This window comes from Manacus vitellinus, unplaced genomic scaffold (assembly GCF_001715985.3).
Source record: "Manacus vitellinus isolate BGI_N305 unplaced genomic scaffold, ASM171598v3 scaffold_0_pilon, whole genome shotgun sequence".
In the NCBI taxonomy this organism is placed as follows: domain Eukaryota; kingdom Metazoa; phylum Chordata; class Aves; order Passeriformes; family Pipridae; genus Manacus; species Manacus vitellinus.
The window spans coordinates 48,895,274-48,967,362 of record NW_021938789.1 but is presented as its reverse complement, the minus strand read 5'-3'; the positions used below and the strand labels follow the sequence as shown (position 1 = coordinate 48,967,362).

At 39.4% G+C, this 72,089-nt stretch overlaps 1 protein-coding gene across 1 annotated transcript; it reads left to right on the top strand.

The window, feature by feature from the left end:
* The first annotated feature begins 13,847 nt into the window (after positions 1–13,847).
* MMRN1 (multimerin 1) lies at positions 13,848–57,272 on the top strand. The gene is made up of 8 exons (XM_008929799.4): positions 13,848–14,447; positions 29,107–29,226; positions 31,405–31,511; positions 36,882–36,980; positions 41,000–41,173; positions 45,694–47,673; positions 54,602–54,748; positions 55,888–57,272. Exons 1-8 carry the CDS (start codon positions 13,930–13,932, stop codon positions 56,307–56,309), a joined length of 3,567 nt encoding a protein of 1,188 aa, XP_008928047.4. The 5' UTR covers positions 13,848–13,929; the 3' UTR covers positions 56,310–57,272.
* Positions 57,273–72,089: the final 14,817 nt, after the last annotated feature.

Sequence of the window (72,089 nt, the reverse complement as noted above, 5' to 3'; positions counted from 1 at the left end):
GGAAGGGAATTGCCTACAACTATAACCCATCTTTTCTTCCTCTTGAAAATGCTTTTAATACAGGGGGTTGGTCTTTCTGATTGTATTGGCACCTCTGGTGTAACTGGACCTTCATTCTCTTCATCCTTTGTCTGGCCTTCCATGTTCAAAGCCTCATATCTATTTTGCAGAGGCAAGAATGGCAAGAGGGTAAGAGTTCAAAAATGCCTTGAAAACATACTACTGAAACAGGGTAGCTTGTACTTCTGAGACTCCTCCTACTTTTTTTTGAGTAAATGGATGGTTCATTCTCCTTTTACTAACATAAAGCTGACCACTGAGAATGGGGGAAAAAACCCATTGAAACACAACCTGGTCAAATCAGGGGTCTCTAGTCATCTCCCAGCCTCTCCACCAGTTTGCCAGTGGCCCTAAGTAGGAGATCCAGCATGCAGGCTGGGGGAGCCGTGCTGCACTGCCACCCCACACCTGATCTGGGCAAGAGCGAAGCTAAATGCCGACGAACAGTAAAGGGAGCATGCACAGATTCTGTGTATTAAATAAATTTATTACATGCCTACCACTCTGGGTTACTCAACATCATGATTCACCTTCAGTCAGGTATTCTTCTATACACCCTATCATGCCTGCCTGAGTGGTTTTAGGAAGGCTTTAGCCGCTACTTTAGATATGCATATTTTCTTGCACAGCAACAGGCACCATCCTAAAGTAAAGCTATTTTTTCCACCCCTCTGACTCAGAAATGTATCAGGGCTGATTGCAACTCAGTAAATGTAGCTAGCAGTGGCAAACCAACCGAGAACATGCAGAAATTGAAATGGGGTCCATAGAGGAAATTTTATTACTGCAGAGGGTGAGCATAGCTTGTACACAAATATAAGCACTCATCTTGGGCCCTAACACACCACATGACAGAAAAATGTTTTGCTCAGTTCAAACTGCTTAAAAAGCCAGGAATAAGCCATCAATCATTTTATTTTACTGTGCCTCGTAAAATTGTGAAGCCTGTATTTTCCAGCAGACTGTACAACCCATTTTATAGAAGCATGGAGCTTCACAGGAAGCTGAGAACAGCCTGTCCTGCCCTGTTCTGTTACATTTTCTTTGGATTTCCACCAGAATTGCATGTCATTGACAGTGAGTCCTTTTACTGAAATTAATCCACTGAAACTCCCCATCCAGTAGTTGGAAACACCCCTGGTTAATGGCCCAGGTTACTGGCAAGGCTTGTGTTGGACTGCAACACACACCAGTGGGATTTTCCCTGCTGCTCCCAGTACAGATTCTGCTCTGCACTGAGTTACCTGTTTTATGCATCCATATAAAAGACTTAATTGCCTGAATTCTCCACCATTATACTCCAAATTCATGAGCAAAAAGGGGAGTACACCTTAAGTGCAAAATCAAGAACTTATTTTTAGTTTTACGAAACTAAGTCATTTAATGAAATGACTATTTTTAGTCCAATTTCAATGATACACACTTCAAATGAAATACAGTTAAAAATGGCATATACACAAACTTCCTAGAATCTACCCCTTTTTCTGGTATTGTGCTCACCCTTGCACTGCCCCTCTGGGTATGAAAGCTGATAGCTCCAGGCCATGGGCAGGGAGTTACATCACAGTCAGCATCTCCTCTCTGGGAAGAGTGGGTTGTTAATTCTCCTTTCTCAGCCAAGAACCTGTGGTTGGGATCATTTCTGTGTTTGGTAACAGCATCTACACTCTGCTCTTTCTTCCTTGGTCTGTGATGCCATATTGCAGCCTCATTTGTGAGTTGAACATATGTTATATACTAATTCTTTGTTCTCTTCCCTTACCACTAGCACTGGTTTTAGCCAGCTGCAGGGGTTGCTTTCCTTTGATAACTTATTTGTATCTTATTTATAACAACTGACCAGTGATGAGATGTCCGTAGTCACGGGTTTGCTGATATGATCCTTTACCTGTGTTTTAAAGCTCCTGCTTTGATCCCATGCCTGTGATCCTCTACGGTGCATGTTTTGGGGAGGTCACAGATAATCCACTCTACACATAAAAACTACTTGCTACTGCTATGTGTAAGTACAGATAACAATAAATATCACATCACACAATTATGCAGAGCTAAGCAAACAATAAAACAAGATCAGTAATAGCTACCTGACCATTAGCTAATTACTGTTACAATGTAAAGTTAAAATGAAGCTTCAAGGAAACTGAAACAAGTCCAGACCTTCCAGAAATGCTTTCTGGTAAACAGAGAATAGAGGAGCAGCATCTATATCACTTGCCTTCCTCTGAATGGAAAGAAAGAGCTCGAGGAGATAGAAATAATCTGTGCTCAAAGGTTTCAGAGGTCCAGCATTCCCCAGGAGTGGAAAGACATTTCTACACGCGCTAGGATCAGCTGGAGAAACAAATTAGGTAGATGTTGAAAGAGTAGAACAGGATTCCTCTCTCTATTAAAATGAGATTGGAAGAAATTAAAAACATGTAGAAAAGTTACTGGGCCTTTCTCACCCGGGATATTCACTGCAATACAATATATGAAGTCCAGGTCACTCCTGTCCCAGGCCAAGATGCAACTGGTTAAATCAGTGGCTGCTCGGTTGTTTCTAGGTCTCTGAAAAATTCTGGTGCTTATAGTCCATCAGTATGACTTCCAATGAAACACCAGGGCTTTCTGTAATAGATGTTTCATGTTCCCTCTAGCAAGGGAAATAGTGGCTTAAGGTTTAAGCTGGAAGAGAAGGTCAGGCCTTGCTCACTCTGAATACTTCCAGAGATCCAGTCTAAGAGAGATTCATGTTGAGCACTCAAGTGGTTGTGCTCCCAGGGCCCCTTTTCTTCTCCAGTGCCAAGTTTGAACAGTACAGTTGATGCTTGGAAAATGTCTTTTCCTGTTCTTTTTCAGTGCCTGAATATTATACAGAGGGATTGAGTATGTCTCAGTGCCTTCCTGGCTAGGCTTAGGAAGCTGTTTGGTTTTTTCATGAGCATTTAAAGGCCCTTCAGAAAACAGATCAGACAGGCCTGTAGCTCCTGTACGAACAATGTCCTAGGTGTCCTACTGCAGTCTTACATTCCTCAGTGGTCAAAAGAGGTGGTAGCAGGTCCTACCATTCAGCTACATATGATAGAATATATCAGTCTCAATGCATCACCATTCCTGCTCTGTAGCAGAACTGACAGAATAGAGGGAAAGGGATTCACAAAAAGCTTTCAAAATCAAAATCCTTAGCTTATGAATTGGAGCAATTTTACTTTTTGGTTGGTTGGTTTGTTTTGGTTTTTATTTTTATTTTGAAAGCTTTTTCTCAGTTATTTTCTTTGCTTCTTTTCCTTTTCTCTTCTCTTTCATCTTTTCACCAGTAGTGACTGGTGTGGTGACAAAAAACACATCTTATTAATTTGGGAATTTTCTAAATACACCAAACTCCCCCAAACATTTTGCTGAAGTAAGACTTTATTATTATTTCTATTTTTAAAAAAAGAAATCAACCTCTTCTGGCATTCTCCCAGGCTTCCCATCTGAAATGTGAACAAAAAAAGAAGGTAGTTTGAGAAGTAAGAAATCATACTTATACACTTGGTACAAGGTTTCCCAACTCTTCAATTTTAAATCATTTGCTGGTGGCCTTTACTGCTTGATCCGACCTACTCTGACGCTGTCTTAACTTCCAGTTTTCCTCTTACTGATACAGCTAAGAAAGAGAGATCTTTCAAATCCCAGCACTCATTTGGCACTTATTGTGTCATGGCTACTGTACATGAGCATATATTTAGATTTTAGTACTCGCTCCCAAAGCTCATTATTTTCTAAATGAGGCCACTTCAGGCTCCAGTCCAACTCTAAACTCCCAGCTGCAGCAACCATTGCATTGCACATTACTCAACCCTACTTCGCTTTTTTTTCCAAGGGAAAGATTAGTCACTACAAATAATCTACAATTACTCAAATAGAAGATTACACACAGAGGTTCCTGTTGCCCTCCTTTTGTTTTTCTCCCAGGGCACGTCAAGACTGAATTTTCTAGGAATAGAATTAATTGCATGAGCTCTCAGAGAAAAGTCTCTCAAATTTATTTTCCGTATGATGGGAAAAGCTTCTTTGTAAATAGCAGAGGGCTCACTCCTAGAGCTTGGAGCAACGTCCTTCTTTTACAAGATCAGAGGATTTTGAGAAGCTTTCCGTATAGATTAGTTTTACATATTATCCAAGTTTACAAGAAAACAAAATATGGCTCCACTTAGTAGCAATCCACACAGTTGCTGAATGTGAGAGTTTAAGTCTGGGTGGAAAGGATAATTTTGAAACTCTTGCTACATTGAAGAGTAAATTTCAGCTAGTTTGGAATAACCTTTCTGGCAAATCCATGGCTAAGCACCATTTTTTTGACTGGAAAAATTAAAACACAACATCACTGGTCACATCTGGAGATAATTTGCCCTACCTTCAAACAATGTCTTAAGGAACATAGATCCTCAAGTATCTTTCTAAGTAGGGGTGAAACCAAGTAAGGGTTCTGAGATGCTGGAATTCTGTTCTGAGGAGATACTACAGACTCTCGCTCTGAGGATTGCAACATTAATGTTCTGTACTAATGAAAAGATAATAGAAAGGACAACTTAGTAGTCATGAATTAGACAGAATGGACATCCATGGAGATAAACGAGCTGAATCAAGGGAGAGTTTTCACAAGCTCCCAGTACGTAATCAGGAAAAGTTGAAAAGTTCATGACGAAGAAGAACAGAAGAGATGACCCTCCTGAGGCTGAAGAACAGGAATGACCACCAGAAAACTCCCCAAAAGAATGCCTCCACCTCAAGCTCCGCCTAAACTCCACCTATTATGAATATGGAAATTAGATTGCAAAATTAGATGAATATGCATACAAAGATGTTGCAATCACTCATGAAAACTGTATAAATTACTTGACTTTTCACTGGGAACTTCAGAGCTAGTTTGTGCAGCGAGAGCTGCCTAATTCCCCAGCGTTGCTCAAAATAAATACCTTTGCTACTTAAAGACTCAAAACTGTCTCTGAGCAGTCATATTTCTGCCAATTTTGGCATCAGGGGGAAAGGGAGAACAACATGATCAAGTAAATTCTGTAAAAGAAACTGAGCAGGTTAAATCAAAATCAGTGTTGGAAATTGACTCCAGCCAGTCATTGCAAATCAGATTAATCTCTTGTATAGGCGTTCCACATCCTTAGCTCTTCTATCAAGCCTGCTTACATAAAAATATGCTTAAAAATCCAGTTAGAAAAACTCACTGCCAGAGCATTGCTTCACCCTAGAGAGAGATACTTTTGCAGATTCTTCTGAAATGTGCAGCTAACTGATTGAGTTCTGTGTCTCAACTTACCTGAGTCATATCTCAGTGAAATTAAGACACTACCATATCCTGATACAATACACATGAAACCACAGAGATGCCAGTTGCAAAACACCAGGCAAATCAAGTGACTCACCCTACTGAACTAGAACACCCTTATCAGACCAAGATCGCTACAAAAATTAGACTGACACATTTATTCCTGTGCAGTTCATACACCCACCCTCTGAACAGCAACAAGCTCTAGTCCTGTATTCAACTAACCCTGGACAAATTTCAAGCACAGCAGCAAAAATTAGGAGACAGGATAATGGACAAACTTAAATTTAAATTTATGTATATTGAAATGTATTAAAGATGTATTATCACCTTCCCTCTTAGTTTTCTATTCCACTAAGCCTTTCCAAATGCCACAGACAGAGTTTGGCAACAGGCCATAGTTCATGAGTAGTGGAAGAACTTCACAGCTATCTGCACGCTACCAGTTGCAACGCTGGGACCTGAGTGATAGAAAACAGAAAAAGCAATTCTGTGTATAAAATGACAAAAATGAAATCGACCCAGAGATGCCTCAGAAGACCAAAATGCAGAAAAATAAAACCTCATGAGCAGAACTCCTATGGTCTTAGGAAAACACATGCAGATTTTATAGCAGATTTTTATAGCAGATAGCTTTTTATAGCAGATCTTTATCTTGATTGCATCCATAAAGACTTGTTCTTTGCATAACTTGTGCAATGTTCGTTCTGTTTATTGAGAAGCAAATGGCTTCTCACTGCCTTTTAAAGGATCTGTGACTCTCACTCCAGACAGAGCTGCTTGAGAGGTGGGGACGAAGGAGCGGAGAAGAAATCTATTTTCCCATGAAATACATATCTACAAGAAAAGTGATTAAAGAGTGTGATTGTAGAAAGCCAAGTCTGTATATTTGCCATGGAAACAGCAGTTTTAAGAAACACAGTGATGAGAGGAGTATCAGCTTCAGTCTGATTTTTGCAGCATGCAGTCGTAGCAAACTGGCTAAAAGTAGGCTGCTCCTTATGCAGCTTGACAGATTCATCAGTGTTATTAGGTTGGTAATTATGGGTCGTTTCTGGCTGCTACTTTTGAAATGTCCTAGGTGTCCTTTACAATATCCAGAAAATACGAGGAATGAAGTGGAAAGGAAAAAGCAAGGGTGGAACGGGCTCTCACCTCATTCTGGACACTCACTTAATTTTTTGTGAGGCCAGCAGTAGCCCTGATGCATATTTCATTCACACATTCATCTGTTTCTTTACATCCTGGCACAGGCAATCAGTGTAAGGAAGGAAAGGGACTTCTTTGGAGACCCCCTGGAGACAAAGCAGTGCAGGCGTATTCTGGTGTTCTACTTTTGGAAATTTTTTGTTTCACCTGTACCAGGATAAGCTTGACATTAAAAGGTCTTTGAGGGTCTAAGAAATCTTAATTGAAGTAGCAAATACAAATTTTGTCACAGGGTTCCCTTTCCAGAACTGTCGCTACTTCTGTAGTTGTCATCTCTCTGTTCTTTGCCTCTTACCAGTTTCCCTTCCTTTTCATGCCCTGTTCCTCTTCAGTCACTTCTCTTTCCCTTCATTATTCCTTTCCTTTTGCTACCAAAGATGTAGTGGAAGCATCCCAATCTCCCTTCTCATTCCAATTGATGTGAACAAAATCAATAAACTGTTTTTGCCAAAGGAGAGAGATTCACATGCTGAATGCTGTCTGTTAGCACTACACTCTGCAAAACAGATATGATACACACTCCAGAAGAATTTGCAGCACTTGATGTCCTGCCCTTAAAGTATGCCAAGGGGTTTGACTGTCCTTGCATCATGGCTGTTCAGGAGGGTCGATCACCCCTTGTGGAACCAGGGGTTTCAGCAGCAGGAGAATACCCCGGCACAGATATGAATATGTGCTACCAATACGGGAAATTTTTACTTCTCTGGCTTTTTGTTGCAGCCCTGGTTCCTTCTAGTTTCCACAGAACATTATCGATCTCTACACTAGGGAATGAGCTAGCATGGGAGTTTGTTTTTCACAGCTATTGGAGCTTTGTCAGTAACAATCACATGAGTGGGAATTCCACACCATCAGACAGAAGAAAAATGCATCCAGGAAGCTTCTGTCCTTCAGACATCATTGCTTAGTCCCCAGCTTGCCACATTCTCTTGAAGGTAAACCCAGGCTTTTCTTGATGTTGGCTTTAAAAGCTATATAGGTAGCTGTTGCTGTCCTAGGTTTTTGTTGATTTCTTGGCACTTGGGAATAGTGTGAGCATTCCTTAAGCTAAACTGTCTTTTAACACCATCCCCTACAGTCTGGTAAAAGAGGCTACAGTGCTCACCAAAGCCCAGTGCCTCCATCACATCTAGGAGGCAATGCTGGGAAGAAAATGGCCGAAGTCAGAGCTCTGCACCCACGAGTTACTTCTTTTGTTCTAGAAAAAACCTAGTGTTCTTTGGTTTATTTGCCTATCAAAGACATTTCTAGAAATTAAATTCTAGGAAAAGCTAAAAGGGTTGGGTTCTTTTTTTAAGTAACCAGGCAATTGCCAGTTCCCACTTACCTGATGTCAGCTTTGCCCTAAGGACAGGCTGAAGTAAGAGCAAAGCAGAGAGCAATCTCCTTCATCACCTACCACTGTTCACACAGCGTATGTGAAAGAATATATAAATGTCTCTGAAGGCTAAAAACTTGCCCAAAGGCAAAGCAAAAGAATACACTTTAAAATCACAGCTATTACATGATACTTCAGCAAAGGTATACTCAAATACTGTAGGATATTTTGTTTGCTTAGTTTGATCAAGGATGATGTTGATCATGGAATATAACTCTCTGCCTTAACTGGATCCCAACTGCAACTGAGTCATCAAAAACACAGAGTTCTTGCTGTAAACATGCAAACTTCACATCCTGACCTTTAATTGGGATATCCTTCTGCTACTATGTTCTTTCTACACAAAGTAATGATTTCTCCTGTTACTATTGTTCTAAGGAAACTAAAATTCAAAAGAATTATTTTTTTGAGAGGGACATGGTGGTTTGTATTATGTGACCAAAAAAACACTCAAGAAATCTTATTGATTCATTGAATCTTATTTTGGGTGTAAAATTTGAACTTCCAGGATAGACATGGAGAAATATTCTTGTCTATAATAATTATAACCGGTAAAATGTAGCCACTTTAAGCATGATAGCATATTTCGTAATATATGCTTTTATATCACACTAACCAGGCACACATGTTGGATATGAGCTATTAAAAAAAAAAAACCAAAAAAAAAAAAAACAACAATTAATGGGATTCAGAATTGCCCAGAAGCCTTCAATATGCTTTTGGGGCTTACAGAGGAAACATTATGAGAAGGAAAAGAGACTTTACCTTTTGATATAGAGACATTTAAAGATCTTCATGTAAAACCTGATAAAAATTTTCTGCAATATTGTGTACTGACTACAGAAGTGATTTCTTCTTATACTGATGTATTTTCATGTATTTGGTGCTGCTCTGTCCATCTGTATATGAGAGAAGAAAGCAAAGTACCTTTTTCACTGGACCAGCTCAGCTGGTATCAAGAGGCACTGCAAGAATTGTGAGAAATTAGGTCAAATACAAGTGTGTTTGATGTGGAGCAAGGAAAAGCCAAATTCTCCCAGCAGTAGTCATGCCAGTGGAATAAAGTGCTATTCAATAACAGCTTTTTCACTGTGGTGGTTTTTACTGGGGTAGAGTTAATTTTCTTCATAGTGGCCAGTATGGGGCTGTGTTTTGGATTTGTGCTGAACACAGGGTTGGTGATATAGAGAGGTTTTTATTACTGCTAAGCGGGGCTTACATAGGGCAAAGACCTGCTCTGTTTTTCATACTGCCATGCTGGCAGGGTTTTTGAGGGTGCATGGGAAGCTGGGAGGAGACACAGCCAGGACAGGTGACCTGAACTGACCCAACATACCATATGGCATCGTGTTCAGGGTATAAAGTGGATGGAAGAAGGAGAAAGAGGGGACATTTGGAGTGATGGAATTTGTCTTCTCAAGTAACTGTTACACATGATGGAGATGGCTGAACATCTGCCTGCCCATGGGAAGTAATGAACGAATTCCTTGTTTTGCTTTGTTTGTGCGTATGGCTTTTGCTTTTCCTATTAAACTGTCTTTACCTCAACTCACCAGTTTTATATTTGTTGCCCTTGTGATTCTCTCCCCGATTCCGCTGTTGGGGGAGTGAGCAAGTGGCTGTGTGAGGCTTGGTAGGGGTTAAACCATAACACTTGCATAGAAACTCTCTTCTTTTGCCATACCACTTGTGACCCTAGGTTCTAAGGAGGCATACAGCCCATAGTGTGAGCAGTGTGTTACATCTGTTGTTGTAACTTCCAGCATAGGTAGAGAAGGTGATCTGGCTGTGCAGGCCTTGGCCTGAGTGGTTCTGGGGTGATTAACCCCTATACATCTGGACTGACTAAGACTGGGGATAGCTTTACTACTGGTAAACTCCGAAGAGTGAGGATGACAGAGCTCACAGAGCTGTGAGACAGACTGTTGGCTGGGTATCCAAGGTGAACTTACAGAAGTTACTAAATAATCTGGAGAATCAGCAGTAGCTCTACCAAAGTGGCTATGCAGTCTAGTAACTTAGAAGAAAGCGAGATGCTCTCTTTACAGTGCTTGGGGAGAGCTGAAAGTTTCTGAAGATGGTTCAAGTTATTCGATGAGATATTCAGGGATTTGTCTGAAGTCAGTGTTGAGTGTGTGCCATTAGCAGATGTCAAATATAAAACTGTTTATAGAATCACAGCCTTTGGTCAACTTACTCAGGCATCAGCAAAGTACTTGCCTTATCTGAAGAACCGCAGCTGTGACCCTGTTCTTTCTTCTGCAGTACCAAACAGGGATAACTCTTTCGTGAGCAGAAGGGTACTACTCTTTTATGTAATGTGGCCTGATGATTTAAATGCCCCCCAGGAGTGCAGTTGCATCTTCACACTCTATTTCCACCTCCCAGGAAACTGCTTCTTTTAGCATTCTGTGCTCTCATGGGAGATGAGAGACTCTCCATCCTGCTGATGTATAATACATTATACAGAAGTAAAGACTCATCGAGTGAAAGAATATGTGTCCAACAACAAGCACGAATGTAGACTCTGAGATGGACACTTAATATAGATTGGAAACTTGAGATCCAGCTTCTGCTCCAAGGTCAACTTTGATAATTTCCAAGGAAAGCCCATGAGACCAGCCCAACAGGCAGGGATTTCAGTACCACTGATAGACAACTAATACAAAAGATGCGGCACCTATGGATTTATGCTTAAGGGAGTGAGCAGCATGTTGAATGGGAATTTTCAGGATAATTTTGAACCTATTTCTACCTAAGTTTCACCAAATGCATCCAAGTGCTGATCTTTTCCTGGGTTCAATTTGCACCAAGCAGCACTTGGATGTGAACAAATGCTGCAATACAATCTGTAATGAGCTTGGGATTTAGATCCAGCACGCAGCAACATGAAAATGGATATCCTGAGTTTCTCACAGTGCCAAGATTGTTTTGATAAATAAAACCAGCTTCAAACAATTTTATCTTTTAATCTACAGGCCAGACATATACTAATCAAATCATATTAACAATAAATTTTCATTTTGGAGTATTCAGACAGGGAAATAAACACTGCTGTAATGAAATCTATCAACAACCGAAAGCCAGACTTTTCTACACTGCTTTTCTCTGCACTGGTGGAAATCTGTAGTTGCTGGCCTGAATTTAGAGGCAGAATTAACACTTGCAGTGAAGTAACTAAAAGCAGAATCTAAGCTTTGTTTGTTATTAGGCATTCTAACTGCATGAATAAACACAGCATGCAGCTGCTGTGATTTTTTTTTAAGTCAGCTTGAGTTTAATTTGCAAATACAGTCAACACTAATTTACCCTTAATTTTGTCTTGGGATTTCTAAAAAATATGGGATGCCAAATGCTTAATCAGGTAATGGTATTAATTCAAAATCACAAATATAAAGCTCAGAAAGATAAGCACTCACATGAAATAGCTTATGTTAGTCTTTAAATTAAATTGCTCATTAGATTGTCTCCTGTGTCCTACATTCAAAGGTCATTTACAGATTTTCATTACGAATAAGAAAAAGAGAGGGGAAATAACGTCTCCAAAAGGAAGCACAACTGCATGTCTTTTCTAAAGTGTTGTATCATAAAATTGCATCTGTTTTACTTACACAGAAGCCTATGTTTTACCAAGACAATAAAACAGAAAAATAAAACCACAACAAATGGAAAACCCAACCCTTTAGCACATCTAAACCTTTTCATCTGGAAACTGAAAGCAAAGCACTGTTATCCAAATCTTCCAAACAGGAACAGTCATCACAGAGCTTTACCTGACTGCAACAAGGTCTACTGATTTATCCTCCATGTTTGGTGTTTTGCTTTTGTGTTTGGGTTTGTTTTTCATTTTTTAAAGTAATTTCTGAAAAAAAAAGCAAGTTATTTGCCAGCTTTTCCATGGTGGCCCTGTTAATCATCAGACTTCCGTGGAATGGGGATTTTGAATATATTTTGGAGAAAAGGTGATCCTCAAATAATATGAAGTATCTTCAGAAGATGCTGTTCTGTTCCCAGATACATGAGGTTGCTTTCATAGATATATTGTCCATAGTCTTTACTACAGCACTTGTGTCAGTGGCCAGAGGCTTTTTGAGCCAGTTGGCAATGGCCTTTCAGATCTATATGGCTCCTGACAGGTCTATTCTGTTGCTTCTTTGTACCTTTTCCTTCAACAAAAAACTAACCAGCCTTAGTCTCAGACAGCTGGAGAATGGCAGTAGAGAAGGAAAGGTTTCATCTCCTCTTTCCTGACTGCAGTGTTCAACCTTGCAGCTACTAAGCATAATTTCATAGAGTAAGATAGATTGGAAAGGACATCCGAAGGTCATCTGGTTTAAAACCTGACTCTAAGCAGGACTTAGATCATATTGCTCAGGGTCTTGTCTGGTTGAGTTTCGAATATTTTCAGGCATGGAGAACCAGAAACCTCTCTCAGTAACTTGCTCCATTATTCATCTACCCTTCCAGTATAAAAATTATCTTTACTCTTTATATTGAATATAGAATCATAGAATCATTAAGGTTGGAAAAGACCACCAAGACCATTGAGTCCAACCCTTGACTGAACACCACCATGTCCACCAGAACACAGCACTAAGTGTCATGTCCAGTTGTTTCTTGAACACTTCTGGGGATGGTGATTCTACCACCTTCCTGTGCATCTCATCCCAATGCTCAACCGCCCTTTTAGAGAGGAAATTCTTCCTTATGTCCCATCTGAACCTCCCCTGTTATCATTTGGTTTAAGGCCATTTCTTCTTTTTCTGTCATGAGTTTCCTGGGAAAAGAGACCAACTCCCACCTTCTACAACCTTTCAGGTAGTTGTAGAGACCGATAAGGTCTCCTCTGAGGCTCCTTTTCTTCAGGCTAAACAACCACAGCTCCCTCAGCTGGTCCTCATAGGACTTACCCTCTAGACCCTTTACCAGCTTCATTGCCCTTTTCTGGACTCACTCCAGCACCTCAATGTCTTTCTTGTAGTGAGGAGCTCAAAACTGAACACAGCACTTGAGGTGTGGCCTCACCAGTGTCAAGTACAAAGGGAAACTTACCTAGTCCTGCTGGACCCACTGTTTTTGATACAGGCCAGGATGCCATTTGCCTTCTTGGCCACCTGGACACACTACTGGCTCATGTTCTGCCAACTGTTGACCAGCACCCCCCAGGTCTGTTTCTGCCAGGCAGCTTTCCAGCCATTCTGTCCCCAGCCTGTAGCACTGCTACGAGTTGTTATGGCAAAAGTGCTGGACCCAGCACTTGGCCTTGTTGTGCTTCATACAACTGACCTCAGCCAGACCTATGGGCAATGCTAGAGAAATACTTCATATGCATCATTATGAAGTATAGAAATAGGATGAGACATAAATGGCCAATGACTACAGATAAATTATTACATTCAAAGGCTTGTGGTATAACAGTGTGAACCTCTTCCTTAGGTCTTCACTGTTGGCAGCAGTGTGCTTAAACAAAAAGAGAAGACACAGCTGACGTTCAGCTTTGTGTAGCACACCAGTTTTGCTAAATCTTTTTCAATAACAAGGTCACAATTATGAACCATTCAAAGGGCACATCACTTCTCTGTACATGTACATGTGAAAGGAAAACTAGATAATAATTTCAGGTTTTATCCCTCAGGATTACTTCACAGTACATATTTTTCCACATTTCTATTGTGCCATTAGTCTTTATCCTGTGCCTTCTGCAGAAACTTCTTTTTTCCTCCCACATAGGCTGCCAGGTTCTCACTCTGCAAGGGGTCACAGGTTGAAGGTGAATCCACAGAAACGGGAAACCAGGCTTCCTCAGTCAGTTTTGAAACACCAAAACCTGTTTCCTTTCAATGAAAATAAAGCCTGTCAGGGCATCCTCTGGGTAGGCTCACTGCACGAGTAGCAGCTCAGGAGAAGGGAGAAGTTTCAGGATTTCTTGTTTGGGAAATAAATGTGAGATAATTTGTAGCATTTACAAACCATCAGAATGAAGGAGATTATCTTCTTGCTGCTACTATTGCACTTACAGAGTGGCAGTGTTGGATTTAACACTCCAGGAAAGCTCTGGACCACAGGACAGGGTGGTGAAACCCAGATAAGTCACTCAGACTTGACTCCATCTTCGACCACAATTGCAGGGTCACCCCATTCGGAAATCCAAGCTGACAAAGTGAGGGATTTACAGGGACCTCCTTTTGCGTCTTCAGGCAAGACTCTGGGAATGAAAGCAGTGAAGAAAATTTCAAATCTGACAACATCTACCCCTGCAATGCAGTCAAGTGATGGAGACTCTGACAGCGACAAGATGGGAAGCTCATCCAGCAGCAAAGGGACAACTCCACAAAGCAACGCTAGAGAAGTCCCTCTCCAGCAAGGGGTCACTACAAGCCGGGCTACAACTCCAGGCAACAGATCTATCAAGCAGTCCTCCCACAGCACTGGCATCACCAGTACCCAGCAGGATGCCAACTCCAAAGCATCCAGCTTTGAAACTACCAGGGGAAGGTAAGTTCTGTGGTTTTTCTTGTCTCCTGTGTACTGCTTAGGAATGCCTATTTTTCTGTTCCCAGTGAAATAATTGGCAAAAGTTCTAGCAATTTCAGCAAAATTATTTTCTGAGCTTAAAAAAGATCAGATAAAACAAGCAAGGGACCAAACCTGCAGCACCTACTCAGGTAAAACCATACATTTGTAACAGAGTAAATTCTGCAATGTTTTATTCCTCAGGGTAGTTATCTCAAAATCAACAGGAAAGTCATTATCATATATGGGTAGGAAAGAACAATAGACGTCCCCCAGTTTATGCACAATAAACTTCTGTTGGTGTTTTTTCCCCTTTTTTTTCTTGTGGGTAAAAGAAATTGCATATGCACTATTTCATTTGGAATCTATTGAAAATATTGTGTTCATAAACTTCTCCACTAAATTGAAAATACAAGCGATTAAGTGTACAAAATGCATCAATGTCTGACAATTTGAAACACATAAAAACTTATGAAAAGTGGTGTTGCAGGTGACTGTGCATTCAGAACTGTATAACTTACATAATAGCTATGCATAGCAGAATATGTCAAACTGTACTGTCTAGTTTTATAGCTCTGGAATTATTATTTTCTTTGTTCCCCAGTGTCTTCAGTTCTCAATGGGGATATTAATACTGTCTTTGCAGATGTTGCAAGTTTCCCTTAATTGCTGATATATAATCAGATACTGCTAGAAAATGAAAGACACAAAGGATTGGTTGTTTTCCATAGTAGTTATGGAGAGTAGGTTTTCAGAATATAGATTTCTTCTTTTGATAGTACTTTCCTAAATGTTAGCATTCAAATTCATGAGAAAGAGAATAAATCATCCCTCAGAAATACTCCTACAATTATCTTGCTATGTACGACTGGGAGCTAATGTTCCTTCAACTCAAAGGTAAGATTGCCATTGATCTGAGCATGTTTAGGATCATGCATAAGGGAAATAATGCACAAAGACCCAAAGGAAAGGAGTCCTTTGCCTCTGCTTGAAAGAGATACCACAGTAAGGAGCTGTGTTTTCCGGATAGCTTTCCTAGTATACTCCAATGTCATCTGCGAATGTCATCTGCTACAACACCTTACTACAGTGTGGGGCAGAATGTTTGAGTTGAGTTAAATGGGTTCTCTTTTTACATGAGAGCTGATAACTACATCTCCATTAAAATAGCTATTAATACTCACTAACCTTGGTCTTTATCTTTCCCAGCTTTCTTCAAGAACAGTATTTCAGTGAAATTAATCTTTAGAGAAACTCTGTGAATCAGCAGATATTCATTCTATCTCTTACTTAAGATATAAATATAGATAGCAAAAAATCAGTCTCTGGTGAAGATGGTCTCATACTTTGTTTTGATAATGACATATAGTTGCAACTGCAGAGAGGCAAAACAAGCAAATCACACATTTTCTAGCACCTGATTTCATGAGTGGTCAAGGAGCAACCTGCTGTGCAACATACAAATTTGATTCCATTGAGCAAGTTAACGATAAAGCCAGGGTTGCATATCGAAGTTACAGGAACGTGTAGCAGCATGAAACCCCAGCATAAAACAGAGTGCTGAATCCCCTCTCTCTTTCTTAAACTGCTGAGCTACAATAGCCTCTCTCTCTCTCTAGCAAATGTCTACAGTTCTAGGTGTGGCTCAATCCTTTTCGCAGCAAGATTCTCATGCTAAAAGGCTTGTCTTCCTACTGTATGTGGGTGTTTTTACAATCAGCTAGAGTGTTTTGAACTTTTCTTCCAGTTTTGCCACTGACTTGGACTGTGACTTAAGTAAAATCACTTCACTATTCCATCTTCCTTTCCCTATGAAGGAGACCCAGAGGAATAATAAAGTTGCTTGTGACTCATTTTTTTCAGTAAAGGCATGAGAAAATGCCAAGTCTAGTGTGCTCACTGTTACCAATCACTGCTGTGAAACACCTGAAAAGTTGCTGCTGAGAAACTATGCATAAGAACACAAGCATTTTGATTTATTATGTGCAGGTGTCATTGACTACACCCTAAATTTGTTTCCAGCTTATATTTTCTTTTAAATCTTTTTAATCTTTATTGCTAATAAAGTGCAAGAGATGCTGTGAGACTTCCAATAAAGACATGCAGCTTTCTTCAAAGCTTACTCATTTGAAGCCCGAGCACAGCATGAATGCCTTGATAGCAGAGTCCACAGTTGTAAAGTATACTACCTCTGAGGAAATCTGGAAGCACAATTTGCTTTCGAATTTACTTTGAATTAAAGCATCTCTCTTGTTATAGCCTGTATTCTAACCTAAACTTGTGAGTGACCTTGCAGGAACTGCATGACTCTGTAATCTTTTATGACAACCCGTTGTGCTAACAGATGCTGATGTTGAGAGGTTCCATATAGAAGGAACAATAAGGAGAGATCAGTGAGAGACAGGAGGAAGGAAAACAAACAAGAATGAGCATTTGTTTTAAAATACATTTATAATTTTAAAAATACCAGTACATATATTTTGTTAGAGAGTCTCCAGTCAGATTACCTACAAGGTACAATAGGTGCCCATTGTACAAGTGTAATTACCCAGATACCCCTTTCTGTAGGAGGTCATGTGCCTTAATGGCTTAATTACAAAGATAATTCCCTTGTTATCTCTACCCTAGATTATTTGGAAACAATATTACATACACATATTTTATCACATGCATACAAGAACTATGTCAGAAAAAAGTTCTGATTCATTCTATTTTTGAAAAATTCACATTAAAATGTCAGAAGAGCACAAATTGGAAATATTTAATGGATTTTCAAAGTTTGCCCCTGAAGAATATTTCTGACAGCCACCAAGCAGGGCAGGCAGGACACATCTAGATGTGGCAGCTAGCACCCCCCCCCGAGCCCAAATCACCAGGCACATCCGTGTTGATGCTGAAGTGTCAACATGAAGCTGGGAAGGCAAATCGGCAAGTCAGGATCAGGCCTGGTGATGGTGACTAGGGCAAGCGATCACTGGGCAAGTCCATAATGATGGGGCAAGGTCAAAGTTAGGCCAGGATGTCAGCTTGTAGGTCAGGATTGCCACAGACACAATGTAGCCCTGGGAAGAACTTCACCGGGGCTCCTGAGCCCGCAAGTAGGATGTATAGATGGAAATCCTGGATCAGCACAGGCGCCCTCAGGGTTCTGACAAGTTTCTCTTTCATTTTATTGAGAGAAATGCACTCAGAACTGTCAGAATACTTTTTTTCCCTACTGAAACAGAACCATATTTGCCAAAGACCATGACTTTATTTTAAAAACTCATCTCAGTTTAGCTTTTCAGATTCCAGCAGAACTCCTGGGGGCAGAGACATACTACAGTAGGCAGTCACCCAATGAGAAGTACAGTACAGGTCTAAACTCTCCAGATCCAAGAGTCTACTGTTAATAAGGCAAAGCTTTGCTTTGGGCCACTCTACATCACTTCTTAGTGTGGTATTATAAGGACTAAATGTTGGGCATATCCTTGTCTCTAAAAACCCTAAACTCTTCCTTATTCTTCACTGACATGAAGATACAATTAAATCCTGTTCTTTCACAGTGGAACAATTTTATAGTTAACCTTAGAGTAGGTACAGGAGGACATAATTTATAGCTACCTGCTCTCAAACTATTTCAGAAGAGTGGTTTCTCTGGTGAGGTATCCCCCCTTATGGTGGGGTCTGCACCCAAGCTTTCAGAAGGATAAGAAAATTTCGTAGGAAGTATATCTGGAATGGCCTGAGCTGAAGGAAAACTCCTTTCTTCACTCCTAGTAATGAATTTGACTTAAGCCCTGAAATGTAAGACTTAATGTCTCTACAAATATGGTTTGTTTTCTTTTTTTTTTATTTCTACCTATCTTGAAAGTTTCATGCAATCCATTTCAATGAATAAAGAAATGCTGGGAAACCAGAGAGTTTTTCCAAAGTTCAGTGACATTAAATCTGAGCAGCAATTTGATGTCAAAGAAGAAAATTTATGATACATTCTTTTCAATTGAGTTCATTTGAGATACATATTTTTCATATTCATATCTCTCAGGAGAGAGACAATTGCAGTATTTCACTGTATAAAGCAGTTTAAATAACAGTGGTGCCATGGAGTAAGTCTGAGGTGGAGTCCTGAGACTAGCTCACTCATCTTTCCATTCTGAACCCTACTTTATTAATTACTGTTCAAGGCAGCTCCTGAATACATGAGACATTGATTCAGGCTGTAAATTACCCACAGTGTCTCCACATTGTTGAATGGTTCTACATAAGTCTTTTCTCTTAGTATGTGTATATTACACCTTTTCCAGTTATCAGGAATCCACTGAGGGTCTTTATAGACTTCCCATGCCATTACCTTGGGTACTGGTGAGGTGACTATTTTATTACTAAGCATAGGAGGCTTTAATAAAGTCAGCACCAGGGACAGATTTGCTTAGCTGTCACATGTGATGGGAGTGCTGAAATATTTCATTCTCATGGCCAGACGCCTGCATTTCTCCATGGGAATTGCTTTTGCCTGTATCAGCTTGGTAGAATTCTAGTGTACTGACAAATTAAAATGAATGGTTAAGATCAGCAGATGGTTCAGATACACAAGACACATAGAAACCTGATTTAACTGCCTAGTTAATGCAAGGTTCACAGTCTCTTTTCATCATGTCACTTTTTAATGGAGCAGAGAGAACAATTCTTGAATCGATTTCTTAAGATTTTGCATCACTGTGCATTTACGAAAAATACAGTCATGCATGGCTTAGGTTTCTGCCTCACTAGGTATACTCACTATGAGCTGGAAGGAGGAAACTCTTATAATGCCCTTAGGTCACCTTGGTGGGTAAGTGTCAGGAGGTGTCTGACAGGCTTTGCCCCCAGAATGTTGTATTTCAGCCATGCAGAAGATCTTTGCAATAAGCCCCTCTTGTCCAGCAGCATCTTGAAGATATTTCTGTTGTTTGGCTGTAAGCCCACAATACAATTTTCCTTCCCATTCTGAGCTCAGCGTTAGTCCCATTGCAGTCCTAAAGACCATTGAAAATGGCAATAATGGCTAGGTAGAATCATGACAGACTCTTTTCAGTGGCACAGAAAACACAGCACTGGAAAAAAAATCCCTTCTCTGCCAAGGTTGCTTTTGAGACTCTCACAAAGTACTTAAGTTCCTCAGAGTCTTGTTATTTAGTTTTTCTGTGATCAGATTCAGATAAGGCACCACTATACAGATGATTTCTGAATTTTTTCAGGATGGTAAGAAGTGTTTCTGCTCATCTCATTACACTGTTGCATTGATGTTCATGCTTAACTTTGCTCTTGTTCTTTGTTTCATCTGCCATGGGAACAGCAAGGATTAGGAACAGACTGTTTTCCATCCCTAAAACATCCCTTCACCCCTCTGCATAGATTGGGATTATGGTAACAAACCGGACAGGATTTACCTCCCAGCCATTGCAAATATTCGACTCTTCCTAGCATTTCATTTAAGGTACATCAGAAACGTCTGCTCAAGTGTGCACAGAAAACACTCATTCTTACAAATCTGAATATAATTAACATTTTGGGAAACTAATTCTAATTCTAGAATAGACTTGGCAAGGAAGAGGACAAGCAGCAAGGTGTCCCCATATGTTTTCCAAAGGCTTATCTGTGTTGCCAGTTAGAGAATGCAAGTGTTTCAAATTATATTTTCTCTGCAAATCTCAAAGCATCTATTCTGTATCACAGTCCTGGTGAGCAACACCATCAGTCATGAGGAAAAGCCTGTGGAAAAAAATCACCTTGAATTTCATGGACTTTGGCTCAGATCCTTTTGGTTCAAGAGCCCCCTAAAATCAATCAGTGACACTGTAAAGATATACATCTGCATGATTAAGTGACAAATCAGATACAAAGAAACTGGCAAGGTATTTACCTTCATTTACTGAAGGTAAATAAGAAAAGAGAAGTTGCCAGAACAACACTATGAACAGACTGAAGAACAGCATTCACCCATGGAACTGCCATGGATCATATTTTTTATATTTTTATTTTCTCATTTATAAAGGCTTTTTTTTTTTTTGTCACTGTTTCTCAAAGTGGAGAAGCCATCACTGACACAATACAATCTCCTTTTCTGCAGATTACAAAAGGACTAACAAAGCAATGAAAATCAAACCAGTACCACTGAAGGTCACCTGAAAAGTACTGACAGTAAAACAGATCAGAACTACCTTAATGAATTTCGTACTCTGGATCAATTAGTAGATGGAAAATAAATTTCTATTTCAGAGGGGAAAATGTAGAATTAAGGCCCTTCTAAAGAACAGCTTTTCTGGTTTTTTTTCAAATGGGTTTTACTGGATGATTCTCAAAGGAGATTGATGGATATCTTCTCAAAAGTCTAAATTCTATCTGGAAAAGTTTGATTGTTTTAAAGGGCTCTTAACACAGTGGGAGATCAGGTCTAAAAGAGCTGATTGGATTTGCAACAAGAGAACTTTTTAAATGCTAAAACAGATTGGTGAAGTGCTAGATAAGTGGAAATTGTGAATTAATTTTTGAAGCACAAGGTAGGACAGAGTAAATAAAAACTTGGATGAAACAAAGAGGCTGTTCACAGTCCAAGGCTTCAGAACTGTACATACAAAAAAAGGAAATGAATGACGAGAGTAGGATCTGTGTTTTGTAATAGACAGGACAAAATGTCAGGACACTGAGTCCTGAAAAAAAACAAGCATTAAACAATTGTTTGACACCTAATACTTCAGTGTCAACAATTCAGCTGTTTCTCAGGAATAAAACCACATCCTATAACATATTTTACCATCACATACAACATTATATTAAATATCAAATGCACTTTTTAGAGTTTTTTCCATTCCAATCACCATGTAAAACACATTTCCCAATTTGATTTGTTCATGGTCAGTCCTTAGTGAGTACTGAATTTTTTTTCAGCTCAGATTTATATTTTTCAGAACAAAGGAATCTAGGCACTGAACTTAAAAAATTAACTGATTCTGGTTCAGGTTTTTAATTTTTCTTTGAAGTAGATCTTATATTTTTGAGAGATGACTAATACTCATTTAAATAGAGAATTTACCACATCACTAATATCAACAAAGTGAGAAGTCTCTGTAGTCACCTAGTGGAATTCAGAGGAAGTTGCTAAAATCTGATCTCCCATGCAAGAGCTAAAAAACGTTGCGAAGGTGCTCGCTATCCTTATAATCTGAGTGTTTACATTGTGTCAATCAACATTATCTCTCCTCATCCAAACTTGTCAAACTGTTTAAAGCAAATTGAAAATAGATCACAGCAATGTACTTTTACACAACCTAAATTCAGGGCTTATGCTCTGATCTTTATGTAGCAGTCTTTCAGACTGGGAAAGATCCTATCTTAAAAAAAAAAAAAACAACAACAAAAAACAAAGAATGGATTTCTTCCACACTATGTTATTATATGTTTTTACGTGTGGATGCACTTAACCTATCTTCTTTCAGAAGAACAATAATATCACCAAAAGGAGATAGATAGATATATAAGCAAGATCATAAGTTCACAGACCCATAGGATCACGCAGGTTGGAAGGGACCTCCTGTTCACAGCAGGGCTGGGCGTGAGATTAGACCAAGTGGCTTGGGTTTGATCCAGTTGGGCACTGAGCTCCACTCTCTGAGCTGGTCATTGTACAACCCCTCTGGGCCCTGCTACAATGCTTGGGTGCCCTTATAGGGAAAAAGTTTACCATAGTCAGTCTGAACCTCTCTTTTTTCAATACGCACCTGTTGTTTCTTGTCCTCCTGCCCTGTAATGCTGGGAATAGCTGTGCTCCAACTACACAGTATCCTCCCTGCAGGGCCAGGGAGGCTGCTGTGAGGTGCCCTCCATGTCCTCCGTTCCCCAGCCTGAACAAGCCCTGGTCCCTGAGCCTCTCCTCATAAGGCATCCCCTGGCTCTAAGTACTTGTAGCATCTTTCTACATCCCCTTTGCTCAGATGTAAAGGACAATAAAAATGAGAACAGGTGTAGAATCAAGATAAGTATTTCATAAACTATTCTGTGAAATACAAATAAGCTGCATATAACATGAAGGAGACACAACCACCAAGCTGGGCATGGACTTTGACAGCAGCTCCAGCTCTGAGTCCTTTTGTATTCCTTCAGCAACACAATAATCTCATTTTCATGATTCACTGATGTTCAGCTGGGCTGATTCAATAGCATTTCTATTAAAAGCCAAGCAATCTAATTTACTTACAGACAAAAATAAGTAATTTTCAGATATAATATGAAGGGGGCAGAACAAATTCTATACCTTTTGTGGCTGACTACCTCTGGTGTTCCCGTGGGCTGACTTTAGGACCACTTACAAACATCTGTGCTTACAAGCAAGTGGAAGCAATCACCACGTACAGGTGCTGCTGGAAGCTTTTGTGAGGCTTGGGTTTTTTTCTCTCAGCAATGTACCCAACAAACAGTTTACAGTGGAAATGTGCTGTGGAAGGGGTCCTTGCAGTCTCATATACTTCCTCTCAACATAAAGAAATCACGATTTTTTTTGGTATTAGTGTAAATTGCACTTTGCTTTCCAGCAACATTTGGTAACACAGCGCCAAGAGGGTGGGTTCAAAGCCCGCTGGAGTTAAAACACACGCATTTCCATTGACTTGCGAGCGCGTTCAGAACAATCCTGTCACAGACCAGACCAACAGCAGCCGGAGCAGCCACAGTGCTCCTTTTTGGAGCTAGGCACGTTTATTCCCTGCTGTTTCTCCCTCCTTCCCGCGGGGCTCATCGCCCTTCCCAGCGCTCCCCTCCGCGGGCCGCGGCCGCCACCCGCCGGCCTTGCCCGGCAGCGCATCCCACCGCCGGCAGCGAGGAGGAGCTGAATCCGAGCACCCGCTAATTGGGAATTAGGCGAGGGGTTTTAAGAGTGCCGGCAAAGCGCCAGGGAAGCAGCGGCGGGTTTAAGGGCTTTCGAGTGTCCCCTGAAGCAGAAGGCGGCGACCGCAAAAGCTGAAGGCAAGACCTCAAGGCATCGTCTGGGTCCCGCTAATGGATTCCTGCCCGGTTGCAGGTGCTTTGTTCCAGCCGCCTGGGCAGGCTCCAGGATCCGTCGTCTGTTCAGGATTCGGAGCTGGCAGTGGCCGTAAGCCCCAGAGGACTCGAGATGCCGAAGCTACCGAGCAGACGTGCTCACTGCTTCCAGCAGAAGCAAGTGCTGCTCTTAGCACTGTGACCTGCTGCTCGGTATAGGTGCTGCCTTCTTCTTAAGGGTGGGACGACACTTTTGGGTATGGTCAAATCACGCTGGGTGCAGAGTTGGGCTAGCAGCATTTTGATTCAGGCTGGAAATGCTGCTGCAAATACCATATCAAAGAAGCTAGTTCAAAGGCCTGAGGACTCTCCCACACATTGCTGCCAGTGCATATCCCAGGCCAATACATGGAAGAGGAGAATGAAATCTGCTACTTGGGCTTTATGCCAGTCAGGGACTTGTACCACTCTTTCCAGGCTGGATTTCTGTTGTATGTTGCAAGGATTTTGTTTTGTTTTCAAATACAGCTTTCCTGATTGAAATCAGGCTCAATGCAAAAGAGATGCTGGGCTCCTGCAGCTCTCAACAAAATCTGCATGTTAGAAGCCTGTGTTGATGAGCTGGAATAAATTATTCCAGGGAGGGTAAAGAGGATTTTCAGGTTTAAAGTCCTGTTATGCAAATCAGTTGTCTTCTGTTCTGCCTTTGCATCAACACAGCCTGTCATAGTTCTTCTGCCACGCTTCATCTTCTATTTCCAAATCTACATTTTTTCAGACAATTTGATTTCAAAATTATATTTACATTCTTAACGTCTCTTAATGAGCTTATTTCATTGGTAGCATAAACCTAATTATGAATCACACCAGGGGCTCTTTTGCTGTGAATATTTCCTCCAATTTAGCCTGATCAAAGATTTCTGGTCCGTGTGAGAACCACAGTTTCAGATATTGCACTCACATATCTTAAGAATGAGTTTAATATTTAAATAGAAACAATGAGTTAAATTTTTTTAATGGAAACAATCTACTCAAGTTAGTTAAAAGCTAGTTAGCAAAAGGCTGAGTTCAGACTGTCTTTAAAAAACATGAATAGCCCTTAACTGATACACTTGGGGTGTATTGTAGCATTTTTCTCTTTGGAGGGCATCTCCAAATAGGCAAGTGCCAGTAGCTGTTACCTCAAAGCTAGCCACCCTCAGTAATAATATTAATAATAATTAGGGGATTTACACTTTAAAAAGGGGTTTTTCTGGGGGGTAGTGTTTGTTTATTTCTATTTTTAAGTGGACTGTGTATTCTGGGGCTTTCGTGTCTTTTACAATTTTTTTATGCCTGTTTTCATTGACTACATTTGCTTAAGGTGTAAAATGGCTTTCCATTATTAAAGCCATACCCCAACCATGTGCATTGCAGAAAAGGTTGTTGCTGACAACCTTGTCTTCTACTTAATCCCTTTCTCTGGTGAGCTGTAGAATCTGCATGCAAAGGTAAAGTGCAGACTAGGAAACCACAAGCTCAAGTCCTAACCTCACCCCTTGCTTGAAGCCCAGATTTTAAAATCTGACTCCTATATTTGGGTTCCTAATTTGTAGAGGTGGGAAGCTTAGCACCCAGCTGCCCAAGGCGTTAGCTCCTTGCTTCCCAGACAGAAAATGTACTACAGTAAAGCAGATCATAGAATCATAGAATCAGCTTGGTTGGAAAGGATTTCTGAGATCATCAAGTCCAACCCTTGATCCACTACCGCCGTGGTTATTAGACCATGGCACTGAGTACCACATCCAGTCTCATCTTAAAAACCTCCAGGGTGGAGAATCCAATACTTCCCTGGGCAGCCCATTCCAATGTCTGATTACGCTCTCTGTAAAGAATTTCTTCCTAATATCCAACCTAAACCTCCCCTGGCAGAGCTTAAGACCATGCCCTCTTGTCCTAATGATGGTTACCTGGGAGAAGAGACCAAGCCCTCCTGGCTATGATCTCCTTTCAGGTAGTTGTAGAGAGTGATGAGGTCTCCCCTGAGCCTCCTCTTCTCCAGGCTGAACAACCCCAGCTCCCTCAGCTGCTCCTCACAGGACTTGTGCTCGAGTCCCTTCGCCAGCCTTGTTGCTCCTCTCTGGACCTGCTCCAGCACCTCAATATCCTTCCTGAACTGAGGGGCCCAGAACTGAACACAGTATTCCAGGTGTTACTGCATAACTGCTTGAGGTGGTATTATTGCTTCAGATGTCTTCTGATCAGACTTCATATGCCATCAGTTAATTGCTGAGAATTATTTGGAATTTAGATGTTTGCATTCTCTATATCGAGTTTAAATCATAAGCAAATCCCCATTCTTAGTCAGAGCTCCTCCTGAATAGATCGCTGTCAGTCCAGCCTGGAATCACTTTCTGCATCTGTTAAGAAATATTTACTATCCCATTCATATGCTTAGAGATTTTTTTTTTTAATCTCTCTGCTACACTTCAGAGAAAGAAACTACAGTTTTTAATCTTGAATATGAATATGCAGAACCCTCACTACAGCATGAAAGGGAAGAGATTTCATGCCTGTACTGAGAAAGAAGCTCAGTGGTACTGCCCTGGGCAAGATAAACAAGCCTTGATGATCCTAAGCAACTTTACCTGTAGCCTCCACACTCATGGGCCAGGGCTCTACTTCAGCTCAGGTTTGAGCATATTCTCCTTATTAAGGTGCTTGTACTCTTGGACCTGACTTGTTACCTGATCTCTGCCTGGTGGGCTGCTAATTGAGCTGTTCTTGTCACTCCACTGCTGCCTGCTGGTCTCTGGTGCTGTGGTGAGGTCAGTGCCTGAATTGTGGGGTTACCCCTTCCCCTTCTGTTAGGGAGACTCCCTCCTCTTGCTCCTCCCTTGTGCTCAGTGAGGAAGCCCCATGGAAGAGATGTCTTCCTGGCAGAGGAAGGTTAGGCAAGAGGGGGTGCCTGTCCTCCTGTCCAGAGGTGTTCTGGGAGGGATGCAGCTACAATGCTTCTCTTTGGCTTACTGTTGGCGATGTTTACTACAAATATCATTATTATTTAGTTACTACTGCTAGTCTCTATGTGATACAGGAGACTGTAAAGGACCCACATGCCCCATCCAGAGGGGCGGTATGGGTAACTTCATTATTCCTCTGCAAAACTCAGAAAACTTACATCTCCTTTTGATCCTCACAATTTTATGTGTCTGAAACTTGCATACAGTTACTCCTGGCTTCTACAGAGGAAGTGAGGAGAGTATCTAATGATTATGATTATGCTTGATAGCTGCGTTTACCTTTTAGCAAATATTTCTTCGTGGAGTCTCTAATTAATACATGCAGACAAAAGGTTATAACTAGAGGAGGCAGAACAAAAAAAAGCACAGCCTTTTTATACCCAATTAAAAAGAAATATTATCTTAATGAAAACTCTCAAGGAAGTAGAGTGAGTGAAAAAATCAGATCAAAGGCACTTAATAAAAGCCTGTTTTATATGAAACACATTATTCATCAATTAAACAATATGTGTTGTGGAAGAGAGAGCTGCAATACTGACAGCAGAGATATTGTGAGGTTCAGCCTGCTGGCCTTACTTAGCATCCTGCTTTCTAGCTTATCCTGCTGTTTTCTCAGGAACCATTTTCCAAATATAGGACTACTGAGCTTAATGTGCATTCACTGGTAAGATCTCGGTAGACAAAAGCAATCACTTAGGGATAGATACAGATACTATTTTGTGTTTTGTAGTGTTGTTCATGTTTGAGGCAGTCTAAATCTGTAGTAATGCGACTTAAGTAAATGGAACTAATCTGGTCTTAATTGTGTTTTAATTTTTGCTGCAAGGACCCCATATCAAGAGAGTGATTTCAAGGGTAAATATATATTTTCTTACTGAATTATGAAACACTAACAAAACTATTACAACTGGAAGCAAATGTTAGCAGCAAAACATGACCCAGGAAGACGAACTCTAAGCTCTTGTATGCAAATATTATGTATTAAGTATTTACAGCTCCACCAGCCCTACAACTGAAACAATGTCCTGTCACTAACTTGCCAAATGAAAAATCAAATATGATATTAAGGGAATAATGCATGATCCTGAGAAAGACTATACTAAGTTAGAGATGAAAGAAAAAATCTGTACTAGGCCAAGTAGACATTTGTTCCAACAGCAGAAATGCAATAATGTTTTCTTCAGGATCATAGAATCATGGAATAGTTTTGTTTGGAAGAAGCCTTAATAATTATCTAGTTCCAACTCCCCTGCCATGGGCAGGGACACCTTCCACTAGACAAGGTTGCTCAGAGCTCCATCCAGCCTGGCTTTGAACACATAAATTGGCCTATTCAAAGAGCTAATCACAAAGATTACTTTTTTTTATTCTGATGAGAGCTAATTTAGGTAGTAGTATGTCTGTATAAGGCTGTCTTTATTTGTGACTGAGTCTGCACTACAAGGCCCATTTCTGACACCTACTTAGTTGGAAATTCAGTAACATGTGATTTCTGCAATTCTTCAAGATCAGCTTTATGTTTACTACACAAAATGAATTCATATAGTTCTGCATAACTCTATAATCACCCTATTAACTTACTTACCCCCTAATTAATGACTATACTGCCTATTGCAGGTTCATGTGGGATTCTGCTGATAAACCATTTCTTGAGAAAGCTAGCTAGTCATTAATCTCTCTGATTTAATGCTTTATTTATCTATAGCAGGATTTATCTTCTTACTATGTTACAGATTGCCTCCCTCACTGCCCTCTAATACATCTGGTGAGCGACCTTGCCAAAAGCCTCTAACAATCACACCTTTGTCTACCCACTTCTGAGTCAAAGAATGCCAATAGATTTCTTTGACATAATTTCCCTGTTAAAATCTGTCCTGAGTCATTACTCAATTTATAATTTCTACTTAATTCTGTTCTCTACTGTAGCTTCTACCAAGAGCCTACTTTCAAAATAGGATTTAACAGTTTGCATTTTCTTGCAACATCCTTAGAAACCTTTTTAAAAAACCTGACAATCCTGTGGGCTCACCAGCTCCAGCCTCTGCTGCAGTGATCTAGAGCTTGATCATTTTTTATGTTACTTCCTTCTCTGGATGGGTATCCAGTGGCACAGGCAAGTGTGGAGCTATGACATGTTTCTTCTGTGTGTGGCTTTGACCCCACAGTACCCTCTAAAACACAGCCTACATGTACTCAGAGTACTGTTGGGGAAAGGAAGAAACAGTAGAAACGTCTGTCCATAAAGTGAAAGCTATGGGTGACTTAAAACCTTACCAAACAATCCTTTGGTAACTCTGGATAAACAGTTTCTCTAGTCTGAACTGTAGGTGTATTTTAAGACCTGATATTACTGCTGTCTAGAAGAGCTTCTTTGTACTTGGAGCTCCACAAACATTTGCAAAGAAAAAATTAGATTTGCAATATAAATATATGTAGAGATGGAGACATTATTATCTGTTTTCTTTGCTGAAGCACAAAGACTAAGTAATTGTCAAGACAACATTGGCAGTCTGAGAGACAAACTTTTTTTCATAACTTACTCCTCTTTCTAAATTACGGGTTTAACTTTCCCATTTAAATATATCATCATATTGTAGAAAATATTATTTGTAGTTTTAATCATATTTACCTTCTGTTTCTTACAGAAATTGGTGTGCTTATGTCCATACCAGACTCCTACCTACAGTGGTAGTGGACAACCTGGAAACCTTCTCATCAGGCAGAGCGAAGCCTTGCACTTGGCATATTGGATCATGTGCTCAGAGGTATGTAGAGCTAGGAAGAAAGAGTACTTGCAAGTTCTTTAATTATCATGCTTAATTAATACAATTATGAGTTTAGAAATTAAATTTAAAACAAGAGGGAGTAGATTAGCATGTTTCCAGGTCTTATCTTCGCACAACTCTATAGCAAGTATGAGCGATCATGATTATGCATGCCTTCATTCTGGCCCTCTGATCAGTTCAAAGTCTTCAAGTAAATGAAAGGTGCAAAAGTACAAAATCCTTTTTGTGCAGTTTTCCAAGTTTGTGCTCTGTTAGAGCAAAAGGCTTCCCCTGAGAGGCGCAAGTATTTTTGTTATTATCTCTCTGCTGAGTGCTTATTTCTGGCACTTTATTGCTTTATTCACTGGTCAGGCCGTGAACCTAGGCAAGTAATTGGCCTGGATGCAACTCATAAATAATGACTCTGTCAAACGTATTCATATTTGTGGTCTGGGTGCCTCATTATATTCTCCAAATGTTACATTTCAGTCATAAATGAAATTGGGTTTTGATACATGAATCTGGAAAATAGCAAACTGAAACAGCACCAACAAAACAGAGATTGCAATGTCTTTTCCCCTTGAAAAATTTCAAAAATCTCTTACAAGTCAGTTTGACTGTTCTGGAAATTTTTCTCTAGCTGGTATGGCAAAGCATGCTTAAAGGTTTGAGGTGAAACAGGGAATAGAGGTTCCTTAGGATTTGTGACTCAGAAATATGGTTGATTATATTGCAAAACTCTGGAGTGGACCCCGTGATTGAAATGTTGCCAGTTTAATGTTTTGGTTTGTTTTGTATTTTCCCCTAATTAAATCTAGATAATTCACATCTGCTTCTTGTGCTGCTCCAGTAAATAAATCTTTACTGTATATATTTTTGAGATTTGTGTACGTGGAGAGTTATTTTTGAAATAGCTATTTCTGATTAACTCCTTTCATGGACACTTCATTTTTGTGAGTGGTTTTAGAAATGGATTATGCTAATGCAGAATAAGGTGGTTTTATCATAAAATAAGACCATCCATAAAGCAAAATAACTGAGAACTGTCTTGATTTCTGACCACCTTAATCTTTATTAAGTTCTTGCTGCTGAAAAAGCCATTTCGTAGAGGCAAAGCTGGTTGGGAACACATGCAAAGCTCCTGACAGCTGCTATGAGAATTTTAATATATATAATATTACATCCCTTATGAAGGGGTGATAAGATTAGCTGGAGTGTAAAACAAGGTGGCATTTTTATAATTCATTGGGAGGGTATTTTTTGTCTGACACCCTTCAAATTTGTCTCTTCTTCTGGAACAATTTAGACAGAGATTTTGTGTCCAAAACAATTCAGTAACCATTTTATCATTGTATTTTCTGAAATTTTAGGTGTTCTTCATGTTAGCATTTAGCAACCAGTAGTACTCTATGATATTATTTTTATTCAACCTTTGGATTTAGCATATTAATAGGGCAAGGAGTCTTGCTGTAGTTTATTCTGTATGCCCTACTGAAGCCTGTTAATTCTAAACTGATTTCTCTGTGAAGTTAAGAAAGCTGGAAGTGATGGGGTAGCCAGGACACGCAGAATGTGTTGAAATACAGAAACAAAATTGCTGCTGCCTTTGCAGTTGCACACTGTAACAGGAATAATTGAGGCATCACAATTACATATCCATGCCCTCCTTTCCTTGATATCCAGAGTGGAAATTTTCACACTTTATTGGATTAATGTTTGTATAATCCTGTTTAAAATAATCAGAATGGAAGGCTTCCAGTGTACACTAAATGTGAGCTGGTGTGGCATAAATTTATTGTGAATGCATTTTTTCACCAATTTCAAAGAAAGTGGTATATGACAATGGTATTTTTTTTGCTCACTTTGTTCAGTTTAGTAGAAATTAATTGTAATATCTTCCATGACAGTTTGCAGTATTTGACTCCTGAATAAGATAATCTGGGAAAAAAATCTGACAGCACTAAATAGACGTCAGGTTCCTTTAAAATTCATGCAGATGAACAGAAGGCTGCGATATTAAAGCTGTGATTGCTATTGAAACACCAAACCCTAGTTAACTTCCAAGCAGGTAATGAAAGGATAGATTTTACAAGTGAGATAATGTCATGTGGTTATACAGGTATCCCACAACTCCTGTTTGGTCACCTAAAACAGATTTAAATTTTTCTTGTTTTTCAGGTCCCAGACAACAACACACCAAGCCTACAGGATCAAACATAAAATAGTAACATCGCTGGAGTGGAAGTGCTGTCCTGGCTACAGTGGGCAAAACTGCCAACCCAAAGGTAAGTAGAGTTGTTAAGGTTTGAGACTATTCACTTCAGCAAAAGAAAACAATGCAGTTTGGTTTGTGAGCAAATGGCTGTGCTGAAAACCAATACAGTCCTTCCCATTAATTTAAAACCAGAAAAAATGCCCAGTAAACTAAAATACTTTGGGATGTTGACTCTTCCCTGCACATGAATTTCCAGAGAAGCTAAACAGAATGTCCTTTCCTCTCTTCCACTCTAAGTAAAGCTCATAAAATCTTCAACCTTATTTCATTTTGCTAAAATATGGAGTTCATATTCAGTGTGCCTCTTTTTTTGACCTTTTAGTTATTGAGCATTGCAGTGCTGGGGATATTAAATTCAGGTCATCTATTGAATGCTCGCTGTAAAATTCATCTACAGCACTGTTACTCTTTTGGCTTTCGGTTTCAGGCCCTATGAATATATTTTATATGTGATAAAATAATGTATCGATTTTTTCCCCCTCTGAATTGCGTAGGACTTTTGTTGTTCATTTCAACAGTGACTGAATTTTACTAGGTATTACACATGGTCCCTGTTTAATTGTGCCCTTTTAGACAGAACAGTCTTTTACCTCTGCCCTCATGATCAAACATGTGGCATCATACTGCAGTTTTACATCTGTATAATAGCTATTTCTGTGGTGCTGGCCTTAAGCAAGCAGCCCTTGAAAAATTAAATATGGCATCAGCATACATGTTTTAAATGAATGAATATTACAAGAAAGGCCATTAGATGTGATAGGGAATTCAATCAGCAGTGGTAAAGTAGAGGCTATGATTAAAAATTAATGTAGGAGAATGAAGAAAAATCACTGTTATTCACATCCAGGAGGGAAATTTCAATACTGAAGAGCCAGGACCTCAGCAGGCACAGAATTCTCCTCTGTGCAGCAGAGTGTGGAGTCAGATATTAACACAGGACGCGCTCAGTCATCAAGGCTGTCCAGTGAGCATGGATCAGAGGTTTTAAAGGTTTCTTTTCAGAAAAATGCAAACATGAGCAAAAATAGATTAAAAAAATGTAAAGCGTAACATTGAGGGGGGAGGTTGGAGTTGATAAAATTGAAATGGCATCAAAACAACAGGGAAACATTGACCAGGAAGAAAATATATATAACTCAATTTGTAGTGTCACTTGTGTAAAACTAAGAATAAAGGAAAATTCTGTGAAGTGTTACAGGAGCAGGCTTGAAATTACATCTCCTGGGTTCTATTTTCAAACCTCTTTTGGCTTGCTGAATAACCTGGAGAAGCCACTTATAATCTGCATAACCAAGTTTACCCATCTAGAAAATTGAGATGACACTTATCTCACAGGGGCACTGGGATATTTAATTAATTAATGCTTGTAGAAGTGCTTAAAGAGATTGGGATGAAAGGTGTTATGTCAGAAAAGCTTTTCTTCCCTGCTTCTGGAATCCTGCCTCCCATGAGGAGCAGACCACCAGCACAAGCCCTGCCTGTATTATTCAATTCCCATGAAGGGACGTCAGCTAATGAACTTGAACAGTTGGGAGCCCAATAGCCTTGTCTTCAGGCACTCAGGCGGGGGAGAGGCACTGTAAGCTCTGAGTGGGGCTCTCCAGCGTCTCTGAGCCTTCCACTTGGCCTCTCTGTTGTTCAACAACAGAAATGATACTGAAGGATTCCTGTGCCAGGGGAACCGGGGTGTTCTGACAATATGTTTTAGATCCTGGGAAGGCACTGTTAGTGTGATGTGGGTTGCTTGTAGCAAATGCTAATTTAAAATGCCTTCTGGTTTAGCTTCTATCTCAGACAGAGTGAAATCATATGTAACTATTTCAGTCTGATAGTTTAGGCAGGAGGAAACACTTGTCACCATCTGATAGTTATTATTAGACATGTGGAAAAGTTATTTGGTAGCCCCGTTGTAACTGCTTGGTTACAGATGCTTCTCAAGGTAATGCAGCAGTGAGTGAAATGGAAGAGATGTATTCAGATCACTGTTCGTAACCTTACCTCCCCTGTGGCAACACATGGCCAAATTAGATAAGACATGGATTCTAGTCCAGCATGGACAATGCAATTTTATAAGAAACTTTTTAATGGAAAAATGTAGACATGATTTCTTATAAGTCTCATGAAACATCACAATATGGACAATTCAACAACTAAAGCATCATTATTTTGATTTGGGAATATCAAATGCTTAACTGGGAGCAAAACTGTTAAAACAAAAGGACATGTAAGTTCTGTGCTGCAAAGTTCATGACCTGTCACTTTTACTAAAAAAAGCTTTATTTTAACTAACTTTGTGCGTATAGTAATGTCTGAGGAGAAGAAACCTCAGTTCCCTCATGCACATATGGCCTCTAAACACTATGTTATGTGTCACAAAAGATTTTAAGAACTGGAAGATGCATCTTCAAATGTAGATCATTCTGTGTTTGAATTCGGCTCTGCTGTGGAGTGAGGCTGAGGTGACCGAATGTGTACCAATCTCCTTCCATTTGCCCCGGCCTTAGTTTAGAGCAGCGGCCGGCTCTGCCAAAGCCTTTGTCAGCACCGAATTCCCTGGCGTGGCAGTGATGTCCTTTCTCCAGCAGATGGCTGTGCAATGTTCCGCACGGGAGTGAGAGCCGTCCTCTGCTTAGGTTGAACTGCACACACAAAAGGTAGCAATTCATCTTGAAACATAGAGAATGGGAGGAAACTACCGAACCCCCGAAAGGGATTCCCCTTCAGCCACTCCTGCTTCATCAAAAATATGTTGCAAGAAAAAGGTTCAATTTCCATATTTTTAATATTCCCTGAAATGGTTTTGCACACTGTGTTTAAAAATACATGGGACAATAAATTATACATCTAGGCCAATATATTGAATGACAGGCCCCTAATGTTGCCTTTCAATATGCATTACCTAATATTTCTGATATAACTGGAAGAATTCATTGCTCAGGGTTTTATATTGCTGCTTTATTTGGTTTGTTTGGGTTGCTTTGTTATCGTAAATGGCACCTATAAGGTGGGTCTAGCAGTCTAATATTTTATTTTTTTTAGCCTAAACTGAGCATAGCATATCTAATTCTTAAAAGATCTCAAATGTGAGTCATTTGATGCCTATTTTTACCCTAAAGAGTATGCGTATTAGATTTTCGGTCTGGTGCTCCCATCATATCTTCCATTATCTAACATCTAAGATGGGAAATCTGAGCTGTGGGACCAAGGAACATGTAGATGTAATTGCCATATGATGTCTTGGAATTGTTCTGTTGGAAAAGGCCTGAGCCACGCTGGAAGAATGATGTAGGAGAAGCTATATTGCCAGTGACTCTTCTGAATTGGTTTCACAAATGAAAAGCCTGAATTTCTAATGGTGCCTGAGGAGTACCTTTCCTATACAGTGATGAAATTTAAAAGGTGTACAATGTGTGATACTGTCTCTGGGTGAGGCTCATGTGTGTGTGCATCTCTGGCTGCAGTCCTTGCTGCTGTCAGGGGCAGCGTAGTGCACTATTGGCTCGCTCCATTACTGGTTTGCCCCAACAGAAATACTGAATCCTGGGTTTTACAGCAATTAAGTTATCTGAACAGTTCAAAGTATTAGTAAAACAAGCTCACAGGGATAAATATATATCCTTGGAACTCTAAAACCGAACAAAACTGTAACGGTTTGAGTATTCTAGAATGTGGAGTTGTGAGTGGGGCAGTTGATTTATTAGGGAGGATGAAAGATAAGATTGATAGTATAAAAAAATGTGGTGTCTGTAGCACTAACAGTGTCAGTGAATGCATTTAAAGCAACAGAAAGGCTGGTAAATGAAAGAATAAAAGGACATCAATCAGCTGGTCTTTATCACAGGCAAGTAACTGACTCCCTTGTCATAGATTATATCACCACATCCCCACCTGATAAATCCTATGTAATGAGTTGGGCTGAATGCAAGTATTTAGCAGTCAATAACCATGCCACAGGAAGATAACAGAAGCTGTTTTAAATTATAACTATATGAGGATTTTGTATTTCTTATCAGCCAATCTCAATAGATTCTATGAAACTCTCAGTCCGTATGATAATTTCCTCTGAGTTCCTATCTTAATTTTTACAACCCCCTTAATGTACAACATAAAACATCTTATATCACCCTTAAATCTTTTTATCTTGAAATATACTATTTAGAGACGGATGAAACATGGAATTTCTCAATTCAGCATTTTATTCTGTTTCCCTGGAAACTCACATTATGGCTAAACTAGATTTTAATATTTGAACTGTAAAATAATGTCACCATGCCCAAGTTATTCTGCTTGTACTGTACTAAAGACTGGAAATCACATTAGTGCCACATAAGGGGCATTCCTTAGACATGCTTCTTCTGGAACAACATCCACTTAAAAATGTTTCATGAACTGAGCAAGCATATAAAAATTGGTATGAATTTACACTAGCAAACTTATGACCTACTTTGTACATATTTCATTTTTTAAAAAAATAATGAAATGAAAACAACACCACCAAGCCTAATGGCTAGAGAAGTATGTCAGGAAGGTGGAAACCTCAGTTTGGTTCCCAGTTATTCTGTCAGCTATCATTTGTGAATGAAGGCATTTCACTTTTCTGGACTTCAGTTTCCCCAGCTGTGATACTGAAATAATAATAATGTCAGTACAGCTTTTTACAAATGATTTTGGGATCTTTTAGGCTGAAATATAAAATAAGCACAGATAGTCCCATTTGCCATCACCAAAGAAAATATTTATAAAATTATCACCTTTGTGAAGATTTTTTACGTGTGTACCAGTCACAAATCTCAGATGATATTTGTTGGAACTTGGAATTTGATTATGTTTTGAAATGGCTTGTATTTTTTAGGTTCTGCAATGATGTAATATCACCATTGCCTTAAGTGGTAACATTTCCATAGTTGAAGATCTGTGTAATCTGTTAAAAAAAAACCCCAAAAAACCAACAATAAAACAGGCCCAAAATTAGTTTCAGCAAACCTGATTTGTAGCTATAAAAAGCCCTAATTAATTCTACAGCTGACAATCTCTATATTGTCTTTGTATTGTTGTTTTATATTGTTCTAATATATTCCTCTAGAATTTTTAGCCCTGAGCATTTAAAAATTCTGTTCATTGTAAAGGAAGTTTTGGTATTTTAATATTAACACCAACCTTTGCCAATCTTGTCAAGCCATTTATAAAGCCAATCAATGTCTTCATCAACAGTGTCCCACACTATATTACAGATGCACTAAGCAGGTAAAGAGTCACTGTAGATGAAGTAGGCTTTGGTAAAGTTGGTATAGAAGAGAGAGAGAAAAAAGTGTTGTGGAATCATCCAAATTGTCATGTTCTGTGGTTCACTCACCTCCTTTCATCTTTCTACCTCTCTTAGCTCAAGAACAACAATCAGTTATACATAGCAACCAGGCTGAAAGCAGCAGAACTGTCATTGAGAGGACACCAGGAGCTCCTCAGGACCCCAGTGGGCCAGGTCAGTTGTTACCATTACTATTACCTCTAGCCCAGTCACTGACCGTGTGACTCACTAAGATCACTGCAAAAACCATTTGAGGAAAATCCCTATCTGCTGAAGGGACCGGAATGAACCTTCAGAATTTCTAGCAGTCATGGTTCAGTGGTATGCTCATCTGATACAGATGGGCAGAAGAAACTGAATTTAAGGGTACCAGCAACTTAGCATTTATAGAGTGTCTTGTGACTAAATTAAAACCAGGAAAGTATGCTCCATAGAAATATTTAAACTATTGTGTTACTGAGTAAAATAGATTAATTAACAGTTGGGGGGGGAAATTTAAAAAATAAACAAAAAATACCAAAACAAAGAAACCCCAAAACTAAATCTAGGGGTAGTAGAGACCAGCACTGGTCATAAAAGAAAGTGTAATGGTGTTAATTGATTATCTGAATGTGTGATTATTGTTATGTATTTTCTTACAAAAGTTGATGCTTTATTCAAAATGAGTACAATGACACTTCAAGCTTTAACAAGGGCAGCTTAGGCGCATTTTAAGCTACTCTGTCTAGGATTATCAAATAGCTAAGGAACACAGGGATAGTTTTATACCACAGATGCTTGAGACTATTTCTGATTGCACTATTCATTTGCTCATTTTTGCATTTACTTTAACCTATCTAGACTGTAAGTTTTTGGAACATAATGTCAGTGTTGTCTTGCAGGGGTACGTACAGACCATCTAGCATTGTAAGAGCTGGTTAATAACAATAATGCTTTTATTCAGATAGTGATGTACATTGAGAAGTTATGTTAGATGACTGTGGTGTGAAAAGCTTCTCCACTTCTTGGTCTTTAGGAATGCTGGGTGTCCTCACTTCCTGTTGTATTTATTTTTCATTACCATCTGTATGATTTAAAGTTTACCAGCACAAATATTCCAGAAAATTAATTTCATAGTTGTCTGCATAAATATTCATGGAACAGAATTTTATACATGCTAGGCATGTTTGTGCACTCGCTAGACTGGGAGCAGAAACAATCATGGTTTATCAGATCATTCCAATTAACCATTATTTCAAATACTAATTGTTCACTATAAAGAAACATGAAAAGGTATCCATGATTTAGAGGTGTTGAAGTAGTTGGCACACTGTACTATACTCCAGGCTGTACCATCTGAAGTTGTATATGCCTTTGAGGGTGTAGATATGTTGGTAGGGCAGAATTATTTAGAAAGCCTGTGTACTCAGAACTGCCAACAATCAGCATATCTTGTTTAATTAACAACTAAAGAAATATGTGAAACATATTTGAATAAGGAAGTAATTTGAAAAAAATCATCCTCTGCTTGTGATATACTCCCCAGCAGTGAGCGAAACTGCATTTGTCAGGTAAATTTTGTGTGGCAAATTATATGCAAGTTATTTGGCAGCATTCTCTACTTACTGTCAAATAAGCTTGTAGTTTACACGGTGAGGAGCCAAAAGATGGACAACATGTGAAATATGGTGTTAAGGATGCATGTTCCTTGAACTTTCTTACTACCTCCCTTTCTTTTGGATCTGTTGATGCTTTGGTTATGGATGTCTACACTGGCTTTCTGCATAATCATCAGCTGTTACACACTCTAGTGTTATTGTCACTCACACAGTTGGCCTATATCCGAAAACATTTTAAAGAATCAAATAAATAAGGCAACTTATGTTCTCAGATCTGTGTTTTGCAGTTGTCAATATACTGTTCTGGGCTGGGATATTCATGCATGCTGGGAGAACAGGATGTCAGAATTGAGATCACCACAGGGTTTTATGGAGACAATAAGCATGTATGTGCTTATGTCATATATGTTTTTACTTTAAATCATGATTGAGAGACAGAAAAAGAGAGGGAAAGAGTGAATCTGGCATGAAAATGTAGAAAAGTATTTCAAATGGGAGTTAGGAGTCTGTTGCCCATTGATGATATTGTGTTAGCAACCAAGTTTCTCAATGGTGGAGGGAGGAGGATGTTGTTTAGTAAAGCAGACAGGACACATATAAAGAAGTGAGCACTGGAATGTGCCACTTCTTTTAGTAGGAATTATGCTCTGAAAAATAAATCTGAAATTGGAATCTGAGCTCCACGTTAATTACATTTTAGCTATTTTTTTAAATCAAAGTGGGTAAGTCTAGAAGGAGAGAGATACCTCTTCTGGGTGCCAACACTGCAAACATGACGTGGGGTCAGGACTGACTGCCCTGATCCATCATTCCATCAGAAGCTGCCATGAATCTACAAGCCAGATTCTGTTTCCAGCTCCCACTATGCAGCCATGCCACTTTCCAGCATAAGCCCTCACTTTCAGCTTCATCTATGTAGCTTCTCTTCTTCCCTCAGTCAGAACTGATAGAAACCAAACTGAATAAAGCATTACACTCTGCAGGTTAGGTGTCAGTTTGGGTGGCTGTGCATGAGCCAGTAACGAATTCAAATCCCTTTTTGATAGTAACAATTCAACCAGGAGCAGAAGTATCCAGATCTGTTTGTCTGTCACAAAAGAGTATGACCATGAAGAATTTTCAGACAAAGATCTATCAATGGCCTGTCTCTGCAGGGCTATTGGAGAGAATTGCCAGAGTCTAAACTAGATGTTTGAGTTATAAACACACTTCAGTATCTGTGTAAATAGCACCTTGGGCAGAGAAGACAGCTGGAGATGCTAACATCCTAACCTAAAAAAGCTAGCCTTATTCACCAGGCTCTACCAATTATGATTTTTACTACCAATATACCTCTGCAGGAGAGCATTCTTAAGGGTATTGACATGCTTCATCTGTGCTGACTGGGTGAATTTTCTGGATTTTCCCAAATGCTATCAAGTTAGATAAGCCACATTTATTTTTTACATACTAGAATTTTGAAGAGTGAAAGTTATCAGAAGAAGAAGATGCCTTTTTACATATGACTTGCTTGGGGGTTTTTTGGAGTCTTTAGACCCCTGTGCTTAGACAGGATTTCTGATTATAACTGTTTAGTGCCATGGGAATAGACACTGGTGCCATAATGAAAAGTGACAAAGGATCAATAGCAGTACTGTAAATTTACACTAATAAATATTAGTATGTACTGCTAAAGAATCTCTTGCATAGCAGTTTATTAAGTCATAGCATGGCCAGAATCACGTGTCTAACATCACGTGTCTAATGTAGCCCATTTAGGCTGAATTGTTGAAGGAGCTGACGAGATTTTCTAGCTTTGCTTACAGGGATTCGAGAATTTAATTTTATCAACATCCTCTGAAAATCCCAGACTAAGTTTGATTACTGTCATCTGTGAAACTCAGATGGCTGGCTGAAGTCATGTGGAGTCCTTATTTCAAGATCAAGGTTTTCTTCACTGCCTTAAAAGCATCCATTTAGGCCTTTTTTTTCTGAATAGACTAAGAGTGTCAGGAACAATTTGAGCAGATTTTAAAATAAACTTGACTTCATAGGTTGAACATCTATTCTTAATGACAGACTAATGATTATTCCAAAGTCCTTTATGTTTTAGCTGTTTTTCTGCCTTGCTGCTGTGTTAAACAAGTCTTTATTTTGACCTGAACAATGAAAAGATGATGTATTCCTTCAGACACAAGCCTTGCAAATTCATGAAGTTATGTTATAAATAGTAAGTAAAAATGAATGCTTCTGTGATTGTGTTAAAGGAGATAGACTAAATGAGGGATAACTGAATACCCTGTAGGATGCTAGGGGGAGAAAGAATGGCATTATGTTGATTAAAATATGCTAACCATTCAAAATACACTTGTAGAATTATAAATACTTTATAATGGATACGGATGCTTCAGCAATTAGTTACTGCTGTGCTGCTGAACCTCACTAATACGTGATACATGACAAAAATCAAGATGATTCACTGAAGACTAAAAATTCAGAAACTTTTCACCCCACTTTCAACTAATGTCTTTTAAGTCAATTACACTTCCTTTTTTTTTTTCACCCCACAGTGGTTTAACAGTTTTTTTTTTCTTCTAATTTTGTTCTCTGACCAAGAACTTCAACAAAAAATGAACGAGAAGATTAGCAGTCAAGAGATGAAACTGACTTTTCTACAGAAGAAGGTTGACAGCATTGCGGCTGCAATGAATGATGTGAGCAAGATGCTTTCTTCTCTGGAAGGCAAAATCAATGAAGATAAGGGCAGAGACTTCCAGTCTTTTCTGAAAGGTAAGAAAAATAAATTAATGTAATCACTCACCCTGCAAGGTACCAAAAAAAAAAAAAAAAGGCTAAAAGCCTTCATGGATTGTCCTGTTCTATTGCTCAACATTTATGGGGAGAACTCATTTTTAATTTCATTTCATAACAGAGGGATTTTTTTATTTCACCATTTTTTATAGTGTCTTTCATAGTGACAAAAAATTTGTATTCTTGGGTACTACATCGTCTACATGTTAAGCCATTATCAAGGCATTTTCAGTTACATAGAACTTCTGCAAATATTCTTATCTCTGTTTTTGTTTATCTGACAGCAGATAAAGGTTGTAGTATTTGCCTTACTACCAAGTCTAACTAATATGCCTTAATACATAATTCACATATGCAGGGGAAATATATAAGGAATTCTGTGGTGGTTGTATTAATAACATGGCAAACATCATGCTGAATAATTCACTGACCATATTAGGCTACCTTTGATAAACATCTGTACTCGTGTTCCGTATATGAGAAAGACACAGTTAGAGATCAGGAGCTTGGACAGATCCTCACCAGCAGAATTATGCATCCATTTTTTGTGAATCCTGCAGCAAGACCTGTTTGTTACCCAAGTACAAATGGTGCTTAACAAGCAGATTCAGACTGAAACTTTAATTTCCTTGATGTGCAGTATTTTTCTCGTTTTTCAGGAATTTTCCCTAAACTGTATTTTACACTTTAGAATCCAGAGGATTTTTCTACTGATTAAAAATAGAACAGAGAATCTGGAACTCCTTACGTTGAGATAAAACTTCATGAACAATAAATGCTTCTGTATATCCTTCAGATTTACCAAGTTGGACCCTATTTCTTGTGTTTGCAGTCCTCTGTCTCCTGAGTTGCTCCTGCCACATGCTAGATGGCTCCCTTGTATGCAAGTTTATTCCATCTCTTGATCAATGACCTGCTTTCACCCCTCCACATATTGCTAGATGGCATTCTTGACCTTAGGGTATACATTTAATTTGTCTTTGAATATTTTCCATTTCCCTTCTGCTTTCTCCTCATTCTTTTTCATATTCCACTCATTCTATCTGTCTTTTTCAGGCTAGTCTAACAGGTGACTTGCTGCAACCTGCGCTCCTGCTTCTCCATTCCCTATCTATATTTCAGGGTCTAAGTCTTAATTAAAATGTGCTGTCCAAAAAAACCCTCATTATTTCACACTTCTCTTTAAATGTGTTTCAAACCTTTATTATTGTTATGTGCAATGCTTTATATTACACCTGTTTAGACAAAATCTCCAGTTGATGGCCCTTTTTTGATTTATCTTCTCAATCTATCTCCTAACCAAGTAGCTCTAATGAAAATGATGCTATCAACTACATTTCTTGACTCTAATAATGGGCATTCTAATACAGGTTATACTTGGCTTGTACATAGGTAAACAGCAGGAATGAGGGAAGGAGGGGAGAAAGAACAAGGTTAATGTTTTTGTTGGCTTTTATATGTAGTGACAAAGGGCAACTGTGGTTTCTGTCCAGAAAACGTCAGTCAGTTGTACTCCAAATGCATAAAGAGCATCCTAAAGTAGCAGGACCTGGAAAGAGTTTCCATGCTGTCCTGTAACTTGGTACAGAGGTGCAGTATAGGCACATCAGACTTGCTAAAAATTACACTTAGAAGCTCATCAGCTTTTTTAATTATCGCAGAAATTCCAAGTTCTGCCCAGCTTTGTATAAGGGTTTGTTAGGAGTGAGGTCTGATTCTGTGACCAAGCAATTCAGTACAGTTTAAAAAGTCTTTAATTCTTAGTTTCATCTGTAAAGGGACTTTGGGGACACAAACCTGTCACTTGTTAATAGGGGGCAACACTCACTGGAATAACTGATAAGCTTCTCTAATTTGATTTGTTAAATCTGTTGTGCATTTTAAAAATTGCTTTCAGTACTCAGGAGGCTGTTTGCACTTTTTACTTAGGGAAAATAATTTGGTATTCTCCCTTTAATTTAATAAACTCTGCTTACTTCTTAATATTGTTTTCTTCCTCCTTCAACTCCATATTTTATAGACATCTTTCCTCTTCATTATTAAAATGTACATGCCTTTAAAAATGAACTCAACAATGGAGTGTTAATCACTTCCAAGTCAGAAATGTCATTTACAGCTGCATATATAATCTTAATTCAGTCTCCTGTGTACATACATTTATTTTGCACATTATTCTTCAAATAACTGAAACTGCAAAGGGAGTATATGTTGACACAAAGTAATTACACCCTTTGGATTTCATCCAAGAAGTTAAAATTGAAATTTATAATCTCATAAAAAGTGCAAAAGGTCTTTAATGTTCATAGGTAGTTTGGACCTTTCTATTTCAAAATGAGCAACAGAGAAATTGAGTTACATCCCTGAGTGCACAGCACGTATTCTCAGCTCAAGCTCAAGAATATACCCAATTGTCACCTACAATACAAGTTTGGGTCAGGTCTTTCTGTGGAGAAGTGTGCTCCCACAGCCCTTGATGGGCTTTGGAGTAGCACTTATTTACTTGCTACCTAGTTGTCCTGGCCAGCAAGCAGTGGAGAGAGAAAACCAAAGCTGTCTGTTTTATCAGGCTCTACACCCCCTTGGAAATGGGAACACCTGAAAACCAGAGCTGAGCTCCATAATGCACTTGCAATCCAGCTAAACAGAGTAGGAATAGGAGAGAGGGTGGCTGGCACCTTCTTGGCTGTCACAGAAAGAAAAGGTATAGATCCTGTGGAACACCTCTCTCAGCAGAATGGTCTGTTATCAAGATTTGTTGCTGAGACAAAGGAATTTAATTGATTCCTCGTAGAAGGTTTAGAGTAATCTTGATTCTTTCCACAGCCATTAAAATTTTCTTCACAGCCCGCTGTGTCTCAGAGCACAGAACACTTTTCAGCATCATAAAGTAACCTGAACAAATAATCACTTAGAATGGTTTTGCTACATGGTAGTTATTTGACTCTGCGTTCACATCTTGGTTCTTCCTCTCAGCTGCCAGGACATCTTTATTCTCAGATATCTGAGAATGTGTAAGTGTGCACATGCATGTGCGTATTCATGTACATACATCTGTCTAGTCTTTCACTTGCTCTTCAGGTAGTAAAGAGAAAAGTAATAAAGATAATCTCGGTATTATCACTGTTGTTTATTATGCTTTGTGTAAAATTGCTGTTGATGGTAGCTGAGTTTGTTGCTTATGAAACTTCATGTTATATTTCTGAAGTGGCTCTTTCCCAGGCTAGCCAACTTAGTGTACCTGCATACTATATCCTGCCTGGAAAAAAGCCACCATCTGAACATGTGAAAAACTACTGTGCTTCTCTCTAGCTTGCTGAACAAAACCATTTTCATTTGGAATCCTTTTGCACCCTTGGAGCCCAGAATTGCATTGCTTTTCATGGGTTTGATTTCCTGACCTTTTACTGCCCTTGATGAGAATGTACCTTCAAATAAGTTTTTAGAACATGCCTTGGTGTTCTACAGACAAATCAATAAAATCCAGGCTATAGAACTAATTGAGAGGAATCTAGGGGAAGGCAACAGAGAATTTCTGCCTTTATCAATACAGTTTTAATCAGAGAACCTATGGTCATCGAGGCATTGTCAATGTTGAATGATTTAAGCATTATATCACAAGCTGGCTACTTGGGTAGTAGTAGTAGTTCATTTGGTTTAGGAAAAACATGTAAAAATGTTTCAGTGTTTTCCTTTGGAGAAAAATTTAATAAAAATCCTCCTAATCTCACACCAAAGTAGAACTACTGCTCTAATTAATTACAATATATTATGCAGCACTCTTTTTTTTATGACTGTCTTGACCCATCTAAGGCTATATGGGAAACATATTTTCATGTTGTTCACAGGAGCAGAATTCCCACACATTCACCTCTGCCTAGTACTTTTCAAAATCAGTATTCCTATGAGATATTTAAGGAGTTGTAGTCTGCAAGACTAAAAGTTTCTACCTTTAAAATGTCTGCATTTTGCAGCAGCTGTCATGTTACTAACTTAAGCTATTCAGTAAGGCTATTCTTTGTATTTTTGTTCTTTCTCACTACAGTGTTTCATATGATCACTTAGCACATACAGTAGGAAGGTCCTAGTCTCTGCTTTCACTTCTTGATCATAATGGTGATAAAGCAGTTGGTTTTTCCTTTACTTTTCTAGTGGAGAAAAGACACATCATTTTATAAGAGAGCCACAAAAGCACACAGATCTCTTTTCAGTGCTCAGAAACCACTTAAGTAGGAGATCAAAGTTGAAACCACATGCAGAGTCTGAATTTGCCTTTTCAAAATAACAGCAAAACTCCCGTTGATTTCAGTAGAAACAGGGATGAATCCTCAAACACTATTAGACATCCTCTACGTTTCTCAGCTTTAAATTTTGCTCTGTGGGGCAGGGATGTGTGTGTTTTACTTCTGTACAATACTGTGTTTGCTCACATTGGGGGAAAAACTTAGATGTGGCTAACACAATTGGTTTGATTGTTTCCATATTTCTCCTTTTCCCCAAAGGTCTCAAATCCAGAAGTATCAATGAATTAGTCAAAGATATAGTCAGAGAACACTTTAAAGTATTTCAAGGTGAAATGCAAGAGAGCATGGCTCAAATTTTCAAGACTGTGTCTAGTTTGTCAGGTGAGCTTGAAAATACAAAAGAATTAGTCAAGCACCTGAATGAAACCCAACAAAAATTTGCTCAGGAGAACGACAGTGGGCCAACAAGACTTGACATTCTGGAGCTAAAGAGTCACATGGTGCAGATGAAAGAAGAAATGGCCCTCGCTTGTGACAAGCCTTTGAAAGCTTTACAAGAAAAGCAGAAGTCATTGGAAATTAACTTGGAGCACCAACAGTCAAGAAGTGCCATTTATTATGAATCTTTAAATAGGACTCTTACTGAAATAAGAGATGCTCATGAACAACTGTTATCAGCTGAACAGTCCTCAAGACAAAGCATCCCTTCAGCAGATAAAGTCATGGAGTACAATCTTACAGAGTACATGTTCACACTGCATGAGAAAGTAAAGAAACAAGGCATGATGGTGCTGGAGATCTATGATGATTTAAGAGTCCAAGACAGCAAGATCAGCAATCTCAGTGTTGCGCTGGAAATTCAGAGAGACTCTGTTCTGGGGGTCTGTGATGACATGTTGTCAGAGAGCAGAACAAATTTCCAAACACAGCTGGCAGCAACCCAAGAGAACATGCTTGTCCTCAACAAGAGTCTCTCTGACCTGTTCCTACCACTGGACAATAAGATGGACAAAATGAATGAGCAAATTAATGATTTGTGCTATGATATGGAGATCTTACAACCCTTGATTGAACAAGGGGTACCTTTTAGTCTGACTGCAGAGTATGAACAACAAATTCAAGTTAAAGATATCAATGAGAAGCTTGAAAACCTTACTACTGTCATTGACATAATGACTTCTGCAATGAAGGAGCTTTCCAAAACTCAGGAAGTACTTAAAAATGAGTCTCATGCTTATCAGGAACTGCTTGAGAGTCGTGTTAATGAATGCTCCATGGAAATAGAGGATGGCTTAAACAAGACCATGATAGTAATAAACAGTGCTGTTGATTCTATTCAAGATAACTATGTCCTGAAAGATATGCTACATGCTCTAAGAAATGAGACTGAAATCTGCTGTGGCAGAGTTGAGAAACTGGACAGCATCCTGGCTTTCATTCCCGAGTTCCAACAATTGAATGAATCCCTCCAGACACTGCTCAATAACGAGAAGTATGAATTCACTTCACAAGTAGCACCATCTCTTTCTGATCTTCCATACAAGGAGTCTGACAAAAGTATCCTCCACAATTTCAGTAGACTTCTCTACATCTTAAATGATACAGCATCAAAAGTGGAAAATCAGCAACAAGATATCAGCCGCCTAGAAGAAAAACTACTTGATTTTGTGGAGGAGTCAAAGGACCATGAGGTCCGCCTTCTGAACGTAGAGTCAAAAATTTCCAAGTTTCTGGCAAACAACTGTGTCTCGCTGAAAAGAACCAGTGCTGCCTCAACAGAGAAAGAACAAGTGGTCTTACTTCAGCTTCAGACACTGAGTTCCAGAATCAAGGCCCTGGAAGCCAAGTCGATCCGTTTCTCAAACGTCATCCCACTAGTGAATAAGACGGCTCATGAGGCCTGGGGGCTGTGTCAGGTTACCAACAACAGCATCCAGAGAGTGAACGCGAGTATCCCTGTGCTAATTAAATCTGCTCAGCCAGATATACCCCTGCTGCAGAGAGGCCTCAAAGAGCTCATTGAATCTGTCCTTGAAGTAAAAGCAGGAACTATTTTGACAAATTTAACCCAGCATGTTGACATATCAGTGGCAAATGCAGTGAACAATATCACCAAATTCCAGAAGCAGATGAAGCCAGTTATAAAGAAACCAGCCCCAGCAAAAAAAACAGCAGCAAACATCACCACGAGCCTGGCAAGCCGAAGTCAAAGAAACACGGATAATACTATAGATCCAGGTAAAGCATTTTGCTCTCCTAAAAATCAGGGGGTTTTAATAAAGGCTTATGTAACCATTGTGATGAACTGAGTGGCAGAACTCGACTGAGGGTAAGAAAAAGTCTAAAGACTGCCAGAAAGAGTGTTTCAGAGGAACGTGAGATTACTCTATTCTCTTGCTTACAAGGGAATTTGTTTTTCTTATGAGGAGACTGCACTAAGGCATCTAGAAGCTCCATTTTAATATTCCTAAATTCACATCTGATCATTTTAAGATACATGTGCATGCACACACCCTCAGCTGAGAACCTGACCTTTGAAATGTAACTGACAGTTTAGACAAAATCTAAAGAAAAAGATGTTGTGTCTGCATCTCAATTAGTAATTTCAGTTAAAAAAAAGTGTATACAAGCTGGGAGAGAAATATGGAGTTGCTTCAGTACTTTGCAATGTCAGCAGGGATGAAAACTATCAAAAATCTGAAGCAAGCGAATACACCAAATGACTGTAATGAGGCTTTTGCCGACTCCTTCAGTAATTCATTGAAATTACAGTTACAGTTATACAGTGTGTTCTTGCAAAAGAAGGAGTGGAGCCAATAAAGCATGTTTGGCTCAAATCCACCTGGAGAACAGCTCAGTTGAGTAGGAGCTTCCATTCTTAAAATGGAGACTTTGAGTGTGATTTGCTTCTGAGCTTAAATTCAAATGTCATCATGTGAAATGAATTCATATGAATGAATTCACAAAAGTACAAACTCTGAATTATGACTTTTGGAATCATACTTGAGTGAAAATCAATAGCCCAAGATAATGCTTCATGGAAATATAATTTCTGGTACAATACAGAAAATGAAGAGTGACTAAGTGACTAGAAATCCTGAGATGATTCTAATTCATGTTAAGATGATACAGATTCCTTAATGACAGAGACATGCCCAGGTAGTTTTGAAGATTCAGACCTAAACCTTTTCTGTAAAGCACTCTTAAACTTATGAATATTTCTAAAACAGTATTTGGTCCCTATTGCATGCAGATGTGGAAATAGTAGGAGCTATCACTTTTGTTCATGTGCTAAGGCTGTGGACAATCTTCTTTGTCCTCTCTCTTCCTTCCTTTCCCCGCCTTGCTCCTTTGTCTCCTCCTGTCCTAGGTACAGTGTTTCTCAATAATCAATGGAAAGGATCATTTTTAAAGCTCCAGTCCCACGAGTAGCTTGGCTTCTGCTGAAAGCAATCCCCACCAAAGGATTTCAGTCCTTGATTACCTTCTCAGTTAGAGAGGGGGCACAGCTATTCCAGCAGGCAGTCACGCTTAAAAATGCACCAAGATTTGCCATGATCTACAAATTAGTTTGAATATTTTGCTACTAAAAATGGCAGTTCTTCCTCAGTCATTTCTGTGTTTTGTCTGTTCCTGGCACTGCATAGGACGGAAATTCAAAACCTTTGTTAAAATTAAGAGAAAACGAGATATGATATCTTTGATCTTTCCCACATCATCTACTTTGTTGGAAAATATCACTGGTGCTACCTGCCTGGAGCACAGAAAGGTGCCACCTGCTCTCTCTTTCACTCCACATTAATGAATTAATGTATTTCCTATTTATTATTTATCTCATACTGAATTTTAACAAATAACTTGCTTGATAACATTGTACGCATTCTCACTCCTACAGAAAGTGCAGATCTTGCGGATGTTAGGAAGCCTTATTTCTACGCAAGGTTTCTACGTAGCAATGTTTATTCAGACTTTTCCATCTATAATGAGTTTTTGTACTCAATAATATTGAATGCCTAGCAAAGTCATATGTTACATTTCTGTAAGCAGAAGAAGTAAGGCCATTATCCTAATTAACAAGTATCCATCTTCTGGCTGGGTAGATTTTGCTTCTCCAGGAAAGCTTTTTCTCTCAAGTTCCAGAACACCACCCAGAGATTTGTGCCATCTCTACCAAAATTTGTCAAAGAAACCCTGAGGCATAATTGGCTAATTATAAGAAGTATTTAATCTTAGACTGTCTTTTTCAATTAAGAAAAAAAAATGCTAGAAAGATGTGAATGACAATTCTCATTGATTCCAATATGATCAATATTTGATCCTACTCTAACAGATTTGGGTTCTCATTGGCTTTAATGTGTTCAGGATTTGACCCTGAGGTAACACTTTCCTAGGCAGTTAGTTGAAATCAAGACAAAACAACGTGAGTTTGCGTTGCATATGCAGGGACATATACCTTTGCAGACTTCCTATATTGTGGAATGAACTAAAGAAAAGGTTTATGTCAGCTAGAGGCTGCACTACATGTGTTAGGGGTGAAAACACTAACACTTTGCCTGATACTTACTGTAATGGCAACCCAGGGTGGATAAAAAGTAGTGGTCTTAAGAGAGCTTCAACATCTAACACAGGGGATATGAGAGCCCTTACAAAATTCAGTGACTCTTCATTAGTCTTGCATATGGATTATGGTTGGTCTTACCTTCCAATGCAAATACTGTTCTACTGCAAAAATGTGTGATATAGTGTAAGGGGAACTTAGCTCTGTTTCCATTTTCCTGTTGCTATTTAGTGCTGTGTCTGTTTTCTAAGGAGTCTAGAGGCTGCAGTGCTTTCCAAAGGTCCATGTGCTCTCCTGGTGTGGGTTTTGCTTTATTCAGATTATGCCACCCTCCCACCAACATGAATAACTGAGTGAAGCTGTGTTTCACATATTTATGTATTTAAAACAGTGCATCTTTGTGAGAGGTAATTTCTTTCATTTCTCCATTTCCTTTGTATTTATTTCTGATTTTGTTTTCACAGGATTTCTGACTCTTAACAGAAATGCAAGCTTCCATTTTTGCTTTATCATCCAAGCCTGCAGTGAAATTAACCTATTTAAATGTTTTCCATATTAATTTAATTGCACAAGTGTAATGGTTATTCCATTTCAGTTTGATGACCTACACCTCAATTTTGCGTATTTAGGCTTTAGACTAATGGATTGATGAAACTGGTTCTTTGTTTTTAAATTGATGATCCTAAAATCATCACACTGGAAATATTAAACACCCCTGCTTAACAGAGAAACAGACTTGCTAGAGTCCAAGTAGCTCAGATGGGTCTTGACAACCTGCCCCCACGCAAAACCAGAGGGCACAGCTGAGGCACCTCTCCTCCTTGCTTTTTGCACAAGAGTACTGTGGGTGAACCTTTGTCCTTCTTTGCAGCACAAACACCCTAAACAGCTTATACCTGAATTTCCTGACAGGGCCCAGAGTACCGTAACTGCCCTGAGCATCCTGACCTAGCCCCTAGACTGCTCACTCTGCCTATGGGACTGGGATCCCTCTTTCAGCTCAAGCCAAAATCCAAGGCCTTTTCAGTTCTGCTAGACTGTGACTAACCCTGGTTACCATGATCAACCTGCTGTCACAGGTGACAGTGGAAGGCTTAGACAAATTTGTTAAAAAGCAAAGCCTTGCCAGTGAGTCTCAAGGTACAGAAAGGACTCCCTTGCTTTCTAAATCCCTTCTCAGAGAGGAGTCTAGGTATGGCTAAACCTAATCTTAGCCTCGGGTTATGTTAATGGTTTAAATTTAAGGAATTACAGAGGTATGATTGAACAACTTTTGTCCCGCAGGTTTTGATGATTGGCAAAATGAGAACATTTATACAAAATGAATAATTTATTTCATAGAAATGATCAGACAAAAGATCTTAATCAGAACTATTAGTACACAATATAAACACTAAAAATCTACTGGTAGAGTATAATAGAGCATAATGTAGTATAGCACACTGTAACAAAGCAATTATTGAAGCAGTTCTATTAAAGCTAGCAAAAAGGAATAATTATAAAGTAGAGATCTGATGAAACTCACCCATACCAATGCTCGTGGGGAGACCTCTTTCTCTCAGCCTCAAGGAGTAACCTTGGAGGGCATCCCCAGCCAAGGGAGGAATCTCCACACATACACCCCAAGAAGGGTTATGTCAGAAGAACCTGACTGTATGCAAGGAGACTGGACTTTCATAGTATAAAGTGATTGACTGCTAGTTACAGATCTACTAGCCAGCAGACTAGCTATCAAATCCTATTTCAATAGCAGGATGCACATTTGAAGTCTGGTGAACCAGGATGGTCTTAGCATACTTTAACACCAAGACAGCACCCCGGGCGCCTGCGGCTGATAACTTGCATTGTGTTGGATTATAGGTCTTATCAGGGGTAGGTTCTCCTGCTACACCTACCATGCTCTGCTTGTCACCTGTCCTGGTGAGGTACCAGCCCTGCTGTCACCCTCAGTTCCTGGGTGCTGGCCCAGGTGAAGCTGTCTTTTTCCTGTTCCCTGACACTCCTTGGATCTAGAATCCTGGGGATAACCATTGCCTTTATCACTGTCAGACTGAGAGTGCTGAACCAGAGGTGATTAATAACTGTAGGCTGACAACCAGTTTGACCCTGTGCAAGCAGGGTGGTTTAGTTGACTCTCAGGCACTTCCAATCTCCTAGGACTTCCTGAGAAACAGTTACTGATAACTAAATATTTTAAAAATGTTGGCCAGTTACTTCCTGTTCAGAAGAATTTCCAAACTTAACCACTGGAGTTACTTCCTTCCATAAGGAGACCATTAAATTGCTAAGTATTTGATTTGCTTCTAAATAACACTCTAGTAGGTACTGACAGAGCATCATTGTTTGTTTGAAGATTTGTTTGCACAGCGTTGGCAGTCTATTTCCCAGAAGAGCTTCTGGATATTTGCCCTCCTAAAGAGTGGGAAAACTGAGCATTAACTCACTATCCTCACTCCTACCATACCAAGTGTAATAAGCAACTGCATTCAGTTTATTCTCTGCTATTAATAGCTACAATTTAAGCCTTTAATTTACAGTCTCCATCTTTTACTCATCTACACTAGTAAGTTGTGAAAGATTAATTAACAATAAAATATGTACTCTAGTAAGAAATCTTTTCCTAGCCTGAACCTCTTGGCATCTTACCCCAAGGAGGGAATACCCTGTCTCAGAACACCCTTCAGTAAGGAAAAAAGAAAAAGAAAATACTGGACATAGGAGTAGCTTCAGCCAGAAATGACAGCAGAAACATGCTATTGTAGCATAGTTACATAGAGATTACCTTCACAGTGGAGATCTATGGTATTTGCCTCTTACTCTGAAAATCCTAACTTGACTCAACTCCCTTCACAGCTTCTCCTATTTCTATGAAATGGAAGAGCTTCCCAGCTGCTATTAAGCAATGCTGCACCTGGAGGGTTAATATAATGTAGATAAAGCTATGCCTGAATTTGAATTAACTCCAAGGTTAAGTTCAGGCAAAATCACCCCTCAGCAGACTTTTTAAACAGTAGTCTCAACATCATTGTCATTTCCTTTTTGTGATCATTTTCCTGTTTCTTGGATTTACTTCTTGTTTATGATAAGCAGAGGCCAATTAACAGAGAGACTGCCGTGTTCTTACACAAAGCTTTTGTGTTTTGGGAATATGATATGGTCAGCACAATCAGCTGTTTTCCTTCCTTTTCTGCTTTCCTTTCACGCTTGGTAAATATGTGGATGCTTGGTAAATGTAAGTGAAAAATAACTTCAATTAAGTGTGCAGCAAAACTATTATCTGAGAAGAAAACCATTATTTCCTCATGTCCAGTTGCCTGTGCTGTGACCCCAGTCATGACAGTCCCAAATTACTTTATTTCAGGCATTAAGGGATGGACATTATTTTCTGTGGAAGGAATTACTGTTGTGTTTTTAAATCATATGCTGTATCAGAGTAAATTCAAGTGTCACTGTAGCATGTGCCTTAGCATTCTGCTCACTGAACTAAAATATCACACAGAAATAGTTTGCCTTAATGCATCAGTCTGTGAAACGGCTGATTACGAATCTGAAGATAACATGAGCATTACTGAAATATCTGTGTGAAGCTGCAGCTCAACATTTCCCCGCCAATAAGTAGATCCTTTTACGCAAGACTTTTCCAGTTCTGACCTACCAATGTAGATTTACCATCACAGGACTGTGTGGAGTTCTCTTTCCAGAGGTCTTCTGGCAGTTCCTGGCAAAAAAAATTTGCTAAAAGATGACTTTTATTTAACCAAAACAAGAGAAAAGAAAAATGTATGGTTTGGGAACGCCTTGTATTCAGAATTTTTCATAGCATTATTTAATTTTTAATGTGACCTGAATTTTCTTCCCCCTAGAACTATTATGACAACACATTATACAATTACAGTCAGTAGTTGCTGTCTCAGAGCTCAGCAGCACTGGCCTGACAGATTTTTCCTTATCGGCTGAGTGTGATTTGGTCAGCTCATACATAGTCAGGAACAGAGGCAAGGACATCTTCAGCAAGGGTACTCTGCTCTGCTCTGTTTGGTGTAATTTTCATTGCCTGCAACAGAAAACTTCTACAACAATCTTTGCAGACATCCTAGAGTTGAGTTATTCAGGGACAAGTACTGGAAGTGGTTTGGATAGCATTAAAGATCTTTCATCACCAGGAGCCAGACTCTCCTGCAATGGTCGCTACATGTCTGGGTGGGTCATGTCATAGACAAGACAGTCCAACCTGCACACCAGCAGTACAAAATCTGTATTTTGGTACACCCAAGGATTAGCTGGCTCTGTCCAGAAAAAGCAGCATGATCTAACTTCTTGGAAGCATCTTTTACCTTATTGTGTGTACTTGACCCTCTGAGACAAGCAGAACTTGGCACTTAGAGGGAACTTTGAATATCTTGGGGGCTTGCTGAGTTCAAGTAAAGATAGACCAGACCAGCAAAGGGTCTGAACAGCCTGGACAGAATCTGAAGTTGTCCTTCACAAAGAATTTCAGCAGAAATTATGCATTGACAAAGAGGCTTTACAAAATACTGTAAACTTGGCAAGTGTTGCTGTAATGACGTTGCGACTGAGGTTGTTGGTTTTCCTCTCTCTCTTTCACAGGGCAGTATTCAGCTTGTGTCAGTTCCCCATGCCAGAATGGAGGAACCTGTATCAATGACAGACAGACTTTTGTTTGTGCTTGTCGCCACCCCTTCGGAGGAGTCAACTGCAGCGTGAAGCTGGGGAACGACAATTCCCTGAGCGTCGGCAAGTACAGAATTTAGTAGAGCAATATGCTGGCAGTATGGGCCTCTGCCCCAGGGCCTAATTAGAGAGCATTTGCTGGTCAGAGGTCTCACATTTCACTTTAATGAGTACCACCTCTAGTAGTAGTGTCCCGTGTTTTGGCGCCGAAGACATCAATCCCAGTGGGTGACTCATGATCTCTTTCTTTAATATGACCAGATGATGGGATTAAATTGGTTTGGGACCTGCTGCAATAGCTGGAAAGCTCCCTGATGAAATGTGCAGAGTGGAGGGTGCGCAATAGATGTGTTTGAACATGATGTCATGGAGTTTGTAGGGGGAGGTAAAATCACATCTCTGGGGAATACTAGATTTAACAGGGCCATAAATACTCTATAAATACTAGTAGTTACCACGATGTGTGGGACTATGGCCTCAAGGAGTCATGTTAGGCATGCCTCTGACTTTCCTCAACAAAGGATGTAGCCCTTGAAAGGTAATTTCAATTAAAAAAAAAAAAAAAGAAAGAAAGAAAGAAAAGTGGAAATTATGCTTATTCAGTCCAGAAAACAAGTAAATAATTTACATCCAGGCCACATGGAATGTGAATTATATGCACGTTTCAGCACTCATTTGGCTGATTTTCACTCATGACAACATATGAATAGTGAATGAAATCATTTGTACAAAAGCAGGTAATGATAGTGTGCAGGCTCAGCTTGAAGAGAAACACATATACTTTTATTCCTTCATTTAACATCGGGAGTGCTAAACCTCTTCAGTGTTCATCTAAGATTTCCGGAGAAATTCTTGGCTTTGGCTTACTCACATGAACAATGAGAGAGACCCTGGAGTGGGAAAAACTAGGAGGTGGAGGGGGGTGGAAAGAAAGCCCCCTAATGATAGCTTAGTATAGGCAACATAAATTTCCCTTGCTGTTTCTAAAATTTTTCTTTGGTGTATACACCTAGCACTAATTGTGAAGAAAATTATGGTTTTTTACAATATAGAAAAATTCAGTTTTGCAGAAATACTATATTTCATTTGCTCAAGCTATGGGATGATGTGATTTCAGAAAAGCTGCTTTTGATCTTTTGGCTGGCCTGAAATGCTTTTCTACGATGTAACACCACTTGATATTGTTCTTTATTCCATTCCAGATTTTTCAAAAGGATCATACAGATATGCACCTATGGTGGCATTTTTTGCATCTCATACATATGGAATGACAACTCCAGGACCCATCAGATTTAACAATCTGGATGTCAACTATGGCGCTTCATTTGCTCCAGCAACTGGAAAGTTCCATGTTCCATATCTGGGGGTCTATGTTTTTGAATATACCATTGAATCATTTAGTCCACGTGCCTCTGGCTATCTGGTCATTGATGGAATAGACAAACTCACTTTTCAGGCTGAAAATATTAATAGTAACAAGTACACTGACAGAGTAATTACTGGAAACGCTTTATTAGAGTTAAATTACGGTCAGCAAGTCTGGCTCAGATTGGCAACTGGCTCTATACCAGCCAAGTATCCACCAGTAACCACATTTAGTGGTTACTTGTTGTATCGTACCTAAGTCAGTCATAAATGTAAGCAGTTAGTCAAATGAAGCAACCTGCATGTGAATTTAGCTTTATCTTTAAATACTTTGTTTCTTTAACTACAGTAAGTTTCTGAAAGTAATGAATGTAATGGCATTTGTAGTGCTGATTCTCCAAGATGTTGTTTGGCTGTAGCCATGTGCACAACCACCAAGAGTCAACAGGTTGGAGATGAAGGAAAAATAAACATCTTCCCTATTTAAACATGACTGGGAAGCATAAATCTAATTATGATCTACAGTTACATTGCATAGACATACTTACTTGCACAAGGTTGCTGAGAATCAGTTCTCAATGCAAAGCTGGTTTTGATTATTCCTTTACATCCTGATTGCATACCAAAAGTGATGGATAGATTTTGATGACTTAGATGCTGGGTTACTACTTAGCTCATTGTATCAATAAATAATCATGGGTATATAATCTGTTTGGAAAAAAATATGTTTCTTTTTCATTTTGCCTAACATTATTCACCACATACTTTGATATGGCAGCATTTAATCAATTCAGGATTTTTTATGTAACCAGTATAATAACAAACTGAGGGGTTTTTTTATCTGGCAGCAAAAACAGAGAGAGATACCTTCAGATTAGAAATAAGGTACTCATTTTTAGCACTGAATATAAGTAGTCATAGGAAAAACACCAAAATGGATCTGGTGGATTCTCTTTGTTGCCGAAATATTTAAACCACAGCTGGATTTGCCTTAGGTGATAAGTTTTAGGGTAAACATATTGGCTTCACACACATTTTAGCATTTGACCTATAATGTACACAAGGTTAAATGATATAACCAAAGTGTTTTCTAAGTTTGACCTCTGTAAGTCTATGATTTTTTTGTTTCTGCATTATATTCACTAACTACTGAGGCAAGATGAAATGAACTTCAGTCTTCATGTGATTCTTCAAGCATCAGTCCAATAAAAAATTATTTTTAGTTCGTGCTATGATTACGTGAAAAAATAAACCCTCAGGTTTGCACCATCCTTTGCGAAGTCCCAGGTTGTTGCAGTTTCTTGATATCCTATTGTCTGGTGTGACTGGCTAGGTTTGTTTCTGATTGCTGCCTTTGTTAATGCTAATTGATCAGCTTTTATATGTCTCTGTGTTTGTCTCCCTCCATTTTCTTAAAAGCTGAAAAAAACTAACTGATTTATGCCAATTTACTGAAGCCCAGTATAGTTTGAAGCTTCCTGAATTATTTTGTTCTCCACTGTCAGAAACTTTTCTTGAAAACATATAAGAATCTTCAGCTCTCTTCTTAGTATTACTTAATATACCTTACCAGATGTTAAGATGGATGTCCATAAAATGACTGAATTCCTCTCATGCTGTCTGTTGATAAGAGAATCTCTTTCTTCAGATGCATAAATCTACATTTTATTGTTCCAAACTTATATGCACATTCTCCACCAGAAACACTGGTACTGAAGTGTGACCATGGGCATATGCCTGTGGCTTTTGGCTACCTGAAGTACAAAAGTGTGCAGCACTGAACAGCATCCACTCAGCTTCAGGGGGTCATCCTACTGTGGCTTGTGTTTAAGGACAATAGTTGAGAACTGATGAAAGCTTTCAGTATAAGCCCATTTTCTGAGGCTCTAAATCCACTAATTAATTGTTAAGAGATCTTGCAGCACAAAATAGTTATTAAAATATCCTATGTTTCCTTGAAGGATCTGGAAATACCCAAACCCAAGTCTTTAGTCTAAGGGTCAACTGCAAATCTTGTTAACAGGTTGGGATGTTTTGCTGTTGTTTGTATTTTTGCTTTGTTTTTTTTCAGGCCAGAAATCCTTTCTCGTCTGTAATTGATGGATTCTTAAAGTACCATGAACCCTGAATGAGTGTACTACAGACCTTTCTCCTGTTGCATACCATATTTTTCTGTAAACACTCAAAATCTTTGATACGGCACCAACTCAGCCAACCGTATCATTGAATTTTATCAAACATAATGACCACAAGCCCCAATCCCTCCTTGTATGACTTTGTCATTTTAATGTGTTTAGTCCTCTTCATTCCTGCTGTGGTTATGGCTAAATGGCATGAAAATTACTCTGCAGATGAAATTCAAATGACCCACCAGAGACTGCATCTCTGTTTTAATGTGACTTTCTTCGCCCTTGCTGCCCTTCCCTCTAAATTCTTCAAGTTGGCTCCTCATCTTCACAGACATTATTTTCCCCCAGCAACCCGATAATTTCTATATCACTGTAGTGGTTTTCTTTCCTCTTTTCACCTTTTTTTTTCCCTCACAAAACTAAAAATTTACTGGGCTAAAGTAAGAATTCTGATTAATACCACATTTGTAGGAGTAACAGTTATAAAACCAATTTCCCTAATATAAATAGTACTGAAGCTAATTCTTATTGTACTATTCCAAAGATAATAAAATATAATATTTTAAAAATATTATAAATGTACATTCCCCTTTTTGCACCATGTAACAATCCATTCAAATCTTTCCTCAGATGAATTAAAACTAGGTGTAGTTGTCTTTGTCTATTGTTAAAAACTAAAATGCAGATTCTTCACTGTAAAGATTGGTTTACATCAGCCACTGAAGCTTATTTATGGGCCTGTGACTATGTACCTGAGGTGCCTGGGCTAATGAAGAAAACAATATTGAAAAATAACTGAGGATCAATAAAATCAGTCAGCCTACCCATTATGCAGAAAAGACAGCAATCAGTCTGAACTCCCAGGAGAACTTTTTAGGCATTAACCAGGAAAGGTAGTTCCTGAGGCACTTTGTCACCCCTCTGCTTCCATTTTCATGCTCTGATTTGCATTCCCTAATGATAGCAGGCAGCACATCTGAACGCTCATCTCTGCCCACAGCCCTTGTGAGGGACCACAAAGCCATCCTGAGCCTTTGTACTTCAGAGTGAGCAGTGTTCTCTTTATTTGGGGGACTCAATAACCATGGCAACGTTTTGTCTGATCCGGCGTTGACAAGCCCATCCAATTTACTCCAGAGTTTGCATTATCGTTTTCTCACCTATACCAACCAAGTAATCGCAGAACACATTCTCCAGCCCCTCATACACTCAGCATTCACACTGAGAACAGCGGTTTGTTTTCCTCACATGCCATTTCTAGCCAGCACAACCCTGCCTCACTACGGCTCATGCCAAGCTTCCCTGCTAACACAGGCCTGCCTGATGCTGACTCGTGGGTATTGCCGTCTGTCCCTACATCTGGGATATTTTTGTTCAATTATTTTTTTCTCTGCGATAATAACATCTACATTGGCAGCAAGCAGGAAGAAAGCCATTATTTCTGAACTCAGGCAGTGACTGAGTGCATCTCTGCAGCTAAACCCCACCAAAATCAGTGGGTATCCAATGATTAAGCACCTTTGACAGTGGGATAATTAGTGCATTGAGGCAGTTGCAAAACCCAATCTCCCTAGCTCAACTTGGGCAGGTGAGCAGGAGAGTGCAAAACAGTGCAAAACAAAATAAGACAACACACAAACAATTTGAACATCTCCAAAGAATTAAAGTGTATACCATGGCTTTGCACATCTGTCGCTGGTGGCTGCTGCTTGGGTGCAGAAACTATTGCCTAGCAGCTCCATTGATTTCATTAACTCCTTCAGCCCATCAGATGTACCACAGGTAGCAAGGTCCACGTTTTTTTTTTCAGTTTAGATTTGATGAATCCATACTTCTTTCTATTCTTAACTGACTGTTAGAAAGCCTGATCTCAATACTCCTGTCCCCATGATAGAGTTATCAACAACAAAAGATGGAAACCTTCTTTAGTTACTGTGGAAGAAAGCTTTGTACTTACTAAATCTTCCTAGTGTAATCACATTTTCAGCAGTTTTATAAGAAGTACAAGTATTTGTCACCGCTTTGTGTTTAAAATATACAGTAGAATTTCCACTGGAGTAATTTTCTCTTTGCAAAGCTGCCACTCTTCCTTTTTGTATGATAGCAGTGATGGCAGGAGAGACCTCAAGAGTGAGATATAACAAAACACTGCCTTCAGATGGGACTGCAGTCAAGAGTGCTTGGTAAGAAAGCTTTATAAGCAAGCTGCTTCCTAGCTGAAGTTGCTATAGATATGTTAAAACCAACACACTGGCTGGTAATGAACTTCCTTGCCCTGCTTCCCCACCCTCAGAAATCTGTGGTGGCTGCTAGCTGAAAATAGTCTTCTGCATTCGCATGTTACATGTAAACAAACCGAAGTGTTTCTGAAAATATTTATTGTGGTGGTTGCTGTTCAAGATTCTCCTCTTAGAAAAAGCAAGTTGCAAACAAAACAGACCACGGCTGTTTACAAACACTGTACAAGTACTTCCAGAAAGCTTGCTATTCGGATTTGCGAGAGTTGGGAGATACCATACAAATGATCTGAAGTGCCCAGAAGTTCTTTATAAATACCAAAAGCTTCCTGAATGCTCTTTAAGCCCTCTATTGGAAACCAGTATATCTCGCATCCACACGGATTTAGCGGGATGAATGGCAAACTCAAGAAAGCTGTCAATTAAAACAAAAATCGTAAAATGATAGACATGTTTAGACAAAGAATTATCCTCAGCTCTATCTGATGACTCTGACTCCTCTGCAAATTGCCTTGGAAGAGGAAAAAAAAGGTTCAGCCATCCATTGCTAGGCTACTTATTGCTACTTACTGAAGTGAAAATACACAGGTGAGAAAATTGTTTACTATTATTTCCTGTCAAACAAAGGGCCATTACCAGCTTATACAAGCAGGAGACAATTTTCAGGCTCAGTGTTTAGACACATTCTAGAAGAATGGGAAAGGAGGATGAATATGTATTAAATACAGCCTATATTGGCCAAAAAGTGCTAAAGGTCATTCCTTTACATGTGGAATTACCTGTGAGGAACTCCTAGCTTCCAGAGCAGTAGATACAGATCTAGGCCCACCCTTCAATTTGTCTGTGGGCTTGTCTTGTTTGTATAGGATAGGTTTGGACTTTGACTTAACTGGTCTATATGGCCATTTTCCCCAAAGGAAGATCAGATGTTTAAATAATTGTGCAGCAAAGGCATAAGTCAGGAAAATTACACAGGCCATGTTTGTAAGCTTTAAAGAAAATTAATAAATAAGAATACATTTGCCTTCCTAAATAAAGATGAAGAGAAAAATTAATTAAAACTGAGATGTAGGATAGTGTTCATCAAAAGTTAGGATGCCCAGTTGTATGAAAGGTGAGCTTTTACAGTGATTTTTTTTCTACAGTTAGAAAGGCTTAATTTTGAATTATTTCAGAATAGATACTAACTTTCCTCATGGAGTTGTTGTCTAGGAAACCAATTTCTGTGTTTCACTGTGTGAAGCAGATTTTCTTGTGGGACTTCACCTCTGTGGCATGATATGAAGCTTATTTGGTGGGTGTGTGAAGTTACCACACAAATACAAAGCCTCCCTATAAATTTCAGAGGAGGCTGAAAGCTTGAACCACTGCTCCTGAAAAGCCCTGCATCAGGTGTGCTCTGTACCTGTTCTCCTGGCTCTCACAGTGCCCATGTGACTTGGAGTTGAACAACAGCCCTGACTTTTCTCAGCCTTTCATGTTTCCTCCCTTGTATTTCTTTCTACTTCTGTGATGGTTTTGAGAATGGTCAGACAGCAGTGACTTTGGAAATTGTTCGTGATGTAATATCCATGCACCACACTTCTTCAGAGCCATAAATAAACCCAGATTTTTTCCCCTGTATTTTCAGTTTGCTAAGTCCTATGGGCACCCTAATTACTGTCTTTTTAGTTCTGTTATAATACAGTACAAAGTTCCAGAAAGCTTGTGAGGAAGACAGGATAGAGTATTCTTTCAATCTGTTTATACAGAAACACAGTATTTCTTTATTTCATTGTTGCTGTTTGTGTGTGTATCCTTTTTTTTTTTTTCCAGGCAGTAACAGGAAAAGCTGATGGGGAGAAATTACTTTTCAACCAGGTGAAATACACTTTGGGAGAGAAGAAAGTGCACATGGGTGAGAAGCTGTTTAGTGTCCCCTAACATACAATCTCTCCACTCATTTGGTAGCTTGTTTCATACCTCTCTCTGCAGGTTGTACTCTCTCAGGTATTTTTTCTGGTGACTGTGAAAATATGTGTACATCAAAGGCTCCGTAACAGCACTGAAAAACAATACATCTGTTTTAAAAATCCTTGGAAATCCTTTCAGGTTAAGGTATACTGTTGGTCACCCAGCAATGCTGCCCAGCGGAAGACTGTAGCTAGCAGGTAGACCTTGATCTATTTTTTGAAACAGGATTAGAAGCATGTTCAAAGATACAAAGACAGAAGAGGACTGTTAAAACCGGAAAATAGTTAAAACCATTGCAGAAAAAGTTAATCAAGAGCTGATTTGTGAATTTGTTGCTCAGTGTATAGGATAGACTTGTAGAGTTTTTTAAGATTGGAGAGAGTCTGATGAAAAATTATCTTCTCTGCTGATCAGGAAAACTTCCTGTTTACTGGAGACAGAGAATGAATTGCAAAACATATGGATCTGTAAAATGAGATTTCATTAAAGCACTTAAACACAAGTCTTGATGTCCATATGAAAGCAGAAGGAAGATACAGAATAAAGAACCATGTGACTTCCTAAACTTACCAGGAAAGCTTGCTAGCAGCAAAACCTGAGTAGGTCTGAATAGTGTACTTGCTTTGTTACTGGGAAGAACATGATTAAGATGGGGGCATCTGGGCCACCCTGAGCAATCGCAGCTCCTATTGTGCCCTCTCCAAGTATTAGATCAAAACTGGGATATAAGTTAGACATGGATATGTAACAAGCCTAACTCCAGGTTGTGCATTGATGGGTATGTACAGAGCTTCCCCTGGCTTATGAGAACTGATAATAATAAACTCATTGAGTGGTATCTATCTCATGTCAAATTACCTGATGTCAGCTGCCTGTGATTGTGAATACTCTTTTGCAATAACTTACTGTGGAAAAAAACGGAATCCTTGTCTAAGTAAGAACCACTCAGTCGAATTTAAGCCAAGTAATTACAAAATATTTGTTTAAGAAAATAATGAGATTGCATTTTGCATTTAAAAATCCCAAGGTAGATTTAAATACTGCAGAAAAAATGTCCAACAGTTTTTCAGTATAAATTGAGGGAAGCTAAAAATGAGGAGTTGGTTTTGTAACCCTTTAGTTCTGCTAACTGTATTGAACATGAAGAGGGCAGTGCTAGTGGCAGTATTAGCATGCCAATTTTTTTGAATCTCAGGCTTAAGTGGTTATAGCAATGAATAAATACCAAACTGTATGTGTCACTCCTATCTGACGGAATAGAGCTACATGGAGAAACATGTGCATAGCTGGTAGTGCAGTAATCGTGAAAAGAGCGATATGTTTGACAAAAGTAAATTAACATTTACAACAGGCATATAAAAAGTTGAAGTAACAGAGAAGTAGAAGTGCCTGACAGCACTGACAGGTTAAGAGCCAGACTCCTGCTCAAGTCTTCTTGCCTTGAAACAACATCATGTTGTGTCTGTACATTTGACTTTCAGGCCACTCTAAGGTGTGCTTGTGAGCATCATAGCCTGCAACCAGTGCAATTATTAAGAGCAGCAATGCCTGTTTGCCATCTGTGGAGAGTGTCACCAAACTAGTGAATGCTGGTACCTTGTCAAAGGCACCATGAGTGTTAGGGTGGGTTGCTGATCTCAGGATGAATTGAAGCCTATAACCCGTTATGATGGTGTCTTTGTAAACTGAATAGATCTTGCTTTTTAACTACTGACTTTAGTCCTCATAATGATGTCTGTGAGAAAAAGACCATCTTGGAGTACTCTTTTATCACCATATAGTTTACTATTTTTCTTTCCACAATTATTTTCAAAAGTGCTGGCAACGACAACCCCTTCCCAGCTAACATCTTCAATGAGAAATTTTTGTTTGACTTTTGATCATTCCCCAGCATGATGGCTATCATTTGCAGAGTTACAGCAGCAGCCATGTGCTCATGTGTGCTGAGAACAGCATGCTGCAAGTGCTGATGTTGTTGGACCTGTCTCTCCAACTTGACAGGATTGATCACAGCAGTTTACCTCTCAAGTGGTCAATACTTCTGCAGTATTTCAACCTTTCTGTACTGAATCACATACAGTTTCATGCTTTTAACTTGCTTTTCACTCCAAACACACTGTGAAATCTCACAAGGGCTCAATTCTTACATCCATGCTGCTCTGAGCTTCTACATTTCTTTGGTGAAGGCAGCATGCATCATAATTTCCACCATCATTGTTATGCTGATGATTCACTGGTTCATTTATCAAATATTTGCTTTGGTAATTTGCTTTCAAATCCTATTCCTTCCATAATCCAGGAGCGTTAAAACAATTGCCTTGGGAACAGCACCTTTCTCTACCACCGCAGTACACTTCTGTGTTTGTTTTTAAGGTCTGTTGTGTGATCTCTGATCTGCTTTGTCTTATGAACTTCACAAGCGTGGTTGAATTCCCATGCACCAATTTAGGGTCTGATCTGTGAACATATCATTTCAGTTGCTCCCAGAAAGCTGATTCATGTAGGCCTTAAAAAATTTAACTCTCCTTTTGGGGTAGCTTCCCTTCAAGGGTGTACCTGAATAGCTTCCCTTTCCCATTTCTCAGACAGTTGTGTCTTTTTCTGTGTCACAGAGGTTGCAATTGAAAATTCCAGGCTTTTCTGCCTGGTCTGGGGACAGCTGGCTTGAGTGCAGTGTGAACAGGAACAATTTTTAGATGCTGGGTTTCACATGAAACCAAAAAGTACCACAAACACTCAGTGCTGAGAATAAATGAGAGACTGCTGTGCGTCTCAGCACAAAAACTAACTTCAGTAAAACTACACTTTCTGGTAACTACAGAGATCCTTGTTCCTAATTTGGCATCATATATTACTTTATATATTTTGATTATGAAAAGTAATGTAAAATATATTGAATGATTCTGTTTTCCCCTCCTCCTGGGATCGCTTTGGTGTCCAATATTTTCTTTTTGGAGAGGGACTAATTGACACAGCATTTCAAACAGTTAGCTTGAAACTATGTGTTCCTCTGGAGCCCCCAAAATTCTTGAAGCTAAACACTTTAAAATTCAAAGAGACTTTGCTCAAGTACATGGATGCAAAAGTGCTCACAGAAAGAGTTGCAACCCTTTTTAAAAATCACCTCAGTGTCACCTGTTGCATTACAAGACTAACTCTCCTTTCAGCTAGCAGATTGAAATTGCACATTTTGAAGTCACAAAACTTCCCTTTATTCTCCCAGGAGTTGAGAGCCCAATTTCTCCAAAAAACTATCCAGACTGTTGAACTGCTATAATACTTCAGAAAATAGTCACATTTTGCTTTGGAAACTCTCTCTGATTTACTTGTATGGTGCCAGTATTACGGGAATTACCAGATATTCCTCCAAATCTAAAATCCTCCGAATTAAATGTCTTTATTGCACATGTGTCCTCACAATCCTTTCATCCTACCATATGGAATGAGCTCAGGATTTACAGCAACTAATTTGATAATTATCATATTGTGCAGATGCACGGAAGGGTAACAATTCAAGTCTCAAAGACAAATCCAATGAAAATAAAAGGAAAGCATCTTTCTTTGTCTGGCTTTTCCTACCTACCTTTGTGCCAAGACCATCTAAAACAGTTTTCCCCATTAAGGTTAAAACAAACAGCTTGATTCTTAAGTATAGCAATTATTTTTGAGTGCTCTGGTGAGTATAATTACACTGTCAAGAGTTCACTTATGTTCCACTGGTAGCCATGTGGCTCTGCTTCAGACCTCCAATTTCTCTCTCTTACAGTATCTACGCCCTTTAAATGGTTTTAGCATTGCTACTAGTCTAACACATCTGTGCTCATGCAGTAATGAGCCATAGGTCACCTGCCTGCAACTGTAACTTAGCACTGAGCAGACAAATATGACAGGGTCCCCAGGGGCTCCTGCTCTCTGCTTCCTAACAGGTGGCCGCATGACAGGATCCAATCCTGGGAATGTCACCAGAAAATGAAAGTGGGAGTGTGAGAAAAAGGATAAACTATGTTGAGAATGTACAGCTAAAAAGCCCACCCTTATAAGCCAAGGTGTGAGATGCATCCTGGTAACGATACAAGGAAGGATGGTACTGAAGTGAGAGAAGTCAGCATTAAGGGAGGTGCCTCACAGAGAAAGGGGACATGTACTGTCATGTGAAGAGATACAGAAGCAGAGGAGAAACATATAGAAAAAAGCAGGATTAAGAGCAAAAGAAAATACAAGGATAAAATTACTGTGGACAATGATTCATTAGTTAGTTTTCATGGGATCTGTGTGATTTCCAGAATGCTAAAGCTCAGCTCAAGGTATGCTTCAAAATAGATTCAGGTCTTCTCAAGGAAGGAGGAATGAGCCCATCTGGTGAGCAAGATAAAACAAAGAGCAGGAGAGACACTGATAAAGCATTTTTGTCCTACCACTGACTTTCTTTCTGTGTGACTCCAGCTGTACATCAGCTAGACAGCAATACACCCAGCAATACACCAGTCAATACACCCCCTTGACCAAAATTAATCACTGATATAAGATTTGATTGTTTAATGCCATATGGGGAAGAACAGAAAGATTTTTGTGATGAGCAGAGCAAGTTTGCATATGCTGCTGCTTCTTTTAACTTGTATCAATTTGTCTCTGTGCTATTCTGTAGAAACCTATTACAAATTGCCACTGCCTGGTTTCTTCTCCACCAACATATGTTATTATAGCTCGTGTTACACGAAACAGGAGTGGGAGACACAAAGTAAGTCTTGGGGGAGGCAGAGTGGAAAAAGATGATGTTCCTTTAGAGGTAAAGCCTGAAAAGAGATGAAACACCTTGGGGCCCCTGAAGGTTGTTCTGAAAAAGCGTCTTGACTCAACTGTGAAAAATTTAGTCACAGGATCAGCCCATCTGCTCTGCTTGGTCCCCTCCAATTTGCCACTTCCAAGGACAGAACATCCCTCTGCTTGGGAGATGTGGGGGAGACCTATTCTTCATCAGGAAGCAGGAGTACGTTTTCGTAGTGGTTTGAAAGGTAGAGATGACATCCCTTTGGGAGCTCAGTTTGACCTTCTCTCCCCACCTGTACTGTAAAATGGACATCTGTCTGAGAAATCCTGAAAACAGCAAAGGCAACACGAAGACCTAGTGAGAGCATGTCCTACTCCCTGATCCAAAGGGATAGGAAAGTCCCTGCACAGTAATTTTAAGAGTGTATGACCTGGGAAAGAGCTGGTGTCCAACATTCCTTGGAAAGCTTGCATGCACCTGCTGTTTGTGTGGTTTGAGAGACCCCTGGAGCTGCAATTACTTGGCTATGGGTGTGTTGACTTAATTGTTAAAGTCACAGAAGGAATAGACAGGGCACAGAGATGAACACAAAATGTATTTTGGACCACTTGTTTCATTTGGGTTTTATCCCTTTTATTGGGTGTCACTGTTGTTGCAATTTGTGGCCTAATTTTTCCCTGTGTACCATTCTCTCTCTGTGCTCTGATTTCATTTTCTAACTAGTATTTTTGGCAATACTATGATTGTCAAGCATGCAATGAATCTTTTTCTGCTGTTCTTTCCAAAAGCTCAAGAAAGCATCAGATGGTCTGAGTCAGCACTGTTCCACTGATTTCTAAACAGGTGAAACAAAGCTGGTTTGAGGGGTTGGTATGACAGGGCACTGAAGGGAAGAGGAACTTTCCCATATCATTACAACACAAAATTAATAGTGATAAATATGATTCTATTTCTCATTTTTTTGACCAGTGCTGTTGAATCAAAATAGATATTAGAAAAGCTTTCCAATTTGCAGTCTCCTGTGATATGACACTTTGCTGACAGAAAGATAATTTATTTGCTTTTCCAGTATTTCTGCACATCTCATGCTTGTCACATGGTGACAAGTCTTCCTGATTCATCCGGTCTCTGTAGAAAAATGTACCTCCTTTTCTTGGTTTTTCGTAAGATCAGTACATGGGTCCCTTCCAACTCAAGATATTCTGTGAATCTATGATTCTATTCCTTCCCCCCACTCCACTGCAAATGATACAGGATAAGCATGGGATTAAAGATTAAAACAAACGAGTGAAAAACCATGTTTATTGATTGCCTGGCTGTGTTGACAAAAGTCTACTCAGACACACTGTAAAATGCAGACGTTGCAGCAAGGTGCATCAAGTGTGGATTTTGCTTGTCACAGGCAGCATAAGAGTGGAGTGAGTATTGACTGATTTTATCAGATTAAGCAAGAGACAGAGGAAGATGCAAAAGTCAGCGTGAAATTAAGGTGAACATATGAATGCTTTTCCTTGTAAACAGTCTACTTAAAGCTGACAAACCAGTCTCTCCCTGTGATTTGACCTGTTTCGGGAAATTGCTTTCACATTCAGGGTGAGAATTCTCAGGGCTCAAAAAATGCACTGCGATTGCATAAAATAATTAACTTGAGTTTTCTTGATTCTGATTTTATTTGCCTGATTTTCTAGCTCTCAGATCTTTTGCCTGAAAAGTCAGGGGTAGAAATTCCATGTGTGTGGAATGGATTGGTGGGAAACACAAGTTTTGTGTAAATGTTAAGGTTTTCATGTAAATGCTGGCTTTATGATCTAGACCTTCAAGAAGGAGTCTTCTTGAAGCTTCTCAGAGGCTTAACAAGATGTCACGTTTCTGTACCACAGCTGGTAAGTTGTGATCTACATTAACCACATCTTGAATAGGTTTGCCCATCCTTCTTTTCTTCTGACACAGTATTTACGACTGTCTTGTTGCTGTTTAATATGAGTGCAACAATTATCTGTTATGAAATTCAGGGATACGGTAACAATAAACTGTCAGAAGAATCAGTAAGTCTGCATGTGAAAATAACCATATGATGCTTTTGTTACCAGATCTTAAGTATGCAAAGCTCAGTTCTGTATCCTACCCAGTTAACACTTTGCATTTAAATGTAACTTACAGTAAGTGACAGATGCTGAAATAAATATACAAGTAGGGAGGTGAAGGTATTAGTTTATATACAGTCATTTATCTTCTGATAGCACGAGCAAAGCTAAAGTCAGATACAGTTAAATGAACTGAAGCTTTAACAGTGCCTTTTGAACTGCTTGAATTAGCAAAATCAATCCTCATAAATTAAACTATCATTGATCTATGATACAATTAAGCTCTATAATCAAAATACACTATTGGTGCATGCAGCATAACTGTGCTTGTTCCAACGCTGAATTTTAACCACTACTGGCTAACTGCTCCTGCAATATTCTGTAAGGCTCCCATCTGGCATGGGAGATGCTAACATTATGATACAGTATTTCTTTTCCATTTTTCAATTTAGGCTGACATCTGCTGGTCTCCACAAATGGCAGGCAACCCTGCTGAATGCAAACCAATTTGAGGCTGCAGCTCTTCATGTTTTCCCTTTGTCATTTTTCCAGAGCTGGGAATGGTAACCAAGCCACTTAATTACAAAGGAAATTCATGCAGAATAATAAGCCTGTGGAAGAAGAAAGGCAGGAACAATACTGTGTAAAAGAAAATGAGTTTGACATGATAAATTACATGCATGCACGCCCAATGCACTGTGCAAGCACTTAAAGGAGCCAATAGCAGCTACTATATATTGGCCAATTAGACCTACACAAGAAAGGTGTTATTTAAGGGCACCACACTGTGGGTTGTAATAAGGAGGCTGCAGATGGGAGTTCTCTCTTTTACACTCTCAATAAGGTTAAAGAGAAGGGGAGTGGCAGGACATTGGGCAATCAGCACCTCATGTTTGACCAGTCATATGGCAGTAGTCAAAAAGTGCCTGGCGTTGGAGGTGAGGAATTCCTTCAGGAGCTACCAGTACTCCAAGTGAAGAAGTGCTATGCACATCTGGCCAGAAGTAGCAACAGAAATGAGAGGCTGCTCTCCACCACTATGATTAAATGAAACAAGAGGCACCTCCAGATTCCCTGCTTCTTGTAGGTTTCTTACCTCAGGTTTTTAGAAAAATGAGCCTTTTGGCACCTTACATTGACTGCAGCACTCCTTGCCCAGGCAATTCAAGGGTATCTCCAGTGGTCCAGCTTCTACTTGTGTGAACTATGAGTTGAATTGTTTCCCAGTTGTTATTTTGGACAGGAATTCACAAACACCTGCTTTCCAACTGCGATTTTGAAATCCTGAATAAAAGCAGTCATCTCTGAATGAGCTGTGGATCTGTGGAGGTACTGATGCTTGAGTTGTGATGCAGATTTGGATAGGCAGTGTTTCCTGATCCCCCTATGGTAGTTTGTTGTGCACTTTGAAGACCAAACAGTTTGCAAAATTTTTGCTCTTGTCACCTTTGATTTCAATTTGTTCCAGCCCTTTGAAGCAGCTGGTGTCCCTGCTTACCTCAGCAGCTTTATTTCCCATTCAAGTTGCTCCCTTTGCATCCCCAAAGATATTTTGTAAGCAAACTGAAGAGAAAAGGGAAGCATTAATAATGGGATAGAAGGTATTCCTCTAACGTCAGGGTGTTTCAAGTGTAGGCCACTGACAATAAGCATTGTCCATGCCACCTACAGGCTGCCTGGCCTTCAGTAAGAGATGCATGAGTCAGAGTATCTCCCTGTTCTTCCCGTGGTGACTAACCCTGCTTTTCAACAGGGTGATTACACTCTGTTGGTCATCCCAGCTAATGTCCTGACACATTTCAACACCTAAGTCATTGCACAGGGCAGATGCACTTTAAATTCTGCACTGGAGATCCCCTGAGCTGATTTTGGTTTTGTAGGGTGTTGAAAATATGCGGTACTAGTTGTGATAACTCATGATGATGACATTTATCCTTTGGAAACTGGTTTGAAGTTTCTGCTTCCTTACAGCTGTAGCTTAGAGGAGACAAGAAAGTCTGAACCACTGATAAAGGAGAGCCCTTCCAAAGCTGCCACATCAGTAAGCCATCACTGCTGGTGAGGCGCTGAGGTGCAGCCACATAGCACACAAAGAAAGAGAGAAAGGGCAGATAAGATCTAGGTCCTTACATCTCACAAGTGTTAAGGATCCTCCAGCTGATCCTGCCCAGAAAAGGAGAAAGCCTCCCTGCTTTGGGGAGTAAGGATCAGAGAAACATGTGCAGTTTATACATGCCGCTAGTATTTCAGCCAGAAATCTGAAGTCAAATTGAGTTTTGGCACAAGTTTAGTGACGGTTGTTAATTAGAATTAACTGTTATTTTCTGTTAGGTGCTGACAGACTTGAGAGGAGACAGTGCCACTCCCAAGCATGATAACAACCACGTAAATCATCAGTTGTTACCAATAATCCTGATCCCCAGGTGCTAAGGTGCAGCTGAGGTACAGACTTGGGCTTGATGAAGATCCTGCAGATAATGCTTGGTTAGTATTGATGTAATGTAGAAGACAGGAGAGTTCTTCACATTTCTTTTGCTAAGGAAATTCTGCAGCACTTACCAGAACAAAATGCGATTTCAAAGTGTCAGCCTTCTGGATCCTGACTGTGAAAATGTATTCAGGAAGATAGGCAAGCTACCTAGCAAGGTGAGTTTTTCCTCTTAATGCTTCAAATCATACCAGTTACATACACTAGAAAGCTACAGGACTCAAGCTGGCACAAAAGTTTGTCTTCACTTTTTTAAGATAAACGGGGTGGGGTGGTGTTTGTTTGTTTGTTTGGGTTTGTTTTGTGGTTTTTTTGTCATTTAGGTTACTGTTTAGAGTTTTAAATACTCTTTATAAAAATAATATAAAAATATTAGCAAA

Coding starts and splice junctions, on each gene's coding strand:
- MMRN1 (XM_008929799.4), top strand. CDS start 13,930: ATGAAGGAGATTATCTTCTTGCTGCTACTATTGCACTTACAGAGTGGC. Junction 14,448..29,106: donor TTTGAAACTACCAGGGGAAG/GTAAGTTCTGTG, acceptor TGTTTCTTACAG/AAATTGGTGTGCTTATGTCC. Junction 36,981..40,999: donor TCAGGACCCCAGTGGGCCAG/GTCAGTTGTTAC, acceptor TCTCTGACCAAG/AACTTCAACAAAAAATGAAC.